Source organism: Adiantum capillus-veneris, chromosome 22, assembly GCF_014529385.1.
Source record: "Adiantum capillus-veneris isolate H3 chromosome 22, ASM1452938v2, whole genome shotgun sequence".
Lineage (NCBI taxonomy): Eukaryota > Viridiplantae > Streptophyta > Polypodiopsida > Polypodiales > Pteridaceae > Adiantum > Adiantum capillus-veneris.
In genome coordinates, this window is record NC_140952.1 from 110,273,595 (window position 1) to 110,345,683 (window position 72,089).

The 72,089-nt window shown below is 39.8% G+C and overlaps 1 protein-coding gene across 1 annotated transcript; it reads right to left on the reverse strand.

The window, feature by feature from the left end:
• Positions 1-27,556: 27,556 nt before the first annotated feature.
• On the reverse strand, positions 27,557-28,736 carry LOC147430010 (EID1-like F-box protein 2). The gene has a single exon (XM_086496204.1). The coding sequence runs from the start codon at positions 28,370-28,372 to the stop codon at positions 27,635-27,637; it is 738 nt and encodes a 245-aa protein (XP_086352330.1). The 5' UTR covers positions 28,373-28,736; the 3' UTR covers positions 27,557-27,634.
• Between the last annotated feature and the right edge of the window lie 43,353 nt (positions 28,737-72,089).

Consider the following 72,089-nt stretch of genomic DNA (forward strand, 5'->3'; position numbering starts at 1 on the left):
AAGTAGGAATGTCATCATGGGATTATATGCAAGAGTCATGTTCTTGCCCTCTCATTACATGCAAACCTTTGAAGAGGCGTTCATGACAGGCTTCTTCGAAGTGGACGACTCCATATTCAATCCCATGACAAAAGATCTGCTAGCACTTCATATTGCCTATCAGAGTACTCTCAACAAAAATCCTTTCAGAGAGCTGGCAACCAAAGTAGAGATTGAAGCACGAGGGCAGAAGTTCAGAAATCTCACTACAACGCTCGAGAGAAGGTAGTAGACTCACTCAGAGCACGAGGACGTGCAATGAATAGGAAGGGAGGAATGTTTGGTGGATATAGGCGGATGCACACCAAACCCTGTAAAAAATCACTCAATTTTTCAAAAGAATCCGTGTAATTCTGCCTATGATGATTTGTAATTGTAATTCGACAATACCCTCTCAACCTCTCTGAGTCTAAACCCTTGTAAGTGGCCAGATGGCCGTGGGAAAGCTCCCTTAATCTTTAAGTCAAAACCTTTAGTTTGGCCTTAAGAGATATCATTAGCTTAGAGGTTTTTAATTGTGAGAGCTTCTTGCTACTACAATTTGTAATCCTCTTTTCTCCTGGACAGGTAATCAGAATTCAATTCCGAATACCACATTGTGTTCCTAGTCTCTTGCTCTACAATTTAAGTATAACCATTCTTAATTCTGTTGTGGTTTGTGATGCATTGCTATGAGCTAAATGCATTGATTTGAAGGTTAAAATGGTTGTTTTTTTATGTTTTGACCATGGATAAGTGTTTCTATGCTTAAGGGGAACCTTTTCGAGTAGTTCTGTTTCGGTTTTCTGCACATGTTTTGTGATGGATCGTGATTTATGTACCTTTTCAGATGGTGACAGAACTTGGTAGGATTGCTCCCTTATATGTTGTGATACCTCTCCTTAAGTTTTGTTGCATTCCGAATTCGTTTGGATGTTGAAAAGGCGTGATGACCTAGAGCGATGAGATGGGACACATACTGATTTTCTGACCAGGACGTGGTTGATTTGCTTTTGTCGTAGTATGAGTAGCCCTCTGAGTTTACTTTGGTGAGATTAATATTCTCATTAAGTCTCCATGCCCCATCCCGAGTCGCGTCGTTGCATATTGACATTGTGCTAGTGTAAAAAGGTATGCTACAAGCGTCCGTCCGCGGTGACCCACTAACATGCAAGATTGCACAAATTTCGAAGCCCAAATCTTCCATAGTTTTGCCACCAAGTGAGGGGAAGCTTGGTAGCTTCCTGCCTCAAAGACACACTCCTCAAGAAAGACGGTCCCAGATTGTTCATGTAGTTGCTCATCTCATTGTCAAGGTCCAATTTCTCATCCTGTCTAGGTACTCCGATTGCAAGTTGAGCAAACCGCTCTCTGCAAAAAGCTCTAGAGTCTTGTAGAGAGGATGGAGTATAGCAGCCATCCCATGAATAGGACGACTCATATACATCCATCTACTCTTCACAATAGCGAGGATGTCATCCCGCCTGCAATTCACAAGACTTCACAATCAAGACTTAAAACAAATACAACATCCAACTTCCCAAGGATCAAGCAAGAAGGCTGAACCAATAGTACCAATTTTCCAATGCATTGACTTACCGCTCTGATGTCACGGAGGGACATGTTGCTATGTGCTACCTCATCTGCATGAATAGATGATACACAAGGCCAAGAGTCAAGCCCTCCATGTTTGTCACATGCAAGCGAACATAGAGAGGCTAGAGAGCCAGTGCCAGAGAGTGCACCTCTACCCAAAAGCTCTCATCAAGTAGTTTTCTCTGTATGTAATTGGTAGGCTCCGTCTGCGCATGGTGCATCAACCGCTACTTAGGGTCCACAACTGTCTGCAATAGTGGATCCGTCAACTTGTAAAGCCTCTGAAGTACTAGGTATATGTATGCAAACCTAGCCTTCAAGGGACGCACCATGTCTAGTGTGTTGTGACTCCTGAATATGGCAAGTGCTTGATGTTTCTTGCAGAAGAAAGTAGTCATCTTCAATGCATCAGAAACAATAGGCTATACCCAAGTCAACTTGCCAATATCCTCCATGAGTAAGTCTAGGCAATGTGTAGCACATGGAGTCCAAAGTACGTGAGGTAACTCCGCCTCAACCATCTTCCCCATGGCCTTGCAGTTGGACGCATTGTCCGTGACAACCTACACAAACAGTGACCATTATACGACCAATATCTTGTTAGTCACCGTACTTGTCTTTTGCTTTCCACAATAGTTGCAAGTCCAAGTGCGTGTTCCTGATCCTGCTTGCCCTCCTGTATTTACCACCACAATGACATCGGTGGACCTACACATTGGGCAGTAGGAACACGACATTGTGACTAAAACGCATGTGCTATCGCGAGAGAGTCACAAAGAAATGTGCAAGGGAGAGACAGAAGATATGATTTCTTATCGATAAACATGCACGAAAAGACTTTGTAGATGGACTTTGCAGGTTGCAAGTCACTGTTGCAGACAAACTCCAATAAAATTATAAGATGCAACGGAAGTGAATGTTGAACTTTGCTCAAGATGAGTGCTCCAAACTGTGCTCAAGGCTCCTTTTACTTAGGGAAGGGAGAGCCTTCCGTTCTTTAATAAGAGTGCAATGGACACAAACAAAGTGAATGGACATTGTGCGTGAAGGTGCATGAGACTAAGAGATAGAGAGAGAAGAGAATACGACACTAGAATATTGTCAAACCCTCCTTCAAAGGCCCCACTCTCAATGGAGAGAGCTGTCTACTTATGACTGCACAAATCTCTACAAGGCTTGGACTTGCCGCCGACGATGTCGATGGCGATGAGGACAACGACGAGACGGACTAAAATTTGAAAATGCTAAGGGCTAAAATCTGTAAATCTTTATCTGCTGAATTCTGACTCTATGTTGGTGACGATGTCGATGTCGATGACGATGATACAGAACATTGCCAAAGCTCTAATACCAATGTAAGGTGCAGCAGAAGTGAATGTTGAACTTTGCTCAAGATGAGTGCTCCAAAATGTGCTCAAGGTTCCTTTTACTTAGGGAAGGGAGAGCCTTTCGTTCTTTAATGAGAGTGCAATGGACACAAACAAAGTGAATGGACCCTGTGTGTGAAGGTGCATGAGACTAAGAGATAGAGAGAGAAGAGAATAAGACACCAAAAAAATGTCAAACCCTCCTTCGAAGGCCCCACTCTGAAAATGCTAAGGGCTGAAATCTGCAAATCTTTATCTGCTGAATTCTGACTCTATGTCGGTGACGATGTTGATGACGAAGATGTGACGACGACATGCTAAAAATGCAGATGTTGAAATCTGCGTTTTTCAGACTGAATCTACAAACTACCCAGGATTTGACCGTGCCGCGAGGATCTGCTGTGGGAAGGTGAGATCTGCGAGTTTCGGGGGTTCTACTGCTGGTTCTGAATGTAGAAATTTGAAAACACTGATGCTTGTGGGGATCACATCACGAAGATCTGCAAAAACGCTAGGACTGACTCTTTGTCCTTGTGATGGAAATCTGCTAACGTTGGAGAGTCTGCTGCTTCTTGTTGTCGCCAAGAATCTGTAAGATCAAAAACGTTGGCTAATCTGGTCCAAAAATGCTAGGTGTAGCAGTCTCTTGCAAAACGATAGGCCTTTGTGGGGTTCTGCTGAGAAGTTGCTTACTGAGCAAGGTGCTCCTACTGCCTCTTCGGCTAGAAAGTGCTAGCGCTAGGTTTCTACTTATACAAGCTTAGCAAAATTGCCCTATCTACTTTCCAACAATAGTCACTTAAAAATAACAAGTGAAAAATGTCAAAAATAGGAAAAATACGTCTATGCACTGTAAAAATGCTCCTGATGGGTTCTTACTGAAATCTGATGGTCATGATGTGTGCAACCAGAGGATATGCATCTACTCTAAGTGACTGGTCATGCATGGCTTGCGAACATACTCACAAAAGTGCCAGATCACTTCCTATTCTAGACTGACTTGACTAAATTGAACCCTGGTCATTGTAGCTTGTCCAGCGACACATAGGGTTGGATATGTCACGTGACAATAATAAGGCGCCCAAACTAAACCCATCCAGGGAAAAATATAAGACTCCTCCCACATGTTCTTTTTTAAAGCCAAAAAAATTTTGTACACTACAGATCCGTACGATACGGATGTACGGATTCGTACGGTACTGTACGGATCCGTACGTACATCCGGATCCTTCCTTGATTTGGTAGTTCATCAAATGATTCTTTAGACCTACCCAGCATCCAAAGCACCAATCTTGGTACTTTAGGATGGCTTGGGTACTATCTCTCAGTATCAAGTCCATGGGACTACTATTATCATGTATCTTTATAGTATTCTTTGTTTGGTAATCTTAACTTTAGAGTACCCAAAGTTCCCAACCTGGTACTTCACAATGTTGTGTGTAGTACTTGCACAGTACCAAGTCATTGAGGCTTTGGAACTTTGGTAGTTCATCAAAGGCTATACAACACCCAAACCACCAATCTGCAATCTGCGTAGTACCAAGTCCCTGGGACTAGTATCCAGAATTCCAAACTTAGCACTTTACAATGTTGTGGGTAGTATTTGCACATTAGCATGTCATTAATACTTTGGTACTTTGGTACTTCATTCAATGACCTTACAAAAATTAAGGCTAATAAGTACCCAAAGACCATTTTGGTACTTTACAATGGATTGGGTACTATTTGCACAGTATCAAGTCTCTGAGACTTGTACTGTGCTCAATTCTCTGCTAGTAGCTAAATTCTCAGTTTCAAATTTGGTACTTTACTATCAACTTTTGGGTCTGGTTTTTGTAACTTTTGAAGCTTTGATCTCTTGGTGTCATCTTCAAGGATTCTAATTTAAATTTTGTTTGTATCTCGGGTGGAAATGTACAAGAGATTCAAACAAACGCATCCCACGATCATGTTGTCTCTTAGGTGTTTTGAGGCCTTGAAGCAATTCTTTGTTCAAAATCTGAAAGAAAGGTATACTTGTTGATGTGTGTATCATGTGCAGTTGTTATTACTCAAGGAGGCTTTCAATCACATGTTGCAAAATAAGTTTGGGCATCATGGAAAATCTCATGCCTACAGATGTTCCATGTGTTGCAGCAATAATGATGCAAATCAGTGCGTTGAAAACCAAGTAGTATGACAACACACAAGTAGTTTGTGCAAATCCATTTTGTGTCCAAATCCGGTTGACAATGAGTTCCATACAAAGAAATGCTTGGTCGGGGAATGTTCTCAATGTGGCATGACCATGTTGCCCTTCTGCCCATATGAGATTTCCAACAATAGCAAGGAGGTGTCTGTCACGGTGTTCATGGGCTTCAGTAGTGGGGACATGTGGCTGATGAAAAAAGAAAAGAAAGGACTTGGTTCTAAAAATAGGGTCAGGCACTTCTTTCCATGGCCTTTTTGCAAAGCATCTGAAATGTTTCATCAAGCACAACTTCATCTTTTGGGGGCAAGAACAATAGTTTATAGAAAGCATGCTTAGATTTCCTAACATTGTTGTTGTATCCATAGTTGACTTTGTGGAGGACTATTCATTCAAAGTACATAATGAAATATAATTGATGCATTGGTGGTCAACACAAGTAACAATCCTTGTGCATACTATATGTTAGAAATTCGAGTTGTGCCTTATAGAAGACACTCCATTTCTACATATCTTATGATAAACAACATGATACTTTGTTTTTGTAGCATTGTTTTATGCTTCATGACAGGTGGCTGAGAGATCAAGGTCACCGTTTGCGATGTCATTGGGTGTGGTCAGATGGTGCACCATCACAATTCAAGGCACGATGACCTTTTAACTTTGTTGCTAGGTACCATCAATTGGCAGGCTTGCACTTGATGTGGAACTTCTCCGCATCGGGGAATGGAAAAGGGGAGCATGATGGAGCTGGTGTTTTCATCAAGAGAACACTAATGCATGAGGAGCTGAAACAGGACGAGGTGCCGATGAAGGGTGCGGCTAACTTTCTAAAGGCAAAATTTGGCTACACGACTGGGTCACACAGATCTAGCACACAAAGAGTGTTATGGCTAGTTTCAAAGGATGAAGTGCAATGGGATATCCAGTGGGAACGTCAACAAATCCAAGGCTTGCATGTGACCCATTGTGTAGATGATTATTCACTTGATGACCCATGCACTCTATGTCTTCATACACTCTCATGCTTTTGTGATGCATGTTTAAGTGGGCAATGGAGGAGATGCAAGACCAAGAAATAGATTGAATAATGGAAATACATATCCATTGTACCGGTGCAAGAGGTGGACAATGAAGATAGTGAGGAAGAGGAGGGAGCCAGGGAGGATGATAACAACATGACAACTGTAGCAATGAGATCAGGCATCAACTTGTCAATGTACAAGGGAAACCCACAGACAATGTGTGAAGTTATCCATTGCGGACAACTTTGCAATGAAGGCAGTTGAAGGTGATGAGGACTTTTATCTTTTTAAATGCACCAAAGCCATGTAACAGGCACACAAATCAAAAAGGGATAAGTAGCACAACTAGATTGTTAGAGGTAAACTTGTGGTTGAAGGCTTGTACTATGGCCAAGCGGATGGGAAATGTGATACATACAGCCTTCTTGATCATACACCACCAGTCATGATCTACTGCTACCTTGTAAGATCCATACGAATTCCGATGGAGCCGATGTATGGAAACCAAAACATGTTTATGTTAATTTGTGAGGTCTATGAAAACGTATACAATAGTATGCCATATGATGATGATGGAGAAGAGGATGAGGACATTTGACCCATCCCCACCTCTACCATTCGGGAGATTGAGTAATTTGTACTAGGTATGCCATTCAAGCTTGAGTAATTGTTCTTTCCCTCCCAACCTCCACTATGTATGCACATCACATGCTAGAGTGTTGAGGTGATAATATAATATAATTTATAGGAACTTGAAAAATAGTGAGTTACAATCGTCTTACAATGAGAAGACCACTGCTAAATTTGGAACTTACGAGTACTGGTCATTGAACTTCCCGAGCTCACAATGTTGTTTTTTGTCCAAAACAAGCCTAACACTGCTATAAATTTTGTATAATCGATCTTCCATGACATAGAATCACCCTACAATGACAAGACCAGTACCAAATTTGGTACTTACCAGTACCAGTACTTCAAGCCTCAAAAGATTCAAATTTGGTATTGTTATTAAAACTTCGCCATCCCATAATATTGTTTTCCCAAAGTAAGATTTCTCCAAAATAAGCTTACTTCTACAATCAATCTGTAGTGAGATGTTCAACACCAAATTTTGCACTTTACACTACCAAATTTAGAAGTCTCCAATGCTAGTATCAAAAGCACTGAATTTTGTATTGGGATACCTAACTTTCCCAACCCATAATATTTTTTTCTCCAAAATAATTTTTTCCCAAAATAAGCTTTCTTCTACAATCACCTATAGTGAGATGACCACCACCAAATTTGGTACTTTACAAACCAAATTTGGTAGATTCCAATGCCAGTATCAAAAGCACCAAATTTTGTACTAGTATACCTAACTTCCCCAGCCCATAATATTTTTTTTTCTCAAAATAAGCTTTCAACAATCACCCTATAGTGAGATGAACATCACCAAATTTATCAACTGTGGTAGTTTCCAATGCCAGTATCACAAGCACCAAATTTTGTATTGGTATACCTAACTTCCGCATCCCATAATATTTTTTTTCTCCAAAATAAGCTATCTTCAACAATCACCCTGTAGTGAGATGAACATCACCCAATTTGGTACTTTACAATATCAAATTTGGTAGTTTCCAATGTCAGTATCACAAGCACCAAATTTTGTACTAGTGTACCTAGCTTCCCCAACCCATAATATTGTTCTTTTCCAAAATACACTCTCTCCAAAATAAGCTTTCTTCTACAATCACCCTGTAGTGAGATGAGTACCAATGCGTGAAAGTTGTATTTCAACCAAGATAATAGATCCCTATCCACTTACCCTATTGATTATAGTTCTTGTTGAGCTTGCTAGTAGCTCAATAATGGTTAAGCCAAAGGCAAGCCCTAAGAGACTCCATTATTAAGTCTATAGTTCCCAACAATGTACCTCGAAATAAGTTCTTTTCAACCAAGATAATAGATCCATGTCCCACTTACCCTATTGCAATGAACGGGTCCAACCTTTCATGGACAACTTAAAGAGCTTTCTACTTAAGCAAGAAAGAGAAACCAATAGTTTTGATACCAATGTAATGGAAATGGTCTAGGAACATTGAGAATAGCAGAATTAAGAGAACTATAGTGAGCATTTTTATGAGACTACTTGGAGAAGATAGAAGGTGAACTTAATTAGCGATAGCAACATAACAATTATACTTAATTAACTTGGCATGAACAATACTTTGTAAGAGAGATAATTAGAGAACTTGACAATAGTTGATGACCGGATCTATGTGTAGAAGGTCCCCCATCCAAAAGTCTTTTGTATTATAATTTCTCCCATTAAGAGAGACTTGGTACAATGCAAGCTTTGTGTTCCTTGAGACCTTGATGGAGCAATGAAGATGGAGAGCTTCATGCACCACAATTATGCTCGTCACTTAGATAAATGAAAGCATTAGCTTGTCCCCGGCCTTAGTCCCAAGACCTCAAGCACCTTCAAAGGTGGAGAGTGCTAGCAGGGAATGAAGGTAGGGAAGAGGAAGAAGAAACATTCTTATTATGAGAAAGAAATAGTTCCTCACTTATCATTACTCTTGTTGCTTAGCATAGCATAATAGCATAGCAATGAAGATGGAGAAGATGGAAATCTTTAGCATTGAAGCATGGCTTTTGGTTGGATTTGCATTCCATAGCCAAGGGTATTGGTGTAGGCTCTCAACTTCTGAACAAGCTTGGAGAAGGAGATAGAGTTCTTGCACTTAGTACTTCACACAATGAGAGTGTGTATGAATGTGTGTGAGAGAGTATATCTTGCAAGAAAGCCCCCTAGTTTCTTGGGTCGACCCCTCATTCTAGCGCATGCCTTGTGCTCATTGTCTCTCTCAAGCCTAGCCAATCACAAGCCTAGGTCAATTCAAGTAATAGAGGTAGCCTTTGGACAAGTGTCCTCCTTTCCCCTTTGAGAGAGAGCGCTTAATCAACGTCCTTGAACAATTAATTTAATTAGCTAAATCCTCATTGGACCTCTCTAAAGTTCAACCAATAGGCTCTAGGCACCTTATGAGGGAAACATGGAGAACTTGACATGTGTCCTTGTTGCTTCTATAGACTAGGCTTGCCTTGTGTGAGGGTGTGTGTGTCTCTCTCTCATGCTCCTACTTGTAGGGCTCGCCCCCCCATATGTAGGGATCCTTGTTGAATTTTGGAGCACCTTAAGCCCCTCAAGTACCTTAGTCATGAAGCACCCTAATCGCCTTAGTGATGAAGCACCTCAAGCACCTTAGTCACAGCAAGCACACCAAGCACCTCAAGCTTGGGTTGGGTTTCCACCTCAAGCATATCCCTAGCTTGTCTAAGGTCCTAGGTCTAAGGACTTTTTAACACTAACCTCTGGGGTTCTTTAATGAAGCTAACCCTAAGGTCTTTTAATCTCCATTAGTTAGCATTGCTCTCTGGCATATCATCTCTCATTTGGACCCATTGACTTTGGCCCCCGTGTTGAGATAGATCCATAAGCACATGTCTATATTCTAACTCATGTTCCCGTTTATTCTCCCACATCAAATGAACAGTTTAATAAGAGAAAATCATTTGGGTTAGTTAGATTATATTCTTTGAAAATTCAAGTCATCAAACAAGGCCTTCTGTAGGATAGAAAGGGTTTCTCAAATTGGCTTATATGCATGTGGTAGCCCTCTTGGGAGCAATCAAAAGTTAGGGGTTACTTGTGGAATACTATACACAACCAAGCAAGGGTCTAAACCTAGCCATCAATTACCAAAACATAGCTAATACTTGGGATCCATCCTATCAAAGGGGCCTCCACATATAGTGGCCCACCTTTCAACAATAAAGGCAAAATCATAGCTAAAGGGAAAATGAATAGTAGGTTGTAACTTATGCATTAGGTATGTTTCGCACGGCTAAGTTTTACCCCTACATTGTCACTCTTGCCTCACACTGTCAAACACTGATGACGCTAGAGGATAGGTGTTTGCATGTTGACAGAGTGGGGTGTGGTCACCTCCATGCGTGTGTGACACCACCAAAAATTCCCTGCTTGATATTTAAACTATCCGGCCAACCTGCATTGATCTGCATGCAACAGCTAGCTTTGCCAAGCGTTTCCGGTTGAACGAAGAATGAAATCTCAACTTTGCCAAAATTAGCAGAGTGGAGATAGCCAAGCAGGGTTCTACGTTGTGATGCAACCCTAGCATTTTTGGTTGTTTAGAGACCTGAGGCTCTAAGCTCCCCTAAGAGAAATGGGCATCCCCTACCCATTCCCTACACTGTCTTTGGATGCCCTCTATCATTCCTGAGAATGCACATGGATGTTAATAGATGTTAATAGGCTTAAATAATTGAACAAGATTGAGAATAAAGAAAGAAGAGAATAATAATTGAACCAAACTAAGAATAAAGAGAGAAGATCACAATAAGAATAGGGTATGGCATGATTGTAGTGGCTACTATGTATTGGGGTTGTCCATTTGCATGCATATCATCTAGGATACATGTGATCCCTAGCCTGACATCCTTGGTTCGCTCAGTCAGTTTGTAGTCATGCACCCAACTAATGTATTGTTATGGAATTTTCATATTTATGGTTGATCAATTTTCATGTTGGATTTTGCTCGACCTAGCCCTCCTCCGCTATAAGCAGAGGCTGGAAACCCATTGTCCACACACTGTTGTTTTCTCTATGTGCCTATCATGTGCACATGGCTTTCTGTGCCAAGTGGACATGCTTTATTGACTTCCAAAGCCAATTGTGTACATATCTCTAGATAGGAGTGTCTAGAATCCTAGTACCAACAAATTTGTGAGCTTGCTTGCAAGACCCGCATGTCCGAACGAGTCCATTAGATTAGGTTTTCCAGTTTTGGAACCCTCTTGCATAAATGGCTCGTACATGCATTTTGACAGATGTTATCACACTTCCATGAGCATTTGACATGACGTGCATGTAGGTCTAGGCTAGAGGAACATGTCGGTCTAGTTCTTTGGTCAAATGGTTTACACATAGATTAGTGAGTTATGGCCATTCTACTTCTTGAAACTCACATTTGTGCACATTTGCATATTTTACTGACTTGGCCTAAAAAGTCAATATAAAGGAAGAAGCAAGCTTAACATTCTTTTTCATATCTTGGAGGTCAATTGTTATAGGCTTGGACACTCCAAGCGAGAAATCAATAGCAACACAGGAATAGGAATTGCAAAATCATTGAAGCGAGAGAGAGAGAGAGAGAGAGAGAGAGAGAGAGAGAGAGAGAGAGAGAGAGTTGACACGGCATGACAGAGTTCCAAGCCAAGAAACAATGGCCTTTCATTATTACTCTTCACAACGTACAACTCATGAGGATCCAACCCTCTCTAAGACTCTATCTCCAAATGTTCTATGGAAGAGTGGCTCTTTGGGCACTTATAAACAAGGGATACCCAAAAGTAGAGGCCTAAAATCATCTAATTCAAAATCGCTTATCCCAAAAGCTCTGACCCCAAAAGTCGACAATCCATCTTTTAAAATGATTGCCTTTTGAATCTACTCTTGAGTATTCGTGAATCTATCGCTAAGAGGAAATACTTTTTTTTGTCAGAGCCATAAAATATGCCACGTAAACCTCCACGAGATAGAGCTACTCGGACTCACCCGTAGCTAACACTTCATATTTTGTGCTCCTTAAAGCACAAGCATCACCAACACCTCAAGTTATCTTTGTATCAAATCAAATGCCGCTTGCTGTAACATTCGTAGAGGATTTTGGGGGTGACAAGAATCTTAAGACCTTGCTCAAATCAATGCAACCACATCCATTTTTAGACATGGGTCATGATGTGTCTATTCAACTAGCAAAATGGATAATATAGATGGGTGACTACTTTGCTCTTGCCAGCTACAATGCAGTTGCTTAGGGGATAATGGAGAGAGCTAAGTTAGAAGGACCACCAAAAACATGGTGGAAGCTCAACTGCCAATCTTGGCAAGTACCAGAGGTGACCCAGAGTTGGGATGAGTTAAAGTATCATTTCAAGGAGCGATATCTTTCCCTAGACTACTCCACCACTAAGATGAAAAAATTTCTTTCTTGCAAGATGGGAAATATGTCTATTGAATCTTACTATGAGGAGTTTGTCCGACTTTCATGATATGCTCCTCTCATGACAGAGGAAGAAAGGTAATTCACTTTGTCCTTGGGCTTGGAGGAGATTTGGCTCCTGAAGTGGAATCCCTTCAACTTACCAAACTAGCAAATGCTCTAATTCGGGCCAAGTCAAAACACAAGTGTATTTTTAAGAGGTACTACGACAAGTAGGAAGCATGATCTCCCTTCCTATCCCAATCATCCCTCGAAAGCAGACAAAGTGCCATTTATATCAAAGTAAACCATCCAACCCTAGCCACCACCATATTTTGTTAATGTGAATGCTCTTCTAACCACTCAAAGTGGAAGGAAAATTCAGTGCTATGAGTGTCTCAAATTTGGTGATAAGAAGACCCAATGCCCTACAGGAAATGACCCTAGTGATTGGAGTCCCCATGTTAACTCACCCTAATCAAGGGGAACGGCTCAATAACCTTAGAGCTAGAGGAAGAAATCCAACCCAAGCAAGAACTCCCTCTATAACTCATTTTCATGGAGCAACCATCAACCCACCTAGATCATCAATAGTAAACTTCGTTTCAATAAACGATGAGATAGATGAACAAGCAAATGGCTATGCGGCCTTGAATGTTAGTGATCAAAATCTACAATTTCCCGTTATTGAGACTATGGAAGACTATGAGGAGGGAGCTAGAGAAAATTTTAGACGTGAACGAGACAAAGATGCTATCCAAAATGGTTTAGGAGATTTTGGTCCAATGGAAGGGCTATCCCACTAAAGATGCTTGTTAGGAGGACTAGGAACATCTTATTTGTCAATTTCCTCACCTTTTGTAATGTGATGTCTCTTTTTGTGATCATATTAATCTTCCCTAGCCAACGTAATCGATGAATACAAGCTCCATCTTATTAACCTTTTGTGTCACACAAGCAATGTAACCTAACTATTTTTGCTACATAATAACAAGATTAGTGTTATCCTTTGTAGCTTGGATTATTGTATGAAATTGCAAAATAAATATATAAATAAAGCTAGCTACAATCTTATTTATCTCAAGGACTTCTACAAAATACCAGACATAGGAAGCTAAGAACGAATTTGATTGTATCTAGCAAGACAAACCAGAGAAAGAAGAACTTAAGACAAGAACCAAGATCTTAATATACAATGATCTTGTTAAAAGATACAATAAAGATAGATTTTCTACCAAGTCAATAAGCCCATCCATACATGATCACAAAAGCAACTATTGCAAGTAGGGTACATATTAGGCCTTTTATCCATAGGAAGAATTCGTTGTGAAATTGTCACACTGATCCCTCTAGTATGAGGTGAGAAGTTAAAGGGTCCTCTAAGAGGTAAACCAAAGTGAGGGTAAAGATATATCTTTCAATGAGGAAAGAATTGTGAAAGCAAAAAGACTCGTTCAAAAAATCTCTGATGCATTGATCTCATTACGTACTAATATCGAGGACTCAAACCCAGAGCTTCAATTACCATAGCCAAGCAGACATTGTTACGCAAGTGCTCCCGACCCCAAACTGTCACCCTTATTATGCCACAAAACGTCCACCATTTGGTTTGTGCAGCTGAAGTTCCCAAGTGAGGGAAGAGTAGACGCTCATATTGCTCCACAAAGTCTATCCTTACAAATTTGCTTGCTTGTTGAAGATGAGAAATGACCACAGATAAAACCAACTCTTGCCATCGATCCATAAAAAAGTTAATGAGCAAAGAGATAACAAAAAAGATTAAAAGAGATAATCTTAATAAGCTCTTAGTAAGAAGATGGAAAGAAGAGATTAAGATGGGAGGTAAAAATACTGTAAGAAAGAAGGAGAGATTATGTCTAATATAGATGAGTCAACTAGCGAAGAATGAATTAGAGTAACATAGAATTTAAAGGTACAAATCGCAATTGAAGATTTACCACCTTTTTTTATTGTTTTGAGCTGAGGACAACTCTTTCTTTTTGTTGCAGAGTTTGTAAGGGTCTTTCTTACACATGACCAACACATCTAAGCCACTGACTTAAAAAATATAATAATAATAATAATAATCAAATAAATTTAGACTAAATCACAGCTCCAAAGTTAACCCACGAGTCACTTTCTTCTTTCACCATAGGAACATGGGCTAGCCAATGCATGGAAAAATTAGCTCTTCATTTTGAGAAAATTAGCATAAGCAAAAAAAGATAAGAATAAAGAAAAATAGAAAGGTAAGGATAAAAGAAAAGAGAAGATAAGGATACGGTGAGTAAGTAACTTGTTGAAGAAGTTTTAAAAAGAAAGATAAGTAGAAAGAACTTATCGATAAGGCACATAAGCTATCAAGATAAGTGAAGGCACTTATCTAAAATGTGAATAAAAGAGGGATTCTCTTCTCATTTTGCACCTCTCCTTCATTTCTCAAGGTGCAAACTTGAGAATAAAACTTGAGAAAGCCATATCCAAGCCTCTTTCACCCACACCTCCTACATAGACACCCTCTTCAAGAGACGCCATAGCCAAAACCCTAATCAAATTTCTCAAAATTTTATCTTATTCTTCACATTACACTCTCTCTATCCTGTCTCCTAATCCTCAAGCTTTTCATAGCTTGAATCTCATTTATCTCATCTTTTTCTCTTAATCTAAGTAGCAAATATGATGTTCTTCAAGTGAAGGTGAAGAGAGAGAGAGTTGACTGCATCCAAAGCAAGGAGAAGACTATGCCATACACTAAGGTCACGTTTTCTTGTTCTTTTTATGCTATTGCACTTTCTTGAAAGTGATTTACCTTTCATGTTTACTTAAATTCATGCTTAAGTTCTCATGTTTTTTTGGAAGAAGAATAACTTCTTAGTTTTGTTTTCTTTCTTTCTAACTATTGTTCATTACTAATCCTAACTAATCATGTTTCTAACAACTAACCACGCTGTTATTTCAAGTTTTGTAGACTACCATACTAATATGGCATAGAGAGAGTAGAAAGCACTCTCTTTAACCATAGGTAACTAGAGGTCAAAATTATCTAAATATTTCGAGTTTCATTATTTCAAGTTTTTTAGATCACCAGACTAATATGTCATAGAGAGAGAGAGAGAGAGAGAGAGAGAGAGAGAGAGAGAGAGAGAGAGAGTAGAGAACACTCTCTTTAACCATAGGTGACTGGAGATCATATGTACCCAAATAGTATGCATGATAAATTGTGACTAATATATTTAATTATCCCTTAATCTCCTGCATAAACCTTTTTATTGATTTTTAAGTTACTTCTATTCTCTTACCTAAATTACTTTTATAAAAGAAAATGCCATAAATCAAAGACAGCTAAGTATTGAAATTTTTGGAACTAACCTTATTTTCCAAAATGAGGAATTATAATTTCTCAAAAAGAAATGCTCTTATGAAAGGCTCACAATTTTTTCTTGATTTTGCACAAATTATGTGTGTAACATTTTCAGTGATATTATTTAGTTCATATCTAATTCTCTCAAGAGAAAGTTGAGTTTTTAGAGGATAAGTTTATCATAACACCAAAGAAGTTTTCTTTGAAAAAGAAGATTCTCATTCTAAATAACGTCATTTCCTCTCTTCCCTCTGGCGAATTGAAAAATCCAAAAATCTTTAAGCCTCTCCGAGCTATGTGATTAATACTCTCCATGGAAGCAAGAGGTAATCCTAAACCCTATCTTGAGAAGAATTTGATAATCATTCATACTCAATTGCATGAGCATTTTCATTGCACTAGTATATCCACTCTTAAGAACTTTGTATTTTACTTTATAATATCATTCTTTGAATGGCTCTACTCTTACACAATCAAGCATTGACTGTTGCAAAATCACTCAAAAGGAGTTTCTGATTGCAAGGTGGTGCACTCTAAATTTCTATTTTGCAATTCATGGCCCACACTAAAGCAAAGATCATCATAAAGAGAATGCATTGTTATTTTCAAGTTTGTATTCTTTCAAATTTGTTTTGTAATTGCAATATGGGGGGGGGGGGGGGGGAAGTAAGGGGATATAAAACTCTCATTTCTTCCATGGAATTGTCCCATGGATAGCAAATGATGCAAAGAAAATAAATGGGATTCGTCCAAGACGGTGATAACTTGAAACTCACGTTGAGAGTAAACCTTAACGTCCAAGAAACTCGTTGTTTTCTTAAGGTCTTTGTTTGAGAAAAAATTTAAAAGAAGTAGAAACTAACTCATTATAATTCAATGAACGTAATCTAAATTTCAACTAGGATTAAAACTTTAACGAGAAGATTTGACGTATTTAGCCCTAGCATAACATAGAAGGTTTAAGTGTGAACTTTGTCTTACATGTTTGGAAAGGGCCAAGTCATGTATTTAGTTGCGGGATGTAACGAGGGATGGTCCTTTTTTGCTAGGACTGATGATCGTTGGTCTAGTTATGAGCTCGGGTTCATTCAATGCCCTGAGAATGGGATTGGATGGGAGTGACTCTCGGCCGGGTGGTGAGACCCACAAATGTGTCTGAAAATCAACTTTTCAGGTAGGCATGATGCCGACGGGAAAAAGAGGAAGAAAAATGGATCTAAAAACGGATCAGATAAGAGAGGAGGATGTGATTTAATTAAATAACTCTTTTGCTTGTTTGGTAAAAAGGAACCTTGGAAAGTTTAGGAACCTAAATAGGCTATTCCGTAATTGTCCTCATCAGTCGGACCTTTGCTTTGATTTTCAGATTATTAATTAAAAAAGAACCTAGAATTTGATTATTTCTGTAAGCCTTTTCTACACAAGATAAAGAAAAATAAGAATTAGAAATTGTGTAAAGGCGTCGTCTCCACACATGGCGGAGGAGACAGGATACCCAAGTCCTGGGACGATGATGGAGATATTTCTAGAGAAGTATATGTGATTTTTTAAAAGTTAATTAGATAACTTTAATAATACTAAAGGAAAAGGAATAACAATATTCTAAAAAGAAAAAAGGTGGGAACAACCTGATAAATGCACACTTGGCAAGGGGATGCAACAGTTTGCATGCTTCTTTCAAATGCTTGAAATACATTACTTGTTTGACAAGTTTGGAATACTAGTTTCTAGTATCATACTACTACCATGGAAAGATGTATTTACCAAAAAATTTGGTGAGAGTGGATTTCAGAAGGTTAATTGTTGGCCAAAAAGTTGAACCCAATTTTATGTTATCCACTAAGTTAATTCAAGAACGGGGAAAGGGATTCTTACCTATGAAGTGGGGGTTAAGCTTAGGAACGAGGGAGTCATGTAGATTGTAAATACACTCATCTTAGGGGAACACACTGACGGTTGTGCTCGATCATAATCAAGAAAAAAATGTTAGTGACCTTGAACCAAGGGTGTACTAGAGAACTCTTAGCAATTCACCTTGAAAGGTTGAGCTCACATTCAGGATTAAGGGTTCCATATGATAAAAAGTGAATGCTATGACTCCCTTAAGTTGGCACCGAAGAGTAGCAAGAGTCCTAGGAGTCTTGGTTTTGGTCTCAAGATGAAGGGATGTCTGGAATCGTGGTGTATCCATTTTGAGATAGTGCAGACAACTATCAGTGGCATGTTCCTCACAAACGCGCTCTATGGAGGAGAGATAGATAGTCTCCCCTCTTGCATTCATGTTGCCATGCGGGTACCCTCCATGAGAGTATCCGCCTGCAAGACATCATTAGGTGGAACATGTGAAAACTGTTCAAAATTAAATATATATTGTATGTCAATGTGTGAATCCATGACATTATGTGCTATGCTAGCAAGAGAATAGAAGATACCTTATCTCCAAAGTGGTCAGATGAACAATTTGAAGCTATCATGCTTGGTTGTTTCAAGTAGAAATTGCCAACCGTTGGTGATTAACTCCAAAGTGATTGGATCAAAATATTTTGAGGCTATCATGCTTTGCCGTGCCAAGTAGAAACCTCTAAACCTTGATGTCGATGTTTACAACAAAGCCGCAACCTTGAAAATATCACTTTGTTACTTCGTTGATTTGCTATTGTAGAAGGTGGGAACCACCCCTAGCAGGACTAGCGGGATATCAAAAGCTTCCGGTTGCAGTAACCAACGAGTTACCATAGTAACTGATAGTGCACATTCAATCAGACACCAATCCGAGAGCCTATAATTAGGACCCACTATTCATTTTTTGAAGGACCTGGTAATGACTTTGTAATCATCTTGTAATGACATCTTGTACTATTGTGCTCTCTTTGTAACTCTCAAGTCATTTACTTGCATACTTAATACTCATCAGTTGTACACTAACTATTTTGAATACGATTCCAGTTCTAGTTCCATCCATAATGTCTCATAATTTCATTTTTTAGTTCTGTCATCCAGTACTATGAAGTGCTTTCTAAATTCTCTAAATTTGACAGCTCTAACTTTAAGTACTAACCTAGAATAGCTTTCTCAACACATCTAGCTCATTCAATTTTGGCAATCACAATAGTTGAGCTAAGTCTCTCTAGGATAGGGGAACTACATCCCAACTGGTATTAGAGCTATTGTATGTCAGCAATGACACCCAAGACGAGCACAAGAGGTTGACGACCAGCAACTTGATTAATGGAGAACCCATATCGGGTCAATCCAATTCCAAAAGAGTTAGAGCTAGACTCTGATACTAATCACCACCCTGGTAATGAAACAAATGTTGACCTAGGATAGGGTATTACTGAAGAGTCAAGGGATTTTTAGCATTCTAGTCATGCCAGGCGTAGAAAAGATAAACGGGTTGAACAGAGAAGTAAGTCTCATGGGGCTCAACAAGGTCATAAGCACACTTATAAAAGTGATAATTAGAGCGAGACTCTGATACTGATCACCACCGTGGTAATGAAATAGATGTTGACCTAGGACAGTTTATTACTAAAGAGTCAAGGGATTCTCAGCATTCTAGTCATGCGAGGCGTAGGAAAGCTAAACGGGTTGAACAAAGAAGTAAGTCTCATGGGCCTCAACAAGGTCATAAGCACACTTATAAAAGTGATAGAAGCAAAATAAGTCACCGATCTTTGCATAAGTAGTCCAAGAAGACAACAAAAGACACATTTTTTGAAACAAAAACAAAAGATTGGGAGGTAGCCACAGATTATTACAAAAAGAAGACCACATATAGGAAGCCAATTCATAGAACCAGAGCCAATAAAATCAATGATCATTCCAACAAAAAGATTTATTTTTCCATATTCAAAGATGGGAAAAGAGATGATCATGATGTCCATATACAAGCGATATGCTAAATTGAAACATATTCATGAGGATGAGAAGGGAGAATACTTTTCTCAGACTCAACATGCCGACTGATATCTTACAGCAAGTTGGTCAAGGCCTTCAAGCTAGAATATTATGACAACAGAGGGGATGCAGACATTTTGTGTGAACTTGACAAAATCAGGCAAGGGAAATTGTCAGTCAGTAGAAAAATCAAGGAATTAACAAGGAAACTTCAAGAGCCTACCTCTAAGAAGCAAATGAGAAGCAAGAAATGGAGAGAGCAGGAACCACTAGCGCCAACTAAGTGCAGCGTGCAATAAGACTGGAGCAACAAGCCAAGAAGGAAAAGAGCCATAAAATAAGACAAACTAGTGACAGCGAGTCTTTTGATGACTGAGGAAATTTCGGGGTTGCGTTTCAACTCCAGTCCATCTGAGAGTGAACTAGAAGAGAAGAGGAAAAGAAAAAAGAAAGGGTTATGGACCAGGAAGATAGAAGAGATGTCTAAACAAATCGCTGAAATGACAAAACCTCGACCCTCATACTAATGTATTTGCATGGGAACACACATACTTGAAAGGAGTTGATCCAAAAGTTTGCCACAATCGCAAACCACTAAAGTCAGATGCTAGACTAGTCATATTACAAAGGTACATAATGAACCCTAATTATGCTAAAATATTAGTTGACAACCTTCTCAAGGCTAGGTTCATTACAAAAGTTGCAAGTAATGATTGGTTATTTCCCATAATGTTTGTTCCAAAAAAGAATGACAAATTCACAGTATGTGTGAATTACAGGAAGTTGAATGCCCAAACTATTAAAGATCGTTTTCCATATCATTCATAGATATGATGCTAGATGAGATTGTAGGCCACAAAATGTATAGCTTCATGGATGGCTACAATGACTACAATCAGCTAAAGAGTTCACTAGAATACATGGCCAAAACAACATTGATCACTGAATGGGAAGCATTTATGTATTTGGTATGTCATTTGGACTTTGCAATGGTCGAATAACTTTTTAGAGATGCATAATAGAAATTTTCAGTAAATTTTGTGCATAAGTTTCTGGCCATCTTTGTGGATGACTTTACTGCCTTTTCCATTGAAGAAATGCAATTTTTTGTTTTTATAAATGGTCTTTGAGAAGTGCAAGGAGAAGAGGATCTGTTTATATCCACTCAAATTTGTTTTTATGGCCTGAAAGGGTCAGCTATTGGGCCATATTTTCTCAAGAAATTGCATTGAGATGATTGAAGATAAAAATAAGAATATACAGCAAGCAAGAGCCCCTACCACAGCCTCCAAAGTGAGTTCATTTCTGGGGTACATTAATTTTTATCGCAACTTTGTTCATATGTTTGCAGCCAAGGCGGTATGCCTATATGAATTAACAAAGAAAAGGAACAAGTTCATTTGGACTAAGGAATGTGAACAAAGTTTTTAGTGCCTGAAAGATGCAATTAGCATGCCAGCTCTTTGCCAGCCTAGCTGGGATGTTATATTTCATGTACAGATGGATGCTTTGGTATAACAATGGAGGCTATTTTGGTTCACCATGATGGGAAGACATACTATCTAGTCTACTTTGCCAAGCAAAGGTTCAATACAGTTGAACAAGGCTATTCAACTACACAAAGAGAGGCACTGGGAATGGTATTCAATGCCACAAAATTCAGACATTATTTATTGGGTATGCTATTTCACTTCTATGTTGATCATCAGGCTTTACTATTTCTAATCAATAAAGTAATTATACAAGGAAGGTTAATACAAGGAAGGTTGATCAGGAGGATGATGTTTTTAATAGAATTTGAATTCAAGATTTTCCACGACGCAAGAAAAACACATTGCGAAGCTGCTTTTCTTTCCAAAAGCACTGAAGGCTATTCGCAAACATCTTTTAGAGACGAACTAGTAGATGCTAAATTATTTCAAAGCATAATTGGAGAAGAATCTGACCCAGAATGGCAAGAGGTGTATGATTTTCTTCAGTTGGGAAAATCTCTAGTCAAAAAGTAAGAAGAAGGCACTAATTATCAAGAGTCTCAAGTTCACTATCATTGTTGGAGCACTGTATGGGTTAGTCTTCGATGGCACACTTTCTCGATGTGTGCCTATGAAGGGCAAAATGCAAATCATCACCGAAGCTCATAATGGAGATGCAGGAGGCCATTTCTCAGCTGACATCATTTATAAGAAACTTCTTCAAGTAAAATTATGGTGGAAAACAATGATGGAGGGTGTGAGAGCTTTCTGCAAGACTTATGATATTTGCTAGAGAATGGGAAGACCTACAACAGAAGATATAACACGAGTATAGACACTGAGAATCTTTATGAAATGGGGCATGGATTTCATGGGACTTATGGTATTTGCCAGAGAATGGGAAGACCTAGAACAAAAGATATGACACCTCTAACGATAGTATAGCCAGTGGGAATCTTTATGAAATGGGACTTGGATTGCATGGGACCATTCAAGTAGGTAACTCCCAGAAAGAATTGATATATCATTATGGCTACTTGCTATGCCAGTAAGTGGATAGAGGCTAAGGCACTACCAAAAAATATAGCCAAATCTATTGTTGTGTTTATCTTTGAGAATATTATATGTCGATATGGCTATCCTATTGAGATAGGGTTATATCAAGGCATTCATTTCATCAATGATACGATGGAAATTTTGAGGGAGCTATTCTGAATAAAACACAAAAAATCAACGCCATATTATCCCAAATGTAATGGTCAGTCAAAGAGAAACAACAAAACAATCAAGACCATTCTCACTAAAATTGTGCAAAAGGAGCCACATCACTGGGATACAAAGCTTCAAACAGCATTATGCGAATATTGCATTACTCGTAAAGCTACTACTGGGATTACGTTGTTGAATGAAGAGCTTAAAGTGAAAAAAATGGAGTGAAAAAGGTGGTCCTCAAAGTGCTCTACATGCTTATCCAAACGGCCAGTCAATCGGAGGTGTGTAGTTCATGTTATGACAATTTGAAGAGAAAGATGATTTGCAAATTCTCACTGGATTAGAAATGTGATGCATGATGGTTAGAGCATATGTGAGTTGATAAGGTTGAAGTGCTCACTTTATGAAGCATGTCAATCTTTTTGGATCAACAATTGGAGTTTAAATGGCCAAGATATAAGCAATCAAAATTTTTGTCGAGGTCTAGTCACCATTTTGACTGCCTCAGTAAGTGTATCATCAATTGTTTTTCAAGCTTGCTAGGGTTTCAAATATAATATGAAGCATTAGATGATAGAAGAAAGTGATAGCTTGTCAAATGGAGCTATGAATATCGAGGTATTAAAGTTTGAAGTTGACAATTGGCAAGGGAGATGCGGTACCAAGTGATTTTTCTTTGTTTTAAGGCTCATCCGTTATGGCTTTTGGGCTGCCAATATACGGCAAGGTTTAGGGTATTTGACTCTGGCAATGGGTACTTTTGGTATGGCTTTACAAAATGGCTATCTCACATTAGAGAAAAAAACAAGAGCAAGTTCAAAGTGACAGTAAAAATGATTTTTAGAAATGGAGTTTTATTTTAAAAATCCCTTAAACAGGGCAAGGAACTTGGAGCCGCCACCTAGCACAAGGGAATGAACCCATATGATCAATGTGGTCCTCAATAAGAATCGTATATATTTTATAGCAAAATCTCATTTGGGGTCTCAAGGGGAATAGGGTTACGGCCTCCTCCCCTCCCCCTTTCATGTGGCACTACTAGTTTGCAACCATCTATCTTGCTTTGACATAAAGCATCTGGAATCTCTCGAGATCTGAGAAGATGAGTCATCCTCCAGATTCATCATTATTGACAAGATTCTTTCTAAGCTTTGTTCATTCATTTTTCCCACATAACCATTTGTCAATATTGGATTTTTTGGTGCATGCATCTGGGTCTTGACTGGTTGAGCATCTAAAATCTGGTTGAAGTATTGGTTGAGCGACTTATCTACTACTATAGGATACAAGTACTAGCCTGAGAAAGAATAAATCAAGAGGCTCCTCTCCAGCCTCTGATACTAGTTCAGCTACAAGTTCTTCTATTCTGGAATAGTAGAGTTTTATTTTGGCCCCATTGTAGACTCTAGGTAGTAGTAAACGTGGCAAATCTCTGAGTCTTACTGTCTCATTGAAGAATACCCAATCCACCTCATAGGGTCCCCACCAAGATATCATAATGTTTGGCTTCTTAGGTCCCACTTTAGAATGATATAAGAGTACTAAATATCCCCTCTGAAACTCTCTTACCTTGATTCTACTGACATGCCAATATTTCCTCCGTTGTTGGACTACTTCTTGTTCTAGCATGTATCTCAGCCTAGTTTCATCTAGCTGCAACAACTCATCCAACCGTTGTTTCAAATTCTGATTAAAGCCTTACCCATGCTCTATTTCCAGTCTCATACTAGGAATGACAAATTCCATTTTTGCCATTGCTTCAGTACCATATAAAAAGATTGTTTTGAGGTAGGAAAGAATGGTTGTTAGGAAAAACTATCTCAACCAAATTTCATTCATTATTACAATGTCGACTTAGTCTGAACCCCCTATTGATCACACGGCGGTAGCTCGCGAAGTTATCACAGGAGCTAAATCCACGACTTGCTTTTTATGCGGTGGATATATCCATGGCTTGCTTTTGATGCGGTGGATACATGATTTTATCTGGAGAGTTACTCCAAAAATTGGGTGATCATGGACTAGTTGTATGGGCGTCCAGTTGACAACGGGTGAAGTTAACACTCGCTGGAGGTCCTCACGACTCTAGGACATTGGAATTTTTAATGAAGTATTGTTTGTTGAGTACTACTTCTTAGGAAAGATATGTTTTTGTGCCGATTTTTCTTGATTGAAGGGATTGTCTTAAGGAACTTGTGCCGAGGAAATATAAAGAAGGAATCGTAAGTGTTGAACAACAATGTGTTAGTAATTAGGCCACATAGACTCTGTGTGAGTGCGGGGTGGAAAGTGGGGACTTGGCTTGGTGTGCCAAAGCCTACGAGACGGGTGGTCCCGATCAATCGAGAACTCTGCCCTGTGTGATAGAGTACAAAATTAGATATCTTATTACGCCAGAGCAGTAGGAACTTGGTGTACGTGCCTGTGAAAGATACGGGAAAAAAGGCACCGAGGTTCCTTCTCCTCCTGAAAGATGAGATTAGGACCGGTAGTTAAGTTATGCTTCCCCTGTGGGCAGAGCTATATTTCTTTCACTGGTGGCTTGGACTCGATTCACTAAGTGATGAGAGACCATCCAGTGGTTTTCTTCTTAGCCAAATTTTTTTGTTTGCTTCCGCATAGGATCTAGCGACCGTCAAGTGTCCTCCAGTTCCGTCAAGGTGAGACGAGGAGGAAACCTCACACAGACTAATTTAGCAACCTCAAGAGATCAAGGATGTGTCACTCACCGCCCTACGCTCGCCTTCGTGGAAGATCCCTCGCCGCGAAGAAGAGGGAGCTACCATTGTGCCGTGCTCAACCGCCTCGCCGCCACCGTGACGTCGTAATGCGCTTTCTCTCTCTCTCTCTCTCTCTCTCTCTCTCTCTCTCTCTCACACACACACACACACACACACACACACAAGGAGATGAAGAAGAAGATGGAGATGGAACAAGAGCACTTTTCAATTACACAAATGAGATAATAAATGATTTTTAAATTTAGGTGACTTTTATATGAGCTCGTCCATTCACACTTAGGCGCCCATGTTTAACCAACTAACCCTTGAATGTTCGAGTTAGAGTGCGTCTCTCATCGACGATCACTCTTACCCTTTTCCTATTGGATCGGCAAGCCCGATCCCTGACTCGAAACAATGTAATGTCCGTGGACCAACGCCTATTTGCCAAGGTCAGTACCAAGCGATAGGCGGCGTTGGGTAGTCCCCAAGCCTCATATTCGTCGAGTGTTGACTTCATTGTCGCATGTCATGTCTTCGACACCAAGGTCAACACCAAACGATAGGGCGCTTTGGGCAATCCCCAAGCTTCCTATTCGTTTAATATTGACTCAACTGCCTCTTGTAATGACTTAACCCCAAGGTCAACACCAAGCGATAGGGAGCGTTGGGCGACCCCCAAGCTTCCTATTCGCCTAGTGTTGACTCCACTGTGTGACTTGTCGGTTAACATCGCCTCAATCAAAGAATATGAGCAGGAGTGTTGCTAGCAATGCTACCATGGATGTTCAAGCTTGCTTCAATACCAATTACTGAAAATACAGCTATCGGAGTGCACACACAAAGATGAAGGAGAAGCTCAAGAGCACACCACACAAAGTAGTATTACTTAATGTGCCAATACAAAGATGAGGCTTGTAGCAAGGAAGGAAAGGCTTTTTTTTTTTTTTTGGGGGGGGGGGGGGGGGGGGGGCTCCTAAAGAGGGAAAAAAGGTACCCCGCCAGTCTTAAGTGTACCACTACTATACTACAACATGATAACATAGAATGTACAATTTTGCAAACAAGGTGGCCATGAAATTGCACCTCCTAATGTACTCCTAATGTAGAGACATCACATTTGCTGTATTTGTAGCCTTCAAACTTCATGGATGCATCAAGATTTCCTTGGTGATTTCTTCAAACCATACAAGCCTCTCTTGGGCTCACACCAAGTTTCGTTTGCCTTTCTCAGCAAACCCCAGTATTACAACCTCATGAAGATCAACCTATTGGTAAAGTTGAGAATAATAGGTTTAACAAAGTACATTAACATCAAATGGATCTTGTTAATACAAATTTGGTCCGACGAGGTAAATTTCAAAATTTGTAGGTAGGGTTACACTAAATCTAGGTTTCTCCCTAGCATTAGTGCTGAGCTTTCTACCTACACCACGAAGAAGAGTTCACAATGGCAAAAAGACAAGCATAGGGGGAAGAGACATAACACTGAACAGTTACTCCCATTTAAGTAAGAAATGGCATAAATAAAAAAGCAAAGGATCAATTACGCATTACTACCACCTATAAATCGAGGGGATACCCTATTGAGGACACTAGAAGAATGAAGATATAATAGTATGACAATTGGGCACCCAGCTAATGAATTGGCCAAAATGGCTAAAAATGGATACACAACCTCAACGGCCACCTAAACGAGTTAAGTGCCACCATTCATGGTGGACAATTACTCATGCACCGGCTCCCCCATACACCGTGTATTTGAAGGCCCTCTCAAAATTCGAAAGCTTGAGAGAAACGACTTGTCGAAGGTTAGATAGAAGATACAATACGTCCTTGCGAAGAGGTTAAGACATAAGTCCTCTAACTCCAACCGTAAGATGGCAGCCCCACACACTGCTCTCCAAATTCATATATTGAAAAAGCTCTAAACTTCGAAAGAGGGTGCTTCAACCACCCTCCAAAAGCGAGCTTTCATAGCTATAGCTAGTTATATAATCTAAACCAAACCTTACGGAGGTGTGTGTCCTTGAGAGGGGTGACAATGCGCACAGCAAGCACATGGAGCACGTTATTTGGAGAGCCTCCAAAATTGAAAGGATTACAGGGAGCTCTCTAAGAAACCCTCTACCTGGAATACACCATAAAATGTGCAACCTTTGTAGTGTGGTCATACTTTCCAATTTGGAAGGTCCTCCACAGGTGATTTTAGGGGGCACATGGGGAAGACATCTTAAGGCGTTAAATTCCAAGGTCTATCCATGTTAATCATCAAACAAGAAGTCTTGTAATCCCTTCCATCCGTGTCTTGCACATTCAAGGCTTGTATTGTTCCCTACTGATGGGCCTATGTGCAATATGGGACTACACTGTAATGGTAAATATAGGTTTATTGTGTTTGCAGACATTTTTCTCAATGTGATTTCCAACTGTCCATTACATTAGACATGCAGAAAGAACGAAAGAAGTAGATTTACAAGATTTCTAAAGCAGTTTGTTACTTCCCTTGAATTGACAGAACATGGCTACACACACACAACTCCCCGCAGATATAAATGTTTCAGATTGTACCTGATGAAGCTGTTCAAAAATATGATAAAGAGTTGCTTTGAATAAACTTAGTTTTGCATTAGCAGGAGCATAATGAAGATAGCAAAGCCAACTAATGACAAATTTGAATTTGAAAGAATACAAAAAAAATCCGTTCCTTCAACGCAATACCCTAATCTTCCTCAGATGAAACTTCATCATCTGAAAGGTGTAAGAGTGAGCAGCGACCATACAAATGGCCATTTACACACACAAAATACTCGACATCTCTATGCGCACCCAACCTTCTATGGGAGCTCTTTGGTATCATATTTGCATTCAACAAACTCCATACAGAAGTATAGCAATAAGGGCAAATCTTGTTCGGTTCAAACTTCACAGACAGTCCAACTAGCAATTTTAATGTTTTTGAGGATGAAAAGGATTTGAAAACACCTCTAAACAGGCCAATATCATCCTCCCCATTCTTGCCAAGGTGCTCACAAGGGTCACTAATGTAAAGTACATCAGCTCTGCATTCAGGGAGAAGAAAGCTGAGTCCAGAAGTCTTTGAAAACCTCGAAATTCGAACAAAATGACCCGGCACGGTTTTTGAACACACATGCTGAGACTCGTGACACCCAGCACAATAAATCATAAGCTTGCCAATAGCATTCCACTCCTCTTCCACTATGCCCCGCGCTGTTGCTCGCAAATCTGAGACCATCCTATGGGCCCTTGATAAGCAGAACTCTTTCCAAAGGCGCTTTGCAAGATCTCGGAACCACCGACATACCTGCGCCAGCGAGGTTATCAAAAAAGGGTTCCAATTCTGAGCCTTGACAACCAACAAGAGGGCCTGCTCTTTCAAGGTACCTTCCATGCAAACACAGGTAAAAGAATGAACGCATCGTCGGCGTTTAGCCTGCATTTCTGCACGTACCCTTTCCACAAGTTGAATGGAACGATTCTGCAGGTACCCTATGCGATCTTTTTGAGAGCAAGGTATTGCCTTCTGTTTAATACAAGGATGCGGCGGCCTCTTCCACAAGAGTTCTACCTTTACTAAGCTGCAGACGAGTGCATGTAATCATGGTCATAGGGAACAGCATGACTCGATAGGGCCACAAGGATGACTGATGCAAAGTCACTGACGCCGCAAAGGTAACCAAAGTCTTTGCATCTCCCCATATACAACCCCACCATCATCAGCACAGAGGTGAACAACAGAAAACTCGAAAACAAAACTTCAAAAATGTTCGAAGAAGCAGACATGAGAGCAGAGCAGAGAAATGACTTACATGGAGATGATCTGCTCTGCTACTGAAGGTTTTGCAGCCTTTCGAGCTCCATCGTGTTGATGTCTGAATATAAATTGGGGGAAAGGGCAAAGCGACTCCGAAAGAGAGTCTGCATGAGAATGCATGTGTTTGTGTGTGTGTGTGTGTGAGAGAGAGAGAGAGAGAGAGAGAGAGAGAGAGAGCGTGATCGAAGGGTTTTAACATTGCACGATCATCACAAAGAGATCAACAAAAACCTTCTAGACTCTACTTCTATTACGTGGCGAGCTGAGAGTGGTTATCGTCATGGCCCCACTCTACCGACCGCGGCACTTTGCACTCTCTCACTCCATGGAAGAATGGGCTATTGCATTAGGCCTACGTTTGCACACGAGAAAAGTTGATGAAGATTCCAAAAACGGCATGTGCGATCGATTTGGTTCTCAACCTCATCCCTTGGGTTGTAACTTGTGGATTCAAGTGGGAGGAGCGGCAAGGGGGCAAAGAAAGCTCGGGTAGTGGAGTTTACATTTTTCCCGAGTCTACTTTGCCTAGGATCTATGGTGCTCAATCATCCCAGTGTAGATCCCATCCCTCCCCCACCCCCCCCAATTGCACGTGTAAGATATAGTTTGTGTGTGTGTGTGTGTGTGTGTGTGTTGCGGGGGGGGGGGGGGGGGGGGGGGGGGGGGGGGGCGGGGGGTGTCATTCATAATACATATTGGCACAAAATGATCTTTTCAAACGAAGAGATACATATCTTTGAGTCCTCGAACCCCCCTTCCCCCTTCTGGGAAGCAGGAATGAAGCACTTCTAACATGTTCTAGGCACTTTATTACAACCAACATACTTAGCGTAGAACCCAAGACATCTTTGAGGAAGCACCTAACCACAACCCAAGCATGATTCATAGAAAGAGCTATGTCAATTTTCTCTTTGTGTGCTTTCCTCACACTATGTGAACGTGCTTGGTGTGTAATACTTGCTAGCCTACATGATGCCTCTGTGCAATCTGAATTGGCCCTCACTCACATGCAAAGGTCCATGTCACACATGAATAGTGGTCACCTATCAAATGGACAAGGCTCCAACCTAATGTAGAAAAACAAGTAGGGGTACCGGCTAGGGAAAAATGTTTAAAAAATATGAATCTCAGTTGATGCATGTGGCAGCGAAGAGCAAGACAGTTCGCGACGGTGCACGACGGTTGATGTGAGGCATCTGCGAGGCTAGAGGCAGCAGACCAAGAAGGTACGAGGCAGGAGGCGCTCGTGCCAGACCCAATTGTTGCGCGCAGGGAAGGCAAGGTCGATCGTACAGGGATGATGTTTTTTATTCTAATATGTGAGATTTTCCTATGTTGGCAATATCAGCCCGATGCTGGGTTGGTTACAATAGGAGTCTCATACGCAATGAAGCAGTGCATGTGAGATCGAACCTTGCGCAACACCTTTTAAAGGGTTAACGGGACATGAGAGTTCCAACCTTGGCATAAGGGGAGGAATCTTCCCAATAATAAATATAATATCAAATCTACCTGTAGGATTCTCCGGAAGATAAAGGACGGGCGCAATTTTTGGGCGAGCAATTTCTGGCGAGCGCTTTTTAAGAATCGGGCGAGCGGATTCCCAAAAGAAGGGATAATCTACTCATCTCTCTCTCTCTCTCTCTCTCTCTCTCTCTCTCTCTCTCTCTCTCTCTCTCTCTCTCTTCAACCAAAATTTGATTGTCGGTTCACAGCCAACTTACATTCAAACAAAAACCACCATGGATGCATTCAATACACTATTGATAAGACAAACAGGAGTTCCTTACACACAATTATGGTCTATTTCATATAGCAAACCCCAAATCTATGTGTTCCATTGCATCAAAAGTAAATACATATGGGGGGGGATACATCATGGATGAGGTGGATGAAAGAAGGGCGGTGGGGGGCCATATGCTCTGGGAGGAAACAAAGGTCGTGCCAAACGGGGTAGTGCACCAAATGGTGGGGCAAATGGCAGAGGGTACGAATCATATGTGGGGGTGGGGGGTGGGGGGGGGGGGGGGGGGGGGGGGGTGTAGGTAGTGAAAGAGGCAATGGATCAACTCCGTGCGGGGCCTCATATGTGGAGGCAATGAATGCACTGGGAGATGGTCTAGTTGCACGCCATGCCAAAACTGGGGCCGTGAAAGTAGTATACGGAGCTGCTACTACCCCACCCTGACTGCTGAGTGGTGTCGGGAAAGGTGGCTCCAGCGGATGAAGTTGCTTTGTCACCTGCTTCGGATGTTCAATTACCTGAGCTCTCTCACTCCTATGAAACATCAATGTCGAGCCTAAATCGAAAGGCAGGCGCTGAGCTGGCTCTAGACAAGCACAGAAAACTGGCCAATCCTTCTCACAACTGATGCAATGCCTGCATAAAATTTGAGAGTTTTTCATTTCAAGGTTTTTTGACAATTTGAGCAATCTTTAGAGTTTTTTTAACCAAACATGTGTCATAGCATAAAGTATCTATTTAATGTAATTTTCAATCATCATAAAACTCCATATATGTGTGGTTGACGGAGAGAGAAAGTATAAATTCTAGAGAGTTAGTAATTATGCGTGTTACCATTAGAAGAAGAGATCATAAATCCTTGAGAGAGAGAGTTACTTCTCTTCTAAAATCTTTATAGAGAGAAAGTAAAATTCTAGAGTTGTATATCACTACGCAGAGAGAGAGAGAGAGAGAGAGAGAGAGAGAGAGAGAGAGAGAGAGACCGAGAGGGCATAACGACGTGAAAATGTGAACCAAAAGAATCACCATTTCACAAGTTGTAGATGGCGGAGGCAATCTCACTGGCAGAGGCAGTTTCACTAGGTGGGAACCAGCTCCTAGAAAGCCGAGCAGCGAATTATTCAGTAATTACCATGACAGTTATCAAAGTAACTCCAAGAGGCTATAAATAGGACCCATTACATTGTAATCGGGTTGGCAATTGTTGGTTGTACTTTTGGGATGTTTTATCTTTTGACTTCCTACTCTTAGTGTGTGGTTGTAGTCCTAAAGCTGTTCCTAAGCTACATTATCCCCACTTGTACTTTTACTCTGTAATTCCTAATACAATAGTCGAGTATACTCCATCCAGATATGATTTGTATCCATTCCTTCTGAATCTGAATCTGAATCTAAATCTGAATCTGAACTGAATCTGAACACTAATTCCAGTCATTCAGTTTGTCTATTTCTCATCAGATGTATTCCAATTCATGTAACTGTTCTAGCTCAGTTTCTATCTTTTCTTCCATGTTCTACTGATTGACTAATGAATCACCGGTAGCTATAAACTCTAACACTGGAATCAGCTATTTAAAGAGATCAGCTTCAATTCCACAACTCATGCCATTAGAGTCAAATATATTCGCAGCATATGTCATCAGAGTCAAATAATCCACAACCTATATACATGCGATAAAGTAAAAAATGATGCCAAATAGAGACAATACTATTTTCAGAGTTAAATAATCCACAGCATATGTAAATGCGATAAAGTCAAAAATCATGCCAAATAGAGACAATACTATTTTTCCCAAGCTTGAGCTTTTGAAACAACGTAAGTTTGAGGATGTAAGTACATTCGCTAAACTACCATAGGATAAGACTAAAATTAGAGTACAAAAAAGGAATAGTCGCCATAAATGTAATGGTCACTCTAAGAGGCAAGTAATTTTCTCCCAAATAGCTTGCAAGTTGCTCATGTCTTTTGCTTGAAATTTGAAATCGTGTGCTGCATAAACAATGTTTTTTCAAGATAAATAATCACAAGTGAAATAAACAAAAATAAATGAAAAAAAACACTTTAATATCATAGAACAATATTCTAGTTTAGTGAAAGATGCATACCAAACCAGCTGTAATCAAATGGAGGGAGAAATTCTCCTTGGTTGTCCAAGAATAAAGGCAATGTCCATTGATGAGAGGTGTGGCTGATGAATAATCATGTGCTCCTTAGGTTCAAGTCCGAGCACTTTTGTGTACACATAGTACATATGTTTGCATGCCAAAAAGGATTTGTTGGTATTCTCTCGCTTTTGAAAATCCGGACACGTGCATGCTGGACTCTCTTTTATATGAATCTCATAACTATTTTCAGTGAGAACTCGGAAAACTACATGCTCTTGAGACCTTTTCACTTCATCCAAAAATATAACTGTCGTACTATTACATGCTTCCAATTTCTTCATGGCCTCTTTAGAGATTCCATGCCTCCACTTTTTCTTCCTTGAGCTGCCACCACCTTCTTCGCAGTCGCCAGTCAGAGGTTGTGGATTTACCATTGAATTCTCTGTCCTAAATCCACTCTGATGCAGCGCTGCAAGTTCCTGTGTAGAGATATGTGTCCCTCTTGCTACTGGCCAAACATTCGAAGTAGGAGGTAAATCTTTGACTTGTCTTTTGATTGATCGAGTATGCAAAATATCATAATTACAAAACCATAACCATTGCTCAATTGTTTTACCCTTAAACATTCTTTCGAACCATATACATGGAGCAACAAGACCAACTGTGCGACTATGCAAGATATTGTCACAATTTTTTCTCCCTACTATTCCAAAAAAATTTCTTTGACTTTGAATGGGCATTCTCCTGAGGGCCCACTGAGTGCGTGGCACATCACTCTCAAACACATTGTTTGAGATGACAAAGGTGTGGTTGTTTCTTTTTGAGATCCAATATCATCATCACTATCACTAATTTGCAGTGAATGTTAGAAATACCTGGTCCTTGGGTATCAAACCTCATTTTTTTGGGTCGACCACGATGGTTTCGTTGCTTAGATTCCATGATATATTCCGGCCAACCGGAGCTACTTATTCATGTTTTACCCCTCTTTTTGCATTGCAAAATTGGATGCGCATACATTGGAGTCCCTACAACAGCCTCGTGTAATAGATGGGCCACGTTGTTTGGAGTTGGAGTTTGTTGAGATTCAACTCGAGAAAGCAAGGTCTCCATTGTGGGACCCGTTCCTATATAACGCCCAGTAGTATATCCCAAACTCTTTGCACATTGAATATATGAGTTTATAACATTTGTTACACACGCATCATACAAGGATATTTTTCTCTTTCCACCTTCATCCGCTAACCAACTGGCATGTACACTTTTTGATAAATTAACATTGGGAATTTGTGCCCGCTCCCACGGACTTAGACCAGCCTATGAAATTGAAACAAGCATGAATTAAAATTTATAAATTTCATGTATGCAAAGTTTATAAATTTTGCTAAAAATATAAATTATCATAAAGGTACTTACATCTGTTCCAATTCCTCCCCAAGTGTGAAATTCGTTGCTCCCACCATTTAAACCATCTGCTCACTCTTGTGATGCTCTCTGTAAATAGATGTTGTCTCCACCATTTTTGAATTGAAAGTGCCTTTTGAGATGCAAGCACAATGGTCTTACAAGCTCACACATATCAATGTGTTGACTTGTTAGATGTTGAGGTATCCACTTTTTAGCATATTTGTGGAGACTCTGCTTCTAATGAAATAGGCATGACCATTCACATCCCTCCATGATATTATCTGGCCCACCATTGAAGACTGTTCGAATAGCATTCCAATTTGCACCAGCCTCATCAGACATAAAACCTACAAAGTCAGTTGTACCATGTCCGTACTTTTCCATTGTTGAATTAAGGTTCTCCCAAAAAATAACTTGGGTCTTTGCATCCTCCTCTTTAGTTTCAAATTTAGCAATTATTTACACTGATCGTATGTTGCAAGATATTCAACATAAACATCTTCACACATCTTCTTTTATTTAATGATTAAAAAATATGAGATATTTAAATATTTAAAGATTACCTTGGATCATAAATTGAGCATGGCATTGTTGCCCATCCATCTATTGTATGAGTAAAATCAAAATGTACCCACGGATTTCTTAAGTCACTAGTTTCAGTTCTTTTCATCCGATTTACTACATCAATCCCAGAACCTGGTCCATTAGTGGACATTTTAAATAGGAAGCACTTGTCATCCTCTTCACCCTGTCCAGGAAATCTACTCCCATGGAAAAAAGGAAACATGCACTCTTTTTGAAGCAATAAAATATTATCATATCCATCCCTAATAAAAACACCTTGACTCTTCCTCTCCTTTGAAACAATTGAAGAAAACCTACATGATTCATCACAAGAAAGTTAAATCCATAATAGTTAAAAAATTAACAAATTCGAGGAACAAAACTGAGTTTCTCTTACCCTTTGGTTTGAACAAGTGTCATCATTTCTTCCAAAAAATCATTGAATTGTACATCGGATGTAACTTCAGCTTCCTCACCAATCAAGGAGTGGAGCACAAGTTGTTGAGCCACCAACATTTGAATTTTTCTTGGGCCACCCTTTTCAATTTTTAGTATTGTACCTACCAGTTTCCGCACTCTTGAAATAGCAGCCCTAGAGGTTCCTGCCTTAACATTTAACAATGTTTACCAACATGTATTGCCAGTCGCAGCATTGTACCATCTTTAGGCAAACCATAATAGATTTTGCAGGGACAAACAGCAACACAAGTAACAACCTTCTGACAATAATGACAAGTTATTGTTGTTTTCTCTTCCATTGCAAGGTAGTCCTTCTTGACCTGTCGGTGCAAATATCCATGAAAATCTCTACTATTAAATTCTTGTTCTTTAATATAATGAGGACATGTTGAATAATTGCACTGCATGCATCCCAAACAGTGGGCTTAGACGAATTGTACATGCTATTGCCATGGTTGTAACAGATGGGCGACTCCACAAGTGACCATCAAAGTGTTGTTCCATCCCTGACATTTGTTTTGTTTTATCTTGAATCGCAGGCAACTCAAAGCACAAATTTCCATCATAACGTTGTGGAAGTTCAAAGGAGCTCCACATAATGTTAACAGATCATTTAACTTTTTTGCCCCTGGATTTTGTTGAATCCAAATGACGATTGACTGAGTTTTGAGCTGTCCTATATCATCATCGCTACTTTCAAGATGCACAATGCTTAAAACATCTTCAGATATCTCTTTATCATTTTCTTTCTCACTGTCAGATACCTGTATAAATGTGTTTGAATGAAGCAGCTCAAACAAGCTCGACAAAGATCCATCTATTAAGAAATGCTTATGACCTTCAATATCCCATTGTGATTGCAATAAGACGGTTGTTAGGCCACAATCACTTCAATAAGAGCAGATAGTGATTGAAAATGACAAGATGGAGGCAACAAACTCTGCAAATAGTAAGCACTAAGCAACAATGAGTTTCCCTTCAACTGAATGTCGTGGTTGACTATCTGACCACCAACCTTCCAAGTTATTGTCACTTTCATGTTGGACATATTCTCTCAAGCAAAAGATTACAGGGTGGAGATGCAAGAAAACTGTGGTGGATTAAGTGAAGGTGTTGAAGGTTAATGAAAATTAAAGATGAAGTGAAGGTTAATGAAAGTGAAAGATTGGTAGGTAGACGAAAAGAGAGTTGCATAAGATCTTGTGATGGCTCAAAGAATAATGAAAATCATAATTGAAGAAGTGCATTTAAACTGGCTAGTACGCCATTTAATATATGACGGTTGTGAATGTATGTGCATCCAAACTATACGTAGCAGTGGAATATGTCATCAAATTTGCTGGGCCATTTAATTTCTAAATGGTGGTTCAAGGACTGCATTTAATGCAGTCTAATATATATGATTGTGTGTGTGTGTGTGTGTGTGTGTGTGTGTGTGTGTATAAAAACAACGTAGAATTTTTTTTTTTGTGTGTATATATATATAATATATATATATATATATATATATATGACTGACCTCCATCTTTTTTGTGTGTGTGTGTGTGTGTGTATATATGACTTTGTATAAAAAAACGTAGCATTTTTTTAGTTATGTTATATATATGCCTCCATCTTGTGTGTGTGTGTGTGTGTGTGTGTGTGTGTGTGTGTGTGTGTGTGTGTGTGTGTGTGTGTGTGTGTGTGTGTATACATGATTTTGTGGGTGTGTGTGTGTGGTGTATATAATTTTTTTTAGTTAAGTTATATACATGACTGTGTGTGTGTGTGTGTGTGTGTGTGTATGATTTTGTGGGTGTGTGTAAACAAAGTAGCAATTTTTTTAATTTTTATATATATAATTGTCTCTATCTTTTGAGTGTGTGTGTGTGTGTGTGTGTGTGTGTATGTGTGTGTGTGTGTGTGTGTATATATATATATATATATATATATATATATATATTATATATATATTATATATATATATATATGTATGTATGTATGATTGTGCACCTAATTTTCACCATTTGTGTGTGTATGTGTGTGTGTGTGTGTATAACTTAATTAAAAAAATTGCTATGTTTTACATTTTGTTTCTTGTGTGTGTGTGTGTGTGTATATGATTGTGCACCTTGTTTTTGTTCCTGATAGCTTTTTGCAAATAGTTTTTCTGCCTAATCGCTAATTCTCACCATCGTGTGTGTGTGTGTGTGTGTGTGTGTAACTTAACTAAAAAAATGCTACGTTTTTTACACACAAACACATACAATCATATATATGAGTGTGTGTGTGTGTGTGTAAAAAACGTAGTATTTTTTTAGTAAAATTATATATATGCATCCATTTTGTGTATATCTGTGTGTGTGTGTGTGTGTGTGTGTGTATATATATATATGACTGTGTGTTTGTGTAAATACACAATGTATTATTTTTATTGTGTGTGTGTGTGTGTGTGTGTGTGTGTTGTGTGTGTGTGTGTGTCACATTTTAATTTAGATGAAAGTGGAGTGAAGTGAAAGTGGCGTTAAGTGAAAGTGGAGTTTTGCTGTGAAGAAGGAGGAGTAGAAGAAGAGAAGGTATCATGTGAGTGTGTGTGAGTGTGTGTGTGTGTGTGTGTGTGTGTGCACGTTTTCTACTCACGTGTGTGTATGTGTGTGTGAGTGAGTGTGTGTGTGTGTGTTTACCTGCGCTCGCCCGATCCACCGGAGGAGGTCCAATAAGAGCTCCTATTGGACCTCCTCCGGTGGATCGGGCGAGCGCAGGTAAACATACACACACACACATGCACACACACAGTGACACTCATTCATACACACACACATTACACTTGCATACACACACACACACACACACACTTAGTAACAATCACACACACACATATACGCACTTGCATTCACACACATCAACACACTTGCACACATAGCACAAACACACACAAAATCATGCATACACACACACACATTACACTTTCATACACACACATTACACTTGCATACACACACATACATTGACATACATCCATACATACACACATACACACATACACAGTTGCATTCACACACATCAACACACTTGCATACAAGACACCATGCGACACACACAATCATGCATACACACACCCACTTATATTAACAATCTTGCATACACACACTTACAGTAACACTTACAATGATGCATTTTCATATTGCACAACTCGTTGTAGTACTTGTAGAGCAGAGCTATACAAATCTCAAAGTGGATTTGTATTTTTCCTTGCCGTGATCAAGTTGAGAATGGGATCTTTTTTTTAAATTTGCATTTTACGCCGTTATGCTGCCAAAATTTTGAAGTTTATATTTGTAAAGTCATTGCTAAGAAGATTTTTGTTGTTTATGGTTGATAGATTATGGTTCGTACACCATCTAAAAGTGGCAGGATAGATATCTCTCAAAGTAAATTCAACTACATTAAGCTATTTTTGTTCTTTTTATTTGTCTCCACATACTCACTAAACTAGTTGTGTTCTTATTGTTTATTGCTTTTAGGAGTAGGATACACATTAAGGTCTAGCACTATAGGGCATAGGGCCAATGCACGATCTTCCATTGCTTCTTCCAATGTCCGTCACATGGAGGATATTTTGTGTGATGTGCATGAAGAAGAGGATATATTGAGTGATGTGCATGAAGAAGAGGAGCTCATAGATATTCATGCTACACAAGGTGAATTGGTGGCCCAAAGCATGTCTGAAGCAACAACAATTGTTGCTAAACCTACCGATCATCCAACAGTGTTTGGAAAGGATGTTCATGGTCGAATATTGGAGGAGATTGTAGAGGATTTTATTGTAAAGAGAGGTGGGGAACCTCCTCGCATTCCTCTCTGCAGATTGATGGAAAATGAAGCCATTAGAGCGGTGGGTCCAGGCACTTTTAGGGCTTGGTGAAAAGGTTTGAGATGTCTGGATACAGTGTGCTTGGAGCTCCATTTCTTGTGTCATTTAAGAAGCCATGCCATGATCAACATTATGTTTCCGACTTAGACAAAGATGAATGGGGGCCTATTTGGCGAGAAATAAGCGATGATTTTGATAATTCCCTTCCCCTTGAGTGGGAAGACTTAAGGGGAAAAAGATTTATTGTTTGGGATGGCAATCACCGCTTGAAAACTTGGATGCGCTTAATAAAAACATGTAAGTGATTTGTTTTTTGTTTAATGTAAAGTTGTCTTGTATTACTCTATGCTTTCTAATTTTCCTTTTTGTTGTTGTAGAATTTTCAATGATAAAGTGGAGACATTGTTCTGTCAAGTGTCAATTTGTATATGTTGATAGACGTGCAGAGGGGGAGCTTATGCTAGCTTTGCGCTCTCAAAATGAGTAGGCTCATTTGTTGTTTTTAAAGATATTGCTATGAAAGACTTTCCACAAGATTGGGTTCGATGGATAGAGGTAGAGCTTGCTTGCAAGAAGAAGGCATCTAAAGGGAGTTGGTACAACACTCCTGCTCTTTTATTCGCAATGCTCATATGGAAGGTATATTTTTTTGCCTTAAAGTACACTTTTTATGTAATTTCTAAAGCTTGGCATAATTTTGTAAAATCTTACTTTTTTTTTCACTTGCTCTACAAAAGGAAGACTTTGACTTGTCTCTTATCAAAGAGATGCAAGAGATCAATGATCCCTCGATTTCACTACCAGAAAAGGAACTGGTTGCTCGAGGAAGAGTAGAAAATATATTCAAAGAAAGAGCTTATACGGTAAACACTTTCTCTTCTCACCATTCATGTTTGAATTTCTACAAAATTGTAAGTTGACATGTCATTTGAATTTGATTTATTGGATTGAAAAATTAATTTGACTTGATTTCGTGCTAATGCAGCATAGATGTTGGCCATTGCCAACCCCGCCAATGGCTAGGGGTTCTTCTCTTTCTTATATAACTTCAATTGGATAAGAGAAAAGAATCAAGTGGGCCTTACAAGAGACAAGGTCCACTCTTTGGCAGCTTCTAAAATATCACCGGAGAGGTAATAATCTTTGGATAGGAATGCAAAATGCTTGAGTGATCAAAGGGAAGGGAAAATGGGAGAAATGATTTGTCGGAGGGCTTTGAAGCATGGTTTCATCACCGATTGAGGGAGGAGCACATTGATAAGCTTTTGTGGAGCTTTGGAGTAAGCTCAACACATTCCAGAGCTTATGGAATCTTCGAGAGAGAGTGATGTTATTTAGGTAATACAATTGATATCTTTATGGTTGTTATTCTTTTTTGTACTTAGAGTTTGTATAATAAATTAAGTCACTTTGGTAAAGGAGCTCAATAAAGTTAACTACATTTTATGTAGATGGCTAATTCTTTAGCTTACGATCAAACTTTGTTGGAGAGTTGCCAGTTGTTGTTGTTGAAAGTTGAAGGGACCTCTCTTGTGAGGAGTGTATGTATCCACTATGGATGAGAGATTATGGTTTGATTGCTTGGGAAATTGAGTATTGCCCTTGGTGGCTAGTTTACACTCGAGCCACCTACCCACGTGACGAAGGGAACTTATATAAAGGTTATTTTTTGGCATTTATAAAAACTACAAAATTGTTAAAGTGCTCGTACTATTTAGACTATGTTTGTGAGAAACATATTTTTGTTTGCTTTAGAGCACGTTTTTGAAAGAAATGAAAATAGTATTGAGGAGATTGGCTCAGCTTCCAAGAAAGCCACCTCTTTGAAAAGAGTAAACAATAGTACAATCTCCTCTATAAAGAAGCGATTGGATTTTGTAAAATCCAAGAAGTCTCCCAAAAATAACAAAAAAGGTATTGAAGGCTCCACAGGTAAACTTGCTTGTAAAGATAGATATCTAGCTATCACTTCTTGTCTAAACAATTCTTGATGTAATATTTTATTTTCTGATTATGCAGTGCCTTCCATAGATTATGATGTGACCGTTATTGGCAACATGCTAGATGTTTACAAAATTTCTCTCGATGATGAGAAATGGTAAACACATGTGAGAAGAAAGACGGACTATGTGTGGTGTGTATTGTGAATGTTTGAAATACATGTATTTGATTGTATGCAGGATCTTGGATTTTCTTCATTCAGCCCATGTTGATGAGGAAAAGACCAGTGAAGTGGCCTCTCTTTTGTTTTCGGATTTTCCAACAAATTTTAAAGTTGAAAATTTTTCAAAGAACGAGGTATGCATTCTTCAAAACCACAATCGGCAGTCTATGATAGTTTTGGAACTTTAATTAAATTAACAATGCGTAATATGCAGGTATGGAATGGGGAGTTTTTTTGTTTGAATTTTCACGCCGTTATGCTGCCAAAATTTTGATTGCTTGTGAATATAATCATGTTTTTTTGTGGTTTCATGTATACAAAGCTTAATGAAAGTTAGGCAAGCTTTCACGGAAGCAAGTATGGAATGGGTTTTTTTTTTCCATTGTCAAAGGCTTGGTAGTTTTTCTTTCTCTTCTTCATGGACTAGTAGCATCTCTCTCTCTCTCTCTCTCTCTCTCTCTCTCTCTCTCTCTCTCTCAATTAACTCAAGCTTACCTAATTAATTTCAGAACCATATAATCGCTTAGACTATAGATAATATTTCTCATTGCACTAAGATGCCTGGAATGATGAATAGCTAGTAGCATCAAGGCGGACGTCAGTGCTCGAGCTAGATATGAATATTGAGAGTATATCAATGCATGTCTGTTAGCTCTGCAGTTCGACAGGGAGATGCAACTGGCGAAAGGAAACGAGTACTAACCTAGCAGGGCTGGGAAGCCCTAGATGCAAACTTTTCTTATTGTGATAAAAGTCATTTAGTGAATAATGACCTCTCCAACTTAAAGAAATCCTTTGAACGGGTTCAAGAAAGCTATGACAAGTACTTGGAGTTCAGAGCACTTTACATACTACATGATAATAATTATGAATTTTGACTCTACCATTTTGCTTCAATACTTGCATAAGTTGCTAAAGAATTGATCCTTTTTTTTTTGCAACACATTCTCTACAATCACACTCCTTGGTTTGTAAAGAAATATGGAAGATTGTCAATTTAGTCTACTCAAGGTATGGAGAAGTCTCACTATCAGGAAAGAACCAAGTTTTTCATACACACTAGACATGGTGGAGGAGCTCAAAAAGCTAATAGCTTGCTTGAAGTATTCCAGTGGTTTTACAGACAGGTGTGGCACAAAAAAAGGTTACAAGAGACTACAAAACTATTAGACAATTTTGATATTGCTACATCTATACAGAGGAGTTTTACAAAAAAGGAAGGATTCATACATTAGATCATCTGCAAGTGAAAGATTTTTACAATGGATTTCCACTAGAAAGAGACAAGGAAGCAAATGGAGAACAATACAAGGATCAGTTCTAGCTGCTTGAGCCAACATCAAGGTCCTCCACTTCAAGTACTCCGGCTTCTTATAACCCTGCAACTACTTCTCCTTGGAACGATTATTGTTGTTGTTCACTAGAAGAGGCAAGGATATAATTGGCCATAGTGCCAATGTATGCACTTCTTGAGCCCATAGATCTTGGAGCAATTCCAAACACTCTAATGGTTTCTTGCTTCTCAAGAAGTATGATTTTGTCCAGTCCAACCACCCTTTAATTGCCTTTGTTGTCCTATAGATTGTCCTTGATTTGGTCCCTACATTGGGCCTCACATCAACATCCTTTGCATGTTAATCATCATATCATTCATGTGTTTAAGCATGTCCTCTATCGCATTGGCAGGAGTTGCATCATTTGATCATACTTGTGTTGGCACAGTGGATGTGTTTCGCTTTCTCTTTGTATCTTTAGCTTTGCTTTCCTCATTCAAGATCGTGCAATTATCATTCAAGTCACTAGCATCTAGATTGCATGCTTCTCAAGTCATGTGTTTTTTGTTATACAAAATAGCATGCAAATCTTTGTTTAATAGCCCCTCTCAAAACAATGAGACTAGTCTCTCCTTGATTGGAATCTCTAACTCTGAGCATCTTTCGATGTACTGCCTCATTTGACTCGCGCTACAAATAAAATGCATCCTTTTTCTATTTAGTCTGTAACTTTTTTTCCTAGTTTCATTTTATGGTACTCTTCTATATGTGAAATTGTGAGAAAAAATGAAATCTAATAACCCCTTCTGCTGCACTCACGTGATAGTCACATAGATATTGATGACACCCCCCCAGCACAAAGGAATGGTAGCCAGTGGAGTGTATCATATATATTTTAGATGTCTGGCATGGATCCATTGGTGAAGAGATTTACAAAGGGAGAACACATAGTCCTTTGGCTAAAAAAAGGGATATTCTTTTATGATCATTTTTATGCCCCACCAAAATCTATGAAGGATTGGGGCATTGTCACCAAGGTTAGCATCATGTGGGTGGGGGACTTGGTTCCTTTAGATCAAAACATGGATGATTTCAATGAGAACCCCATTCAAGACATTGATGTATGGATGCACAATGAACACTTGGCAACATTGAAGATAAGAACAAAGTGCTCATTGTACATGAGATCCCCAACCCACCAAGACCAAGATTGGGATGGGGGACAGGTCTCTAGGCCTATTGAAAGTTAGTGTCTCTAAACAAGAAAAATCCAAAGAATCGCCCTTTACCATTAACAATGGCTTGGATGTATAGCCCTAGAAGAAGACCTAGTCCTAACTCACAGCGGAAATGGGACAATATTTAAATCTAAGAATGTTTTAGCCCTATAACTTCAACAATTTGGGCTAAGGTATTCTCAACCAACGCTTTTTTCCCCCTAACACATGTGAGGGCATGATCGTTGGTGAACCCCTCTTTCAATTGGAGAAGTTTACTAAATGCTTTTAGTGTGCGGGGATGGATAATTACCTGACTAATTAGGTCCACCCGTCCATGATTGACAACCTTAGTCAATCCCCACTTACCACCCCACACTCACACATGATCCTTTTGTTTCCTAATTACTACCACATGTGTTTTAACACTTAAAATAATGGGTTCCTTTCTAAATTCTCATCAAGTTATTCATTAAGACAAGTCATTGAAATCAACATTGAAAACAGTCTTTTAGAAAACAAACATCTTTAAACTAAAGACAAAGGTACGATCACTTATAATATATCTTGAAAAATCCTGACACGTGCTCCACTTGTCTCAAGCACACCCATACATGGGTGAACAAACAACACCCTTCCTTATTTATAAACAAGGTGGAAACCCATCACCCAAAAGTTCGGGGTGCCCATATGCCAATACTAGTTGCCCATACAATCGGGCGGTTCCCCTAGGATAAAAACGGTATCCTAAGTAGTATCCACAAACATACACATGTAGGAGGTATAGACTCCACGTACATGGGAAAAACCGACTCATCAGTGGCTGACCAGCCATCATTACTCATCACCTCAAGTGAAAATATTTTAAGGAATGAGAGGTGTCTTCAGACAAGCTGTGTTAAGGATGACCAATCATTCTTTCCTAAGTCAACCAGCCTTATCCCAAATATTTTCTTCTTAATTTACAAACAAGTGAAGAAGTCTTCCGTTTTGGTCAATTTTACTTTTCCTAATTCCTTATTCCCTCTTAACGATGTTAATAATTAGAGAAAAACTTAAATTAACTAAACTTAATTATAAACAAAGACCCATCTAGGACTGATCTGGCATTTGTTGTAGCATCGGGGCCTGTACACTCTCATCAGTCGGCCTACTACTAGGCTCGGCTTCGTCGTCGTGCGACGCTCTAATTCGTTTTGGAGCTCTGCCCTCATCATTAGATGTAGGATTTTCTTGGGTCCTTTTAGGTGCCATAGCTGCTTATCTTTATAAAAAAAGGACGTATAATCATTAGGTAAATTATCAAAAAGCTAGACTTAACCTTTGTATACAAGCTTAACCCAATCAAGGTTAAATTTGTAGTCTTAATTGGTAAACTCTTGACCTAGTAATTTCTTATTTGCCTATATAGGTATGATAACATTTTCCAAAGCTTCCTTAAGGATTTTCTAAGATCTCCTAATTTTCTATATATTTTCCCTAATTTCTCCATTGAATTTTACTCTTGGAATCTGCTTATTTTGAGCTTAATATTTATTCTATTTATTTTTTCTTAAATATTTTATTTCCTCAAATTTATATCACTAGTTTACATTTACTGTAATTCTCTTAGAAACTTTTGAGCGCAAAGTCTATTTATTTTAATTAATCTTTAGCTAAAAATATGACTTTTGGTCAATTATCATCTCCTAAACTAACTAATTAAATATGGTATAATTATCACAAGTATAAGGACATTTTTAACCTCAAGTAATTATTTTATATTTTTCCAACTTAATTATCTAATTTTCTTCTTTTTTTGAGCTATAATTAGTTTAATTTGACTTAAATAAATAGCTATATTAATTTTCTAACCTTAACACTAGGTTGGTAACCTAACAGGACATAAAAGTGTCCTTTCAGGGTTTTGAAAAAAACCTCCAAAACCATAGTAGATCCACTCATTTTGTAAAATCCTTTCATGAGGTTATAGTTCAAGGCCTACTACACATGGAAAAAATAAGAAACTTGTAAAATTTCTCATCTTTTGGTCACACCAAGCCTCCAAAGTTGATGGACCAGTACATTTTCATCAAAACAGTCATTTCTTACGTTTTGTTGCATAAAAATAAGATTAGGGATTTTTGTAGGACTTGCGATAAATTCCTAGTTAACTTCAGTGGGTTGGTGATAAGAACATATGATTGCTTCTCACTCACTATTTTTTGTTTTGCCAAAAGAAATAGGTACAAAAGAGTTGAATTTTTACCATTCTGCAGACCTATCATCAAAGTTTCTATAGCCACGCTCAATACAAATAATATATGCATGTTTTCTTAGTTCCCTATTGTCCTTTAGGTTCATAAGGATCCATGGAGCATGTCAAAAGAATAATACATCTCTTACCAAGGGAAATCTTGGGGACAAAGATGAAGTGCTAAATAAAGCAAACATGAAAAAACTGGGTTCAACATTATGAGTTGTAGAATCCCATAGAAAGTATTCAGTATCTAGCCAAATTTGATCCTGATGACTAGATATGGTTACTACCTACGAAATGCATGTAGTTTTCACAAGAAACTAACAATATTGAAAAAGCTATACTTGATATGCTAGAATGTTTCGTTTTCTTCTATAATTGGAAAAATCAACCATCGTTGTCTACTATGCAAAATAGGGTATTAGGTGCCCCAAAACTCAAGGAATATTAGCTTTATGTTACAATATGCCACATACAAAATCAAAACTGCATTTGGATGTCATAAAAGCCACCAAAAAAATCATAGAAGAGCTAAAATTGGCTAAAAAACAGGATTTGACAATTTTTGTAATTTGGTCATAACTTACAACTTTAACATTTATTTCTCCCTAGAAGCATCAGGACATGTTGAGGACTACTAAAGATAGTTCTATAGCATTATAGACCTCACAAACATGAATTCTAGAGTGGTATAGTTGCAAAAAGTTAAAAAAAGCCAAAAACAGGACCCGTTTTTTCACACAGTTTAGGTTGTGAAATGTTGTGCAAGGACAAGGTTAAAGATGGAATTGATATTCCAAAAAAATGTCGATTTGTTTTAAGCTCATGAGACAACTTTCTAGATAGATAGAACCTCAAAATCCATTTTGAAACTCTTGACATAATTCAAGGAAAATGGTCACTTGACAGGACATAAAAGTGTCGCAGGACATAAAAGTGTCCCATTACCAACCCAGTGTTAAGATAATTATCACAACTTTTCTATTATGTAAACTAACTCTGATAAATAGCACCTAATTATCAACATGATTTAATAATTTCCCCCTTCAGTTTTTAGGTAGAATAAGTCTAATTTGGCTTAGATAAATAGCTATATTAATTTTATAACCTTAAGATAATTATCATAGCTTCTTTATCATGTGACCTAACTTTGATAAATAGAACCTAGTTATCTAACATGATATACTAATTTCCCCCTTTAATTTTCAAATAAAAACGGCTAATTTCAGCTGAATTAAATACTTAGATTAGTTATCTATTAATGAGTAATTTACCCCATTTTTCTAACAATATTTCTTAATTATGATAATTAACTCATTAGTTTTTTGATATTAAAGAGCTAACTTTTGCCTTGTTACTTACAAAAACTAATCAAAAAATTAAGAGATAATTTTCTTAGCTTCTTGATAGTCTAATCTAGCTCTAATAATATCTTATACTAATCCAAGTTTAATTAGTATAATTACCCTTAATTTAAGACCAAAAAGATTAATTTCAATCCTAATATGGCTTAATAATCAATTAGATTAATGTCCCTAATCTTAATCTAAGTAATCAACATAATATTAATACTAGGTTGGTAACCTAACAGAACATAAAAGTGTCCTTTCAGGGTTTTGAAAATTAAAAACCTCCAAAACCATAGTAGATCCACTCATTTTGTAAAATCCTTTCATGAAGTTATAGTTCAAGGCCTACTACACATGGAAAAAATAAGAAACTTGTAAAATTTCTCATCTTTTGGTCACACCAAACCTCCAAAGTTGATGGACCAGTACATTTTCATCAAAACAGTCATTTCTTATGTTTTGTTGCATAAAAATAAGATTAGGGATTTTTGTAGGACTTGAGATAAATTCCCTGGTTAACTTCAATGCGTTGGTGATCAGAACATATGATTGCTTCTCACTCACTATCTTTTGTTTTGCCAAAAGAAATAGGTACAAAAAAGTTGATTTTTTTCCATTCTGCAAACCTATCATCAAAGTTTCTATATCCACGCTCAATACAAATAATATATGCATGTTTTCTTAGTTCCCTATTGTCCTTTAGGTTCATAAGGAGCCATGGAGCATGTCAAAAGAATAATACATCTCTTACCAAGGGGAATCCTGGGGACAAAGATGAAGTGCTAAATACAACAAACACGAAAAAACTGGGTTCAATATTATCAGTTGTAGAATCCCATAGAAACTATTCAATATCTAGCCAAATTTGATGCTTATGACTAGATATGGTTACTACCTACAAAATGCATATAGTTCTCACAAGAAACTAGTAGTATTGAAAAAGCTATACTTGATATACAAGAATGTTTCGTTTTCTTTTATAATTGAAAAAATGAACCATCGTTGTGTACTATGCAAAATAGGGTATTAGGTGCCCCAAAACTCAAGGAATATTAGTTTTATGTTACAATATGCAATATACAAAATCAAAACTGCATTTGGATATCATGAAAGCCACCAAAAAAGTCATAGAAGAGCTAAAATTGGCTAAAAGACAATATTTGACAATTTTTGTATTTTGGTCATAACTTACAACTTTAACATTTATTTCTCCCTAGAAGCACGAGGACATGTTGAGGACTACTAAAGATAGTTTTCTAGCATTATAGACCTCACAAATATGAATTCTAGAGTGGTATAGTTGCAAAAAGTTGAAAAAAGCCAAAAACAGGACCCGTTTTTTCACACAGTATAGGTTGTGAAATGTTGTGCAAGAACAAGGTTAAAGATGGAATTGATATTTCAAAAAAATGTCAAGTTTTTTTCAGCTCATGAGACAACTTTCTAGATAGATCACACCTCAAAATCCATTTTGAAACTCTTGACATAATTCAAGGAAATTGGTCACTTAACAGGACATAAAAGTGTCCCATTACCAACCTAGTGTTAAGAATTAAGACAGTTATTTAGATTATAAATAAGTTTAATATTCTTACTTAATTAAGTTAATTAAGAAAATAGAGATAAATTAGCATAATTTTGTTAATTAAAAATAGATTAGGCTAATTATCGTGGATAATCAACTAGAGTTTTTGCTCTCTAATGATTTTTTAGTAGAGTTCTCTCTAGGTGAGAGAGAAATGGCAAGAACTCTGAGTCTGAGTTAGAATGAGAGGCCTAGGGCCCTATTTATGGGCCTTCTGGACATTCCCTGGATGTAGCAAACAACTGTTTACAGCTCAAGCATCCCCCAAGCTCAAGAAGGCACCATTTGCTGCTAATCCTGTCCCTAGCAAGTCTTGCAACCTCCTCCCACAGCTTGTGTGACTTAAAAAATCAACCCTGCTAATTTTTTTGTTATTTTCTGCAAATTTCATAAATATCTGGGAAAAATATATAGGAGGCCTTAGTAAAATTCTATGCTTAAATGATTATTGCAACCATCAAGTCTATGCTTAAATAATTACTGCAACCATCCAATTTTCTTAACAATTTAATTTACATCAAACCTTTCAGTGGAACTAGCGGGGCCAGTTTTTGTATGATTTTAATTCTAAAAATTCCTATCCCGGGGTATGCTATGCTTAAGATTCCAAAAATGCCATTTTGTTTTGCTTTTGAGATAGTGTTTTTACCTGATGGTAAGACCAATGCTTTCTCCTTAAGCTTTGAGTTTATTCCTAGCTACTAGAAAGGTGGAGACCTTACATTGTACCAAGTGAGACAAGACTTACACAATGAGGAGATAGATTTATCTTCACCTTTTTCTTTTCAGATAGCTGGAAAGAAGGTACATATGAAATAGTTTATTTTTTATAATGGAGATATTTTTGTGTGATCTATTCTTACTTTTCCTATTTTTTCGTGTGATTGCAAGTCCCGGGGAGGATTGAGAAGAAAGTTTTATGCGAATAAGTGATAGAAGGAATACTACATCTTCTTCTACTAAAGCCCTTTTTGTACAAATGTTGCTTGTATAAAACTACTAAGGTTGTATCAAACTGGTATTGTGTACAAATGATGGTTGTCTCTTCTTGTAGAAGACTGACATTTTGTACATTGCCATATTAATGACAATTTACTGTTCAGATGTCTTGTTTGATGTCATGTCATCAATATTGTATGTATTCAAAAAACTATAAATAGGCCAACCCGGTTTAGGTTTAGGTCAAGAGATATGGGTAAGGATTTTGGCTCCTCTTCCTCATTTCCTATGAGCAAGAAGGAGAAGAGAAAAGCCCATGATAAGGAAGAGGTGGAAGAGAAGGAAGAGAATGAAGATGAGGAAGATAATGAAGAGAAGGAAGACCCTGAGACAATTTTCACTATCTCCACTTCCTTCAAAGAACTCCCACCATGGTTGCCAAATTTCCTAGGCCCTTCTGGGGTGGGGTTGGAGTATGGCATGGATTATGGATTGGGCCTTGACATGTTGCTGTCAACACAACTGGACTATGAAAAGATGCAGAGACAAATGCAAGGGCTACCACAATTGTAGCAAAAATTGAAAGACTTTATTGGGAGCTACACGAGAAATGGAGCTAGTGAAAGTTTTGAAATTTACATTATGCTCTCAAGTAGAGAATTTGTAATGTTGTCTCTTTACAAAAAAATATGAGTATGTAATGTATTCTCTTTACAAAATGCTCTCAAGTAGAGAGTATGTTATGTTTTCTCTTCATAAAATGTTCTCAAGTAGATAGTATGTAGAGAGTATGTCAAGTAGAATTTGTTTTGCTTTGCTATATACAAAATTCCGTTGAGAGCTATGGCAAGATCATTATGAAAATTTGAAAATGAAAATGACCTAGGGTTACAGTAGATCATACCTTGGGTAGAGGAGGAGTTCACAAGTTTCAAAATCTGTATTGGATAGCCAGTTCCTTATGTCACAATCAGACCTCAAATAGTGAGAGATGGTTGGGTTAGCCACATCCACTTTCTATTTAATATCTAACTTATAGTCATGCATCAATAATCTACAACAAAATTCAAAACAAGAATCTACAAAAACACATATAGAATGAGATGGTTAGGCAGACCTGAAGGATGCAAGAATAATACGGTCATTGATCTCTCTTTGCCAATCTTTGAGGATTTCAACACACTTAGCATCCACGGTAATTTCTTTTAATAAGGCCATCCTCTAAGAAAGTAGCTACCAAGAAGCCTGTGAAATTGACACCTCTCATCATTGAAGGGAGTTGAGCTTCAATTTCCCAGAGTTCATTTGTTTCCAGCTCCTCCCTGTCAACTTTGGGCTCTTCCAAAACATCATCCTCTATTATCTCCTCGACCAACATTTCAGGTTCTTTTGCCTTTCTTGATGGAGATATGTTGAGAATGTTGAAGTTTTTCTCATCTTGCACAGGTATTGGTTCAAGAATTTTGATGAATTTGTACCTTAATCTCCTCAAGATAATCATATTCTTGTCCATTAGTGTGACCCTGTGACGGTGGGCTGTACATATGTATACATCTTGGAAGAGCTCAATTGAAAATTCCTTAGCAGCCTCCTGCATACATGCCAAGGCACATCTTGTCCATCTCATATCAATCTTAAACTGCTCTACTATTTGCCTATTGAACCTCTAGAAAGGAAGCCTTGGAATTGCATTCATCAATAAACTATCTTAAACCTCTTCATTAGGGAAACATTCTATCGATATTGCACCAAAAAAGAGACGTGTATCCTCTATGAAAAAATAGTGCAGTCGGACATACATCCAGCTACACTATTTTTGCATTGAGAGGACACATTCAAGTAAATTTGAAAGATGATATAAATAATGATATAAAGATACATTAACTTTCCTTGACACACTATGTTAGGCCTCCATGCGAGAAAGATACATTGTGTCACCTCTATGCAAAACTAGTATAGCTGGACCAATGACCGACTACTCTATTTTGCAAACAGATGACACTAGTGGAAAATCTTGAAAAAATTCCAATTATTTCATCCCTATGCGAAAATAGTGTACTCGAACATGTGTTTGGCTACTCCATTTTTGCATAGAGAGGACACTATCAAAACATTCAGACTTGTTTGGGGTCTTCTTGGGCCCTCTAATATGCCCTAAGCCTTATGAAAGTGTTTAAGTAGTGGAGCAATAGGAGGAAGCCATGTGGATAAAAATGTTGGGCTTATCAGCCCCTAATTTCTAAGGGTCATACTTGGAGTGTACAGACATAAAAATTGCAAAATCTTCAAAAATAAAAGATTTAGGCCTATTTTTTATTCTAAATACTACTGCCTGGAGTAAATGGGCTACCCTCAAAAAGTGGGCTAGCCCCAAAACTGCCCCCTCATCATTAATTTGACATTCAAGTCTACTTTTCCCTCCCTCCACTCACTCCTTCTCTCTCTACATGCCAGATCCGACCCCTCCTCTCTCTAGAACCAAGAATCAATTTTCACTCTCCTATTGAAATAGTACCTTTCTCACCTCCTCTCTCTCTCTCTCTCTGTTGGACGGGAAGCTACTCACACACCCATGAAGTGCATGCAAACACTACCTAGATCAACATAATGTCAATCGAGGACACAGATGACACATAGGCACACGGAGGAAACCTCTTAAGCTTGTCAGGCTGAGACCATCCTACACATACAACACTCAGGAAGGCCAACTAAACCACAATCAAGAACCTCAATGCTCTCAACTACACCACCTAGCCACATACACACATGCGGAAGGTAACTCACCTAATCATGCCAGATTCGTACGAAACTTAAAGAACACCATCCCCTCACTAGGATACACCTGTCCCTAAGCTTCTACACTCAAAACCCTCACTCTAAACCCATCTGCAAAAAACGCGTAGGATGACAGAGCCGAAATTTGAAAGTGCCCGAAACTGAAATTTATGAGCACCTATGCGTAGCTTATGTCTCCACAATTCTATAGAATACTAGCACGCAGAAAACAGACATCGTTTGATACACTTACGGCCACAATTAGCTCGTAGATGCATGCATCGACGTGTGCGCTTCGTCTCGCGTGGAATGCTTGGCGTTGTCGCGTAGCTCTCCTCGAGCCTACAGCACTGGTGCAGTCGGATCTCCAATGCGTTGAGCGAGCCGGGCATAGAGAGAGGATGAAGTTCACGCTCACTCTCTTTCTCTCTCACACACAGTAGACGGCAGCGCTAATTTTTGATTATGATAAAAAGTTCTTTTACAAAATGACCTAGGTACCTTATATACTAAGGCTACCTTAGGTTTAACCAAAAATGGGGTTGAAAGGGTCAAATGGCTTTGTATTTACAATCTGGAAGTGCCATTGCACCCCGGCTTCTGAAACTAGAATAACTACTCATTACAAATGACGTTTATAGCCATAATCCGCAGTATTTCATAACTCGCAAAAGATAAGACTTTGGTACGAAACTTGAGTTATGTTGTGTTGTTGACCCAGCGGTCAACATTCCCCCCTTCCGCGTTCATGTCGTCCCCGACATGACCTAATTGTCGATGGCGATGTGGTCTTTGTTGTCACTTTGTTGTTGGAAAGAAAGTTAGGACTATAGCCTTTGCAGTAGCTTGTCTTGTTCGTCCAATCCGATGTACATAGTCTTCACATGATTCAGGAAAATCATAATTGATGACGAACTTTATGTCTTTCACATCCATGCTTCGAGCTGCAGCATCTGTTTCTGTCATTATAGGTCTACTGCTAGATCTAAATTCAAAACGAACCCAATGTCGTTCAACTTGACTCTTATCATCATGGATAGAGAAAGCTCCATCCATCACTTGCTCCAGCAAATCTGTCAATTCGGAGTATTTGAGATTCTCAGAAACAACTTCTACAATCTGTAGAATTGAGTGATTGGCTTTTTGATCTTGTGAGCCAATGACAACTTTGTAAGGATTTTGTAGAAAACCCTGCCGAGCATTCGATGTGCATTATCAAGGACAATCTTTTGAGATCCTCTGATCACCCTTATGTCTGCTCTTTGTCATTGGTAACTTCTTTGTTCCTGTGTAATCATGTTGTTAGTGTTGTCTGGAGCTTTGTCATTGTAGGCCATTCTTCGACTCGCCATTGAGGAGAAGTATGCTATGATCTGAAATTGGTGCTCCAATTCATTTGTCAATTGATTTGAGTAGCTTTTCCTTATTGTTGATGTAGAAGGAATATGTACAAGAGGATGGTGATAGGTATCTTTAGATTAGGATCTAAAACCTGGATGACCAAAGGGAAAAAACCCGATGGGAAAAAAAATACCTTTGGTATACGCTCTTATTGGAGTTGAGCAGTTGAACTTGAAGTACATGTTCATGAAAGGTGAGTGCTTGGGTGAAACACGGAAAGAGTGCCTGATGCAAGTGCCAATTATGGGACACTCTATATGCATATGAGAAATTTGTCAACAAAAGCATGCAATGTGAAAGAAAGAGATGATGGGTGTTTCGAGGAATAAATGTAGCACATGTGACATCAAAAGATGTCTCAATAGCTTCCACCTTTCCAAGAAGGGTTTTCGATGTAGAAGTTTCTCCACTCGTATCTCACAGTGCTCAGTACGTAAGTGTCTTTTGGACGTTCTCCTTCACTTCACCAGACTTAAGTATAGTAGACTTCGACTCTTTTGCTCACCTATACCAGCATGAGCGACACAACGTAAATATGCTCAACTCTTCCAGCTTGAGCAGTACCTAGAATAGCTAAGACGCTTAGACCACAAAGAATATTACTTGAAGCTTTGGGACTAACACCTCGCTCATTTTGTGGCGTAGCTACTCGACTCTGACTTGTATGACTTGTCGGTTGCATGTTGACACTGCTTGTGACAAGTTCTTCGGCTGTTGTAGTGGCTGCTGAGACATACTTCTTGAAGTTTCATCGTTTCCCTGTACCTTCTTCTCTTTGTTGTGCTCAGGCCTCTCGTCAGTCTTTTCTTCATGTGGATTATGGATTTTTAAAAAAAAATTCTTAATAATAAACAAAGAAAATCTTTTTAAAAATCTTAACAAAAGAAAAATCGTTCAAATAGAAATCTAAATGCTATGTACATTATACACATGTCCCTAGGGGCTCATATATGGATTTTGTCCCCATACTCCTCTGTAACACTACTATGAGGGCATATACTCTAAATTTCGTTAAAAAATTATCACAATAAAACGCAAAAATTTAATGCATCTCACAAAACATTGCCCTCTAATAGTCATAATGTTAGGTCCGCATTCAGAATGCCTCCCCCCTTCCTATTTGGAGTCATCCTTTACGACAGGGTATCGCAAAGGGTATGTGTTGTGCTTGGGCAAAAAATTATGCCTATGCAGGCCTTGTAATGTAGCCCTATTATACATACACAGTCAATGCATGGAAAAGATTTATGATGTGCAAGATGTGGGTATAAGCAATTTGCTTATTGGCATTTGTTGGCGAGGCTTCCTATTCTAAGCAATGTAATGGTCTTTGAAGCTCCTGTATCGTTGCTTGATTGAAGCGGCTTGCTCTCTTCTAACTGTACTATAATCGTAGGAAGAATTGTAAGAATTCAAGTGGCGATGCACTGACAGCAGTTTTGTTGTTCTTCTTTGGGACCCATTTCTTTGCGATTATTGGTTGTTTTGTTGCTGACGCTCGTTTGGGAACCCATACTTGCCCGTGCTTCGTTTGTGTTTGAAGAGACTTCTTTGGGATCCACCTTTTTGTTGTGTGAGTCAACAGTGGTCTTTGCTTCGGCCCTTGTACACTTGGTTGAGGAAGGAATTTAGGCTTTGAAAGTTGATACTGTGGTTGTTTTGGAATCCAAATGAATTCCTGACTCTTTTGTGCTTGAATCAACTTCTTTGGAGCCCAAACCTGAGTTGTGAAAACTTGCGACTTTGTGATATTCTTACCCGTTCGTGCACGCTTTCCTTGTTTTTGTTTTCGTGTTGGATCTTGTGATTTGTCATTAGAGATCTTTGTCTTCTTGATCCATATCTGTTTTTGGCCGATCTGGCTTTTTGGTATCCAGATTTGTCGAGCTTTTTGGCTTTGATTTGTTGTCCTGTTCTTTGGACCTGTCATGGTTGTTGTTGAAGGGGTTGGTGATAGTGATGGCCTGAGTTGATGATAGGGGATGTCGTAAGATTCATCACTATCACTACTATCCTCAGCAAGGCTGACTTCTTGTACTTTCCCTTGATTTTTGGCTGGTAGTGGAAAGTTACTGTCTGTTTGCTCGTGGGTGGTAGTTTCGTGGAGGACTTTTCTAGCCCATTGATTAGAGCATTGTTAGCTCGTTGCTGTGGTCGTATTCCTCCTAGCTGAGTCTTTGCATCCTTATTAGGAGCCATGTATAAGGATGCTTGTGGTGTCTGTGTCTTCACCGAGGACTTTAGAACCCACTTTTGATGCACTTTATTCATGTAACGATGACATTGATTCCCAGGTCGTTGATATTCTTGAAGCTCGAAGTGTTCTACAGAGTCATAGAACTCGTCGTCTTCTTCATCTTTTGATTCTCCACATTTCTTTGTTTGCTCCTTATGTCCAGAGCTTGTTGATGTCTGGTTCTCTTCGTTTTCCTGGATTACACTCACTGCAAAATAAGGAACGACATCATAGCCATTTTCATCACAAAACTTTGTTGTGGGAGCATCCTCCACGGCGCACATGTCCAGAGTAGCCAAGATGTGTTCCCATCCAAAAGGCTCTAACTCTTCTTCAAGAAATGGTTATGGGATATAGTCCATATCCTCTATAACCCGCTCTAGGATACATTCCTCACGTTTCAAGCTACCACATCGTGAAGCTCCACACATCCACAGGTCTTTAGGCTTACCTAACCAAGCTGGTAGTTCTGATCCTGCTACTGTGGCGGAATCAAACTCCTCTACCGGTGTTCTCGTCACATCCCTATAGCTATGGTCCCTCAAGTTTATCTTTGTTTGGTTTCCATATGTCTCAGGTATATATGGTCATAACCCCAATTTTAGACCATTTTCAATTGTCACATGAATGGTCTTCCCAAAATGATTTCATAGTTGTTCTTCTTGCCAAAGTCAACAACAGCAAAAGTGTGTTCATATTCAATGCCACAAGAAGTAACAATTACTTTTTCTAGCACTCCTAGGGGATTTTCCTTGTGTCCGTCTGCAAGCTGCAGGGTCATTCGTGTGGATCTCAAGGCAGGTTTACCCCATTTTTTCCAAACCTCTTTGGTTGCAATGGCCACACCAGCTCCACTGTCAAGGATTGCCATGGTTTGTACACCATTGAATTCCACAGGAAGGGTGGTGTCTCCATCTTCTCCCTCGTAATACTCGCCTACCTTGTTTAATGGCACTGGCCTAGTATTTAGTTGAGGCATTTCAAGCTCTTTGATGCCTTCCTCGATTTGAGTCATTGGGGTTTTTACACCAAATTTCTCTAGACATTTACCCACATTAGCCCACATGTTTGGTCTTATTCTGAGCAAATCGGCTAACATTATTGTACAGGTGACTCGGGTAGATAGAATATCTACTAGCCCCTTTGAGTCGATGGCCTTGTTGGGAGACAGTCTCTTTGATGGGACTGCAACCACATTTGACTTGGTCTCGTACTCTCCCATGTAGGATGGTAGTGTTCTTAGCTAATGGGGTTGACTATCCATAGATTGTACAGATCCTTTGTCGCCCCAACACGATTGCACGTCTAGATTCATTTTAGATCCAGTCTCAAATTCCTCTATTGGTGGTGGAAACACTCCTCGTTCATCACCAGTCTTGTCTACTCGTCTTCTTGGGTCATCGGCTTCATTGGCCTCTCTGACTTGTTTCCACAATTCATCAAGACCATCTACCTCTTTACAATCCTCAGGTATAGCTTGGTGAAATCCCTCGGAAGAGTTATCCGTGGTATTCAGTACTATCCTTGGTTCTAATGCTGGGTCTTTGAGTTTTAGTCTGTGCTCATGACTAGAATCTGGCTCTTTTAGTTCCTGGTTTGGTGGAATTACTTGTGTAGGCATGACACAGATCACATTCTCAGGTTTTGCACCTGGTGGTTCTAGTAAAGATTGGGCTGTTTGATTCATTTTCCTGCACATTTCCAACCTTTGCTTTTCTAATTCCGCATAGGGATATGTCATCCACCTCTGTTCTTGGGTTTGGTTGTTTTTGAGCCTCGCATCATAGGCTTTCAAGAGGGCATCTAATGTCTCATTAACCTTCTCTACCAACACAGATCCTCCTGAACTAGCACTTCTCGGTTTCTCATCCGTGGATGGTTCTTCTAGAGGTTTAACCATCTGTGTAAGAGAAGGTGCCTCCTTTTCCTCGTGTTGTTTTATCTTCTCCTCAGCTTCGGTAAGCTTCTCAGCTAGGGATTTTTTCTCTCGTTCCCTGCGTGCTTTCATCCTAGTCTTTCTAGCTTTCCAACTATTTCGTTTGCCTTGGTTTTTTGACTAGGTGCGTCGGTCTTTGGTCCATCATCTGTCTTTGGACTCGTGTCACTTTCCGTGTTCTTTGTCTCTGGATTCTCATCAGCTTTCTTTTGGGCTTGTGCTCTCGTAACCACTTGAACTGGTACGACATTTTCATTTTCTGAGCTACTAGGTAGCTGAACAATCCCTAATACATTTTTCGTGCTTTTCCTGATTTGGTTTGTTTTTTTTGTGCAATCGGGGATCAAGTGAGTGATGCCACACTCAAGACAATAGCCATTTACTTCAGTGATCTCCATATGAGGACATTGTTTGACCAAGTGGTTGTCACGACTTTTGTGGCAATCTGTCTCTGGTTGAGGAGATTCTTTTAGCATTTCCTCTTGTCTATAAGCAAGCTTTGACCTAGATAAGCCGCTATTTGCAATGAATCGCAATGTCTTTTCTTCCATTTCATACCTTCTTTCTTTCGACTGAAACCCAGGAGGTGGAGGTTGTACCGGCCTCACCACTCCATGTGTTTCTCTCACATTTTGTTGCTCCGAAGGGTAGTACTCACTTTGGTTGCTATACCACATTGTAGCTGGTACTGGCGTTGGTTTATTTGATGCTTCCATCATTAGCATGTATCTAATGTATACCGGCATTCTAGCACCTGCAGCGGATGTTGTTGTCCTAAGACAAGCTGTGGCCTTAAAACTCCTACTGGTCCTAGCGCATTCTCCGTAATGTATCTAGGTGGAGTAGGTGCTTCTGGAACAGGTTGTACATACCTCTCCCTAGAATTTTCCATGCTATAATAGCACTCTTCCCCCGTATGGTTCGTCCATTTTCTCTCAATTTCACACCACTTCGGCTCTCCCAAATCAGACCTTACAAGAGGAATCAACCTCTTGACCAAGTCGTCGATAAGCTTTTCTTGATCAATAGGTGCCATTGGCTTGGCAATGGACTCACTTATCTGTGAAACACTGTGCTGAGAGGATGTGTCATCTCCTTGACTCTCTAAGTCCTTTTCTTTGTATGCCTCACAGTTATCCACTAGATAAAGAGCTTCTTCGATCAACTCGTTTAACGTCATCCTCCTTATCATATGCAGATCCTTCTGAAGGCCCGCATGTCTCATTCCCTGGATAAAGATTAGCATCATTCGTGCTTGCGTAGGTAATTCCGCTCTCGGACAGAGCTTAACATATCTCTTGAGCCGTAATGATGCTTTGCGTACTGATTCATTTTGTTTCTGTTTGAATCTATGGATTTGCGAGACCGTGTTGTGAGCAATGCCTTTTGGCGAGAATTCTTCAATAAACTCCTCAAACAGCTCATCTAGGGTCTCAAAATCCCATTTTTCCATCGAGTCGAACCATGTAGCTGCATCATCTTCTAGAGTCAATCCAAATCCTGCAAACTGTGTCGCAAAATCTGAAACTTCCTCTGCTCTAATCACTCTTCTAAAAGCCGCTACGTGATCTCTCGGATCTTTATCTCTGGAGTATTTTCTGTTTACCCATTTCTGGACTTGGGATGGTCTAACTCGTTGATTGTCTACAAGTCTAAACAGAGACTCTCCCAATCCTTCTCTCGTTATCACTCTTGAAGGGAATCCTGGTGGCTCTCTTCTTGGAATTCCTATAGGAATTCTCGTGTTTGGTGGAGGCATTTGTGGTCCTTCATTGACCAAATATCCACCTCTTTCTAGTACAGTCTGTGGATTTGTGCTTTCTACAACTCTGTATTCTCGTCCATACTTGTCGACAACTATAGATCTCCATTGACAGTCGACTCCGTATGTGTAGACATATAAGAGCTTGTAATCCGTTATCTCTTCTAGGTATGGATCTGAGCACCTATAAAGATTGACCTCATTGTCGTCAATGTATCTATATAGTCCTTCACTCTCATGACCAATCATCCAAACTCTCTCAACAAGATGGGTCTTTATCAATTGCAAGTTTGGAAGATCCATTGTGGGAGGATATTCCTCTATCGCCGGGCTCTCCAAGCTTGTGTAAGCTGCATTTGAATCTAGGGTAGACATGATTTCTGGGCTTAAGAGCTTTTGCTTGGTTCAAGTAGACTTAGTCCACTGTGTTCAAGTTCTTTGGTTAGGGAAAAGTCGAAACTATGTCCAAAACTGCAACCATTTCGTCACAATTCTCGCAAATTGTCGCTTTCAGACACCCCTAACTTGCGGATGAATTTTGAGACCTTAAACGATGTTTTTTTCAAAGTTGAACTAAATGGTAGTTCAAGTTTTGCTCTAAGATCTGTAGAGCCGCTCTCAAGCTACGTTTTGATATAAAAACTTTTCCGATCCGATACCGTTTGTGAAAGTTATGGCCAAAATAGTGAAATGCAGTTTAGACTGGTCAAAATGAGTCCAAATTCAATTTTGAAAAAATATTTGGGATCTCTGTGACTCTGTGAACACTTCTGTATGGTCAAAAGTACAGTTGGACCCTAAATCTGGCCTGTAGACATCCTACGCGTAGGATGTCTATATGCTCAGAATTTAACAAAATTTGGTCCAGAGACTCCCCTTGAGTCCAACAACACAATGGTATGCTCAGAATTTCATTTGGTCCTAAAAATGGCCTTGAGACATTCTACGCGTAGGATGTCTTTTTGCTCAGAATGACTTGAAATTTTCACCCCAGCTTCTCCTTGATGTGCAGATCACAGTGGTGTGCTCATATGTTGATTTGGAGTCCTAAATCAAGCTAGAGACATCCTACGCGTAGGATGTCTTTTTGCTCTGTTTCAGCTCAAACTTGCATTGTAGCTTCCCCTTGATGTGCTAAACTCACAGCTATTTTTACTTTTTGATTCTCACACCTATAGGCTAGTCAAATGATCAAGAATCTGTTCCAGAAGCCTGATGTCTGTTCTGATGAATTCCTAAGTCAAATCAACTCCAAATTGGACTAAATTTGCCTAGGAGGCTTGCCTAAGGCTATATGACAGCATGGTATGGTCACAGTAGAATTTTGGTTTCAAAATTATGCAATAGACATCCTACGCGTAGGATGTTTTTTTGCTCAGAATGAACCCAAACTTGAACCACAGACTCTCCTTAAGGTGTTGATCACTGTGGTATGCTCAGAATTTTGTTTAGAGTGCAAAATCACACATATGACATCCTACGCGTAGGATGTCTTTTTGGCCTGTTTGACCCCAGACTTGACCCAAAGCTTCCCCTTGATGTCAGCAACCCAGTGGTATGCTCAGATTTTGGTTTGGATTTCAAAAGTCCCAAATTTTAGCTATTCTTGCCTTTTGTCAGTCAAAAGTGCTAAAGTCCTCTTTGAACCCAATTTTCTCACCCAAATGAGCTGAAAACTCCCACATGCACTCAAAACATCATGTATAACATGCACATGAAGTCATCCTATGGTTTGGTCTCTAAAATTATGCCTTGGGCACAATTTGGGTAGGATGTCTGGCCATTCTCATCTTTTGGTCTTGATCTGTCAAAATTTGGTCAAATTTCCACTTTCCAGGTGAAAATAGGGTAAAACCTACCTTCTGAACACACTGGTAACCTCAGATTTTCAAAAAAAATGTCCAGATCACCTTGTAGATATCCTACGCGTAGGATATCTACTGCTGATTTTTTGAGACTGAAGTGTCCCTAATGCTTCCTTATGCTCTCAGCAAGTGCAAGTATGCTTCACAATTGCAAAAACATGCAAAAATCACTCAATTTAAGCCTTTTCGGAAATTTTACGTTTTCTGACTCCGCCTTTTGGCTTTTGGTCAACAAAAATAGGGAAAAACACCCAAGTCAATATGTTACTAGGGTAAAACCTACCCTCTGAACCCACTGGTGCAGTCAGAATTTTCAAATTTGGTCTCCAGAACCCCCTTGAGACATCCTACGCGTAGGATGTCTATGTTTAGAGAATTGCAGGTTTTCTTCACAGAACCCTTGCATATGCTGTTTTATATGCACAGCATCAATCAATCATACAAAAATATCCACAAAAGCTTGTTTAATGCATTTTTACCCTCAAAAGCACACTTTTCCGTGATTTCAAATGCAATCAAGAACTTTAGCAAATAAGTCAATGCTGAATAGCTCTAGATCAGAATCGAATCACTTACCTAAAGCTACTCCTACAAATCATATGGGGTTTTGCATCTATGAGTAGAAAAACGCTTCACTGCCACACACGGACTAGTAAACGCTTTTATCACCTCACAAATCACTCGACCACCAACAACTACTCTAATCCATATATCCTAACTAAACCTATCTAGTCGCAGACCCTCGGCAAGACACACACTTCCTGGCTATCCACTTGATCGCGGAATATCCTCTTCCGGATCCACTTAAGAAAAACGCTTTCTTTAGCCAAAACTAAATCAAGAAACCATCACACGAGTGTTAGTAGGAAACCTACTTAGGTCCTTGTGTCCCCGGCAGCGACGCCAATGTTGGACGGGAAGCTACTCACACACCCATGAAGTGCATGCAAACACTACCTAGATCAACATAATGTCAATCGAGGACACAGATGACACGATAGGCACACGGAGGAAATCTCTTAAGCTTTTCAGGCTGAGACCATCCTACACATACAACACTTAGGAAGGCCAACTAAACCACAATCAAGAACCTCACTGCTCTCAACTACACCACCTAGCCACATACACACATGCGGAAGGTAACTCACCTAATCATGACAGATTCGTACAAAACTTAAGGAACACCATCCCCTCACTAGGATACACCTGTCCCTAAGCTTCTACACTCAAAACCCTCACTCTAAACCCATCTGCGGAAAACGCGTAGGATGACAGAGCCAAAATTTGAAAGTGCCCGAAATTAAAATTTATGAGTACCTATGCGTAGCTTATGTCGCGACGATTCTATAGACTACTATCACGCAGAAAACAGACATCGTTTGATACACTTACGGCCACAAATAGCTCGTAGATGCGTCGGCGTGTGCGCTTCGTCTCGCGTGGAATGCTTGGCGTTGTCGCGTAGCTCTCCTCAAGCCTACAGCAATGGTGCAGTCGGATCTCCAATGCGTTGAGCGAGCCGAGCGTAGCAAGAGGATGAAGTTCACGCTCACTCTCTTTCTCTCTCACACACAGTAGACGGCAGCACTAAGTTTTGATTATGATAAAAAGTTCTTTTACAAAATGACCTAGGTACCTTATATACTAAGGCTACCTTAGGTTTAACCAAAAATGGGGTTGAAAGGGTCAAATGGCTTTGTATTTACAATCTGGAAGTTCCATTGCACCCCGGATTCTGAAACTAGAATAACTACTCATTACAAATGACGTTTATAGCCATAATCCGCAACATTTCATAACTCGCAAAAGATAAGACTTTGGTACGAAACTTGAGTTATGTTGTGTTGTTGACCCAGCGGTCAACACTCTCCAATCTACCTTCCCATTCTGTCCCAAGCTTAGTTCTGAGCTTTGGGTCCTTCTTGGCTATGGAGAGCTTGTAATACATTCCATTTTTCCCTTCCTGGAGTTCTTCCTCTCATGCTTGCACCCATTCTCCACTCTCATCTTGGGAGTTCACATACATCTTGTAGAGCTTAGTAGCTTCAGCTACCCAATTGCTTACGATTGAGGGGCCTTCAGTTTGCAAAGCTTTAGGGTTAGAGAGCTTCAACTGAAAAGGCTTTAGGCTTTAGGAACCTTCAACTTGCAAAGATTTAGGGATAAGGGAGCTTCAACTTGCACAGTGCAAGAAGCTTAGAGAGCATGAGTGGTAGACCTCATTCAAGGGTAGACTCATTCTTCTGCATCAACGAGTAAGACAACAATGGCCATTGGATAATCACCACCTTTGTGACAGGCATGTGGGTGACAATGTGTCCAAGCATAAAGGCAGCCCACAAAGTCTCTTGTCAATTCATCGAACACAACACATCTACAAAGATTCTAAAACAAACCATCAATGCCAATTGCAAGCGCTTTCTTGGTAATTGTAAGTATTTCTAGTGTTGTTGTAGAAAACGCTATGCTTTCGCATGAAGTCTCTAATGATGAAGCTCTGTGAGCATGGTGTTTGGATTGTGCACATTATTTTCCATCAACATTTATGGAATGAGTGCCTTTGGAGGTGCTCTCCAAAACTTTTGAGGCTCACCACTTTGAGTTGGACTTGTTGCTATATTCTGGATGCACTGTGTCGGAGCTTGCAAAACGGTCCATCTTCTTCTTTGATGCAGAGTATGTAGTTCCAACAACAATGGCCGGCTACTAGACCTTGAAAACACTTAGTCCACCAACTCTAATGGATGGTGATTGGCCAACTCTTGACCATACCTCTATTATATTAGGGTGAAAGCAACTTTAGGTGGTACCACTTTTTGCACCTTTTGGTGGTACCACCAATAGCATCTAGGTGGTGGGAAACTCAACGGTTTTTCAAATTTGGGAAAAGAGGGAATAGAGATTCTAAATTTGCATGCAATATAATTTATGTACCTATAATCTAAATGCATGCGAGCCATTATGGGGCTGGAGTGGGTCCCCTTTTTTTGAACTTACATTCATCATGGCCTACACTCCTTGTCCTCTTTGTCCTTTCCTCTCATGCAACTAGCTTGTCACTCGGATGCCCGCTTGTACCTGTGCTTGCTCAGCTCCCATAGCTCGTGCTCCCCCCATTGCTTGTGCTTCCCCCAGCGCATGTTGTAGCCATTGCACTCTGCCCCACATTGTACCCATCGCGCTCTGCCATATCCCTGGTGGAGCTCCAATCCCATTGCCCCTAGCATGGAAGCATAAAGGCAGCAACGTCACCCTTTGCAGAGATGACTTCCAAGAAGAGCACTCCCTCCAGGAAGCGCCAAAAACCGACTCAAACCACGGAGGTGACATAGTAGGTGGCCCTTGCAACAAACACCACAGCACAGCAGACCCCCACAACAGCCAACACACAGCAGACCCCCTCAACACATGTAGCACAGTAGACGCATTCAACAACCACGACACAACAGTCCCCTGCAACCAACATGACGCTGCAAACCCCAATAACAAACATGATTGGGTTGTCGGCTGAAAAATCTACTCAAAAAGGTGAGTTCTAAATTGCATTTTGGTCGTGTCTATGCGCCTCATGGAGATGCATGGAAAAAATCCTATTTTTTAGCATTGAATGCAAATCATTTTTCCCCATTGCTTTGCTTGCAGCATCCATGGAGTATCCGGTACTTTCCAAGTTTTGCTATTCTGCATTGTAGTTGCATAAGGAATATGGACTGAGTGTGGAGGGCAAGCTGCCCAAGGATTTAATAGACAAGGACCTGCCACCTAAACCATGGTCAACAATGTTCAAGGTGCCACAGAAGAAGAAGACTATGATCTTCCTCCACCAGGTGAATGACCACCTTTGCAATGCATGCAAGCTTCTGTATCAGAAGGTCTACCAGGCTATCCCCTCCAACGACGAGCTCATGATGAGGTTTGCGAGGGGGTTTGCATATGAATACTGTGATGCTACCGACACCCATAAGATTGCATGGGCTTTGGTCGGGGATCAACTATTAGATAATGTCAAGAGCCAAAAAGGGGGGCTCAATCGGAAAATATAGAAGTTCATGTTTGATTACAGTGTGAAGGAAAAACCCACATTTGAAGGACTGATAGAGAATTTTGTGGATGATCTTGCGGCATCCAACCTCCCTCTACAACACATGTGGACATCCTCTCAGTCCCTCTACACAGGATGGGTGGATAATCTTGCCGACGACCTTGACCACCAAGCAGTGAAGTCAAGAGAAGGTGAAGTCTGCAAAGATAGTCCTTGCTGCAAAGCGGGGCTTATGGTTGTGCAACAAAGGTACCTCCTCAGCTTGTGCACCCATCATTGCAGAGGTGGAGAGCCTCAAAGAGGAAGTGGATAAACTGAAATCCTCTCCAACAAAAAACGAAGATGCGATTACCAAAAAGGAGGCTGAAATTGGAGCCCTTACAAGGGTACTCTCCAAGTCCTTTAAATTCAATGATGTTGCAAGTATGAAGGAGGAGGTGTCAGCCATGCAAGTACTCCAGTCTTCTTTGTCTTTAAAGTGTATAAAGTGTTAGAAAGTGCTAAAATTGGTTGAAAATGCTCACCTTTTAAGCACTTGCAAGCACTTTCAGCCACCTACAGGCTCTTTTAAGCACATGCAAGAACTTCCAAACTTTTGGAAATGCCTGCAAGTGCTTGCAGGTGCTTAAAAGTGGTTAAAAGTGCTTGCAAATGCTAAAACTATTTAGCACTTGCAAACACTTTTAACCACCTGCAAGCACTTCCAAGCACTTTTAAACACCTACAAATGCCTGCAAGTGCTAAAAAGTGCCTAGCTTTTATGCACTTGCAAGCACTTTGAACCACCTGTAGGCACATTAAGAAACTTCGAAGCACTTTCAACCACTTGTAAACTCTTGCAAGTGCTTGAAGGTGCTTCAAAGTGGTTAAAAGTTCTTCAAAATTCTTAAAAGTGCTTTTGCCAATCACTTCAGAGAACTTTTAAGCACTTTGAAGCACTTTTAACCACTTTTAAGACCCTGCTCTTCCAATGAAAGATCATATGGCTCAAGGGATATAGAGGTGCCATTGTGGCCATGTAGGTGCCCTTGAATGACCTAAATACTCTTTGAGAGCTTTTACATTGACTCTTAGGCCACCCTTTGTCCCTAGGGCCATAGGTTTCCTTCTATTATAATGAGAGATCATATGGCCCATAGGACCATAGTGTGCCAATGTAAAAAGAGCTTCCAAGTGCTAGCAAGTTCCTTTCAAAGTGCTGTGCAAGTGTCTACAAGTACTTGAATGTTTCAGCAAGTGCTCCAAGGTGCTTGCAACTGCCTGCATGTCCCCCATCATGGTTGGTTGTGCAATAATATTCCTTTGTTTTTCATTTTATAAAGAAAATAGTTCAAGAAATGGACAGGGAGCTTGGTGAGTTCAGAAGGGAGGCTTTCTTCATGAAGGGGGCTAACAAGTTCATGAAAAGGGAGGGTAGGGCCCTTCTAGTGCCCACTCCACCTTCCAAGTCTAAATTTAGTGTGGATACTATTTTTTTGGTGTGGAAATTGTGTGGCCTATGGTCAAGAACTATCGGCCAAATATGCGGCCAGTGTCTTTCAATTGCCGTGTGCCCACAAATACCATCCGTTCTGCTTTTCAGTGGTCAGCGTGATTGAGCCCAAGTGTGTTGTACTAGACTTTAAATGGGAGATACCCCATATATCAAGATGCTAGGCACTTGTGAATTCTTATGAGGAGCTTGAAGGTAGGTTGCTCATTTTATACAGCAGAACTTATGCTAATCTGTTGTGGAGACTAATTGTGTGTGTTGGTTCAGTTGAGCGAGTGGCTAATAAAGAAGCTTCCACATCGTCCATGCACGATGTGGATGAGGTCTTTGACCTTGACACCGTGCTATTAAAGTACAAGAACTTTGAGGGTGGGAAAACTGTTGAGGGTGGTGACAGTGACATTCTGAAGGAGACAACTCCATCCGCAAGCAACCAAGGTAATGTTTCCTCCCATGTATGAATCATGGTCACCGTTGGTGTAGCCAAAGTTGGTCGACCATAGAAGATGGCAGGGATAGGTATGTTGTCAGGACAAGGGTCCTATGGGGCAAGGCCCAACCTAGGGGGTCAGGGACCTAGGCCAAGGGCCTGGACTAGACCAGTACAGACTAGGGATCCGCTTAGGGCAAGTGCTAGGAGCTAGCCTATATAAGGGGCGGTAGGGAGAAGGATCCTATGTTCAGTTACCCTAGGTCTTATATTGGTATCAGAGCTCAGGGGGAGGGAGAAGCTATGGAGGAGGAGGAAGCCTTGCACGGATGATTGCATGATCTCTCTCTCTCTCTCTCTCTCTCTCTCTCTCTCTCTCTCTCTCTCTCTCTCTCTCTCTCTCTCTCTCTCTCTCTCTCTCTCTCTCTCTCTCTCTCTCTCTCTCTCTCTCTCTCTCTCTCTCTCTCTTAATGGTCTTGGAAGGAGGTGGACATGGCCCCTTGAAGACACAACGACAGCGGGGACGAAGCCTAGGCCGGCAAGGAGAAGCGTCGTGGGAGTAGCTGCTTGCAAGGAGAGGCCGAGCCTCGAGAGGAGAAGCGTTGCGGGCACAGGCCCTTGCACACACAACCAGCCGAGCCTCGACAAGAGAAGCGCTGCAGGCACAGGCCCTTACACACAAGCGGCCGAGAGCCTCGACCTGCATAAAAGCGTGCCACAACTGTCTTGCTGGGTTCGCCCTGTGCCAAGGGTGACAACTCGTCAAATGGCTAGGGCGGGATAATCACTGTAGAGCCCGTCATCATCCCGTGACTCCCTATGCAGACAACCTCACGCTGCCATCGCTGAGTTTTTTTTTTCTCAATGGCCTTCACACTTGGCCAAGGACCAAGGACTTTGGGTTTAATTGATGACAACACAGCCGAGCCTCGATGTTTTCAAGCTAGTTCGGAGAAGGGGCTTCAGAGTGCACGAGCATCTCTTCAACAGATTTTCCTGTGTATTCGATTTGCTGCAATTTTTGAATTTTTTGAAAAATTTTCCCCGAATCTACACAGGGCAACGCTTGGTTACGACTATTTCATGCCATCTCACTGCCACGACCGCCTGATTTTGACAAGGCCTCAACTGGTCAAGGCATGCAAGACATGCGAGCAACACGACATCTACAACACTCATTTGGACGGGAAGGAATTAGCATCATGCTAATGGCAAGCAACAATCGGCACAGCAAGGGCCTCAAGCATGGCTACTGGCATGGCCATATTATACGGCATGCTCAGCACAATGGAGAAGAAGCGAAGCAAAGTGCCAGGGTGTTTTTGTCCCAAAATCACCAATGATTTCACTTCGATCAAGGATTTCATTGGGCAACACAAAGTGGTAGCCAACTTTCATGAAAAAACTCGACCAATAGCATGTTCTAACGATGCTCCAAGGGATGTGCTAGTGGTTTGACTAGACCAAGGTTCAACAAGAGCACACGGATTCATACTAATCCACAGGTTTGCGGTTTCATGTTTTTAAGGTTTTCTCGTTTTATATAGGATGTCAATTGCGGGGGATATTCCAGATATTTGCACAAGTTAATTCTTGCTTCAAGAATTATTCTTGTCCAATCAAGGTAGACGTGAATGATGATGCACTGCAGGTTGCTACCAATTGGTACTGTTATTCAATTGCATTCAGGAAAGTGCATGCAATGCCTAAAATGGCCACAGAGTGGTGGGAATTACTTTCGATATACCACCATCATAAGCTGCACGATGGTACTTCCATCATGTTTTCACAACATCAAGGCTCCACCAAGGCAAAGTTACCTAGCGAGTAAGGGCAAGGCCAGGCATGGTCGTTGACTTGTGAAGCAAGAATTTCAACAGGAGGGCTCCATATCTACATATATGTTAGGGACAATATTTACGTATATCCAAAAGACAACGTAATCAAGCCAAGCAAGTACACAATACATATTTTGCAAGTTTTTCTGCTTTTCAGTACATGGGGCCAATTCAACAAGGTCGATTATTAGTAAATTCTCAACAACGTCGACCTTCTTTTGCTCGATAAACTGGCAAGAATATCTCTACGCTATGAGCATAGAAGTATTTATGTGAAGCACGGCTTTTATAATTGCTCAATTTCGTATTAAGACTTCGCGCATTTGGCATATGGTTTCACCATACAAAATTGTGAAGAAATAGGAGATGTGTTTGTAGGTTAATTCATATTGCAGGTTATTTCATTATGTACCAAACAGGTGTATACGATATACGATGGTGTCTGTACAGATATGGCTATAAGCCGTTTTGGAACGAGTTTTTCCTTCCACATTTCATGACAACTGGTTACAGCAACGACCAGGTTAGCCAAGTTTAAGTTTTTTCCTGTTTACACTTTACTTGGCAATTACTGTCGTTGTGCAAAGCAAAGTGCTCTGGCAATTTCATAAGAAGCAAAGCTTCAAGGAACCGGAAAAATAGGTCTCACAGAATCCCTACCAGTCTAAACTGTGCATGGCACTTATGGTTTTGGTTCTCACGGTTGATGCCATTACTCTCCGCAAGGGCTTACAATTATGCATGCAAGGCATGCCAGTGAGGTGGATTCAATTCCCCCACTTCATGAAATTACGCTTCCGCTATCACACTTGCAACTCTGTCAAGGACAGATTAAGGATAGATTTTTTAATATGCTTGTTGGTTGCTATCAACACACAATACCAAAAGGAGCCTAATTCTAGGACTTATTTCACGGGCAATCACGACCCCTGCAAGGTAGGTGGATCGGAATGAGTTTTGTGTTTTTTTGTTACCTCTCTCAATGCAAGAGTCATACCGGAAAACTGGGGAATGCTTATACGATAAGCTACAACTCATGCATAAAATGTGTACGAGCACATAGCTTGGGCACGCACTCTAAAAACTTAAGGCAAGTTCCTCAGCCCAGCATGCTCTTCTTTTCGTTCTCTATCTCTAATCTTCTAAGAATCTTTTGATACATGTTTTGCTCGTGAGTTAGCTTGATCCAAGGTGCTCTAACTCACAGATAGCACGTGGCCAAGATGCTACTCAAATTAGTCTTCATCGGTTCGTTGATTGAACACTATTTTGCATAAAGACTATGAGTCAAACAGGCTAAGAGCCGTTGTCAGGCCAAGGGTAAGACCCACCTATTGGTATTCCTTGGATGATTGTTCTCAAGATCGAACAGCTCTACCCAGTGGAGTACACATTGACGTTAATTGACAAGGAAGAGTCTTGTCATTACGGATGTTTAGGGTGTCATTTTTGCACTACATGTTTTAGTGCGATGCTCAAGTGAGTTTTTGATAATCTTAAACTCACACAAGCTGATCTCTACCACAGAGTATAGACGCAGCAATCATTGTGACAGCATGGCTGTCCATAAGAGATTGGTAGTTCACTTGTGTGAGTCTCCTGCTCTCTCTTTAGCACTACGGAATGTCTAGGACATACTGTTTTGGTGTAAGACCCGGCAGGGGATTGCTACATCATCCCATAGGCATTACGGATCACAGTTTGATCTGCACAGTTGATCTCTCCCTGTTATACTTTCAAGGAAATAATTTCGCAATCTACCAAACGCGGTAGAGGACGGACACACTTTTCAAGTTGATTCTAATCATTCTGTACACGGTTGACTACGTTGGTTACCGTATCTGCTAGTTGAGCAGTTTCTACAAAGAGTCTTACCAACGGGTTCGACTACGTAGATTCTAATCCAAGGGCTTAGATTTCAAAGGCAACACCCAGGGTTCCCAGTGCAATGTTGTTTGTTTCTTTTAGGTAGGGGACGTGCTCCTCTCCATTTGAATACAGGTAAGTGTACATTACGTTCAAATCTCTAGGTACGCATCTATTGATTTGGTGTTATTCCATTTTTAGTATGCGTTGCGTGGTTTTTCAAGACGTCTAAGTACACTTGAATGCTACAGAGCCATGCCAAGGGCATGTCGGCACAAATTATTTTGGGCAAAGTGTCCAATCTATCTTTTTGTCCTATATTGTTACGAACCTACTTGTAGGGTTCAATTTGGCACATGTTGTCACATGGGATACAACATGGTCTAGGAACTCAAGGAGTTTGGTTTAGCCAGTGTGGCTAATGAGGGTCCCTCTCACTCCCGTCGTAGAGTGTTTGCAGTTACCTCCACACACAAGTACATCTTGTACTTGAAGGATGTTCTTTTTTACACATCCTTATACGAGACATATTCCACATGTGGAGAATATGAGTCTCTGGACTGACACTAGCGCCATTATTTCAATTATGTGTCATGACAAAGTCCCTAGGTGTTGGTCACATCTGTTGTCTAGACCATTTTTAGCACGACGTATCAAGAGCGATTTCGTGGCCAGAAATTGTTAGAATGACTTGTTAAGGTACAAGTACTGCTACACAACATTACAGATGGTTGTTTATACATATAGCAAGGCTATAATTTGTTAATTAAAAAGTTTTCATTGTCTGTACCTAGAAGTG

What these genes read in the sequence shown, in the direction of transcription:
- LOC147430010 (XM_086496204.1), bottom strand. Translation starts at nt 28,372, where the DNA reads ATGCAGGCTAAACGCCGACGATGCGTTCATTCTTTTACCTGTGTTTGC.